The following is a 58531-nucleotide window of genomic DNA, read 5'->3' as shown; positions in this document are numbered from 1 at the left end:
TGAGTTTTCCCACACATCCTTCCTTCATTCTGTAAACCATCACACAAAGGTTCACCCAAAAGTGTAAATTCTGTCATCATTTACATCACCGGAAGGTGACTGAGGCGAACATTCTTCCTAAAATCTCTTTTCATGTTTCATGGAAGAAAGGCCATGCAGGTTGGAACAACATGAGGGTAAGTAAATGATGACTGAATGTTCATTCTTGGGTGAGCTATCCCTTTAAATTGTATTAAGTCATAGGTGGGATTGTGTGACTCACAATCAATGGTTTCACCAGTGAGATTCAACAGAACTGTTTAGTACTTCTGACTTTTAATATTTTAACTGTTTACAGAAACAGAGCAAACCTCTTAATTTAATTTATGGGATGTTATATGAGCTTTGGACATGTGGTCACTATAATGAAGTTTAATGAAGAGATTATATGAACAGAGTTTTTAAATAGATTGTATGTACTGAAGAGTTGGCTGACTGTTCGACAAAGTACCTGGGCTTCAAAAAACACAGAAAACCCATATGCAGTGGAACTGACTTTGGCTGTTAGTGTAAACAACACTGTCTTAAAACACATTTAAATAATAATATCATAAATAATATGTATTAGATTTAAATTATAATACATATTTATAATATATAAATTATAAATACATACAAATAACCAAATGAAACAAAACATATAAAAATAAATTAATTAAAAAATTAATTAAACACAAGTTTTTAATTAATCGTTTAATTGAAATAATTAATTTCTGGAAATTTGGAGAGAGCACACCGACCATGGCTTTTCTGAAGAACACATTTCTCATCAGACATGATTTCACATACTGTATAAACTAGGGCTGTCGGTTTAAAGTGTTAATTCAGGCATTCTTAAGATGAAACGCAGCTGGACACTGAATGCAGGGATCTCTAAGCCTGTTTTTCTACGTTTCAGTATACATTTTACTTGACACAGCAAGCTAAAAACGCTTTGTCTATGATGCGAAACAACCAAAGGAAGGTCTACGTTCATAAACTGTATGTCTGAAGCATGTGTACATTGACGAATCCTTAGAAAAGCCCTTTTAATAAATATATCTCAGACAGATTGATGAAATTGGAAAATGGATTGCTGTGGACTATCTCAATGACAGGCTTATGTTCAATAATGTGGAAATAAACAATATTTTGCCTTCTAAAGCCACTTTTTGCATCGTCTTCTCAATTCTTTACTCGTCTGCCACAATAATGTAATGCATTTTAATTATTTGAATTATTATATTTATAATATATATATTATACTTATTTAAATATAACTATTTAGTATTATTTAATAATTATATGTTGAATTATTGTAATTTGAGGGCCTTTCTCAGGAAATTATTACATATGCATTTAATTAATTAATTAATCAGCATATCATGTTATTAATTCAATTAAAAAAAATTCATCGATTGACAGGCCTAGTTTAAACTAAGCTACAGTTCCAATAATTGGTGACTGCAACAACTGGAAACAGATCTGTTGGACTGAAAGGCCTCAATCAAGCATAAACAGCATTTTAGGGTTTAATTCACATCCAGATATTTTTTTATATGAAATGATTTTGAAATTATTTTAATGGCAGGTAGACCAAGGAGAAGAAGAGGGTGTACCTGCTATGAGAAGATAAGAGAGAGATGGAAGGGAAAGACAGTTTCTCTGACACACCTTCAATACCTAATCAACACTGAGGCAGGTTTTGGAATGTTGGAGCATGAGTGTGTGTTGTGTGTGCACGTGTGTTTGCGTGGTTTATGAGGGTATTTCTAGTGTCCCCATAATTCAAATCGCGTAATAAATAATGTTTTGTTGAAAATGTAAAAATGCAGAATGTTTTTTGTGAGGGTTAGGTTTAGGGGTAGGGGTAGGGTTAGGGTTAGGGGATAGAATCTATAGTTCGTACAGTATAAAATTCATTATGTCTATGGAGAGTCCTCATAAGTATAGCTGCACCAACATGTGTGTGTGTGCATTAGTATAATGACACAAAAAGAAAACGGCCATTTCTTGAATTCCATAAATCCTTCCCATGGATGGCATGCAGTGGAAGTGTCTAAACTAAACCTAATGTGTTGGACTTTAGGGAGGGGTCCCTGTCCTGTTTTGCTTTTAGGGTGTGGGGCATGCTATAGAAGAGGGGATCATAGACCATGAACACTAACTGTCATTTCATTAAAATACCATCTGGAATAAAGACAATTTCAGCAGAGATCCATTTCCATTATGCCACACAAAATGAAAAAACAAACAGGAAAAGACAGTCTTGAATGATGTTTAATGGAATTTTGAAATCACCTTAAAGTTATTGAGAATCATTAATGTCCCTAGATTGTATGTCTGGAATTATATCAAGATAATAACAACTTCTTAATTAGTTGCACATGCAGTTCCAATTCTTGTTCAAATGTCCCAGTACCCACATTACATTGACCTGTGAGCATTATTTTAAGATATTCAAATTCAGGAAAACACTCTTTAATTTCCATAAACAGAAATGGTTAGTCTGTTCTGAAGTACAAAAGTCCGACTACTTCAAATGAAAAAATCCAGATCAATCTGAGCCCAGTACTTTAAAACATTTGTTACGTGCCAATGGAAATTTATGTTATCCTTCACAAAAATGTTCAGCAGTTCTTGAAAGTTAGCCCAAAACTAAAACACAACAAAAAGTATGATTTGCCATCTAACAGTTATTCACCTCCCTATGTCAAACACTTGAGTGAAAAGCTTCTGTAGAATATCTAACTTGTATTTAATGCTAAAACAGTTAGTGCTGGGCACGGCAACAAGTTTAAAATTACAATAAAGCTAGCTTTACAGTGCAGGAAAACTGATGTGTGTACAAACATTAAGGTAAGACAGGGATATTAACAACAAATCAAATAAAAACAATAAAAAAAACAAAGTATAAAAAGACTTGACATTTGATCGGTAAAAACAGTAGGATAAATACAAAGCTAGGTTGATTCCATCACGTTTCTTTTTTTCTTTCCTCTTTTTCTCTCTCCATTCATTAAAGGATTTCATCTTAACTTATTCTAACATTGCAGGTTCAGGGGTGCTGTGAAACACAGTGTTATTTAAAAAGTACATTCTAATAGAAAATGAGAATAACTACTGTACATACAGAATTTTAAGCCATACAATCATAACCATGGCCATGGTAATCAGATCAGAGAGCAGCTCAGACATAGCAATAATCCCTCACCTGACAGCTCCCCTTCTTTCTTCCCCCTTTCATTATTTATTACTATTAATTTTGCTTCTTGCTAACCCCACATTTGGAAGAAACGAAGAACAGAGGGTTGGTCGTGGGTTTGGGGTAGACAAGGTGCATTCCAAAGGAGGGGCTTTATACGTTACCTGCCAGAAAGTTATCAGTCTTATCACATATAGCAGAGTAGTAGGGTGGTTGGCCATCTGCATCGTCCCCATGTTGGGGTGAGAGATGCATGGGGGACTCAGGATCCACCTCCTCCATAGCACTTGGATCTGTCTTCCTGCACAACATGTAGTGCTCGTCAAAGCCGGCATTGCTCTCTTTGGGCTCACTGATTGGCAGCAAATCCACTGGGCAGCCCAACAAGTCATCGCTGTAGGCAGAAGCTGCTGGCAGGGTGAGCTCCTTGATGAAAAAGGGATCCTTGGCCTCTTCTGGAAGCTGCTCCTCATTTTCCAGGCTAAAGATACCTGGACTCTTTCCACAGCTCTCAGCTGTAGAGTGGGCATTGGAGTTAGATGCAGAGCAGTCAAAACCATAGGAAGCCACAGAGTTGGCCGACTGAGGAGTATCACCATCTTCCTCTCCAATGTGCTGAGGGGCCTCCTCATCTTCCTCCAGGGCAGCAAGGTTGTGGGAGACGGTAGTGCTCTCGTCAGCCGCAATATCAGGGTCATTGATCTGCATCTCACCCTCTGTATCACTGGCCTCATCACCAGAAGTTGAGGGTGAGGATGGAACAGAGGCTGGTGCTGTTGTAGCATCACCCAGCACCTCATCTGCAGGCAGTGTTTCCGCCTCTTCCTCCTCCCCATCGCCACGCTCAAGGTGGATACCAAGGTCCTGCTCCATGTCTGTCTGCATGGTAGGGACTGGCGTCTGCTGCTTGTCCGACCGGGACTCTACCCCTGAGCTGCTGTCGTAGTCTTGAAGCTCCTCTGGTGTGCTGGTCTCACTGCTGCTGTGGGCAGCCAGGGCCGTCCCACTGAGAGTGCTGGATTGGGACATTCCGATGGCAGGTGCCACCAAGATGCCTGACTCTGCTGGGACTGAGCTCTCTGTCTCCTCTTGAATGCCATGTTGAGGTTCTGAGGCCTGAATCATGGGTGGACTCATTTCCAGAAAAGACCCTGCTGGAGATTTTGGGGGGGTGTCTGGATCAGCTGAAAATTTGGTGGTTGTGTCCGGATCAGTTGACAGTTTGGTGTGGGTGTCCGAATCTGCTACTCTCATGTCCAACAAGCTTGATTCAGACAGGATGGAAGCAGGCTGTGCCCAGGGATCCGAGAATGGACTGGAATGACTCCAGGCTTCTGTCATAGTCATAGATGGTTCTGGTGCAGTTTGGCTCATGTAGTTCAGACCCAGATGCCCCTCCTCTGTGTAATCATCACCACCAACATCGTCATCATCAACACCATCATCATCATCATCATTTACACAAACCCCAAGTTCACTCTCAGCCATGCCTCCACTGACCATCTCCACATCTTCTTCCTTCTCCTCTACTTCTTTCTGTTGTGTGTGATGCTCACCATGTTCTGAGCCCACATCCATGTCTTCCTTCTCATGCTCTTCTTCTTTATCCTCATCTTCTTCCTCATCCTCCTCTTCGCTGAATGACTTGATTCCTGGAGGCCCTGTGAATGGCTGTTCCCTTTCTGCTTCGCTCATGAAGAAGTCACCTTTAGCACTGCAGTTGTTTTCTGCATTGAAGGGAGATGTCACTTCTTCATCAAGTTTGTAACCACTGTGTATGTCATCTGACTGCGTCATACCCCAATCAGAGCTGCCAAAATCTGCCACTCCTTTTGTAAAATCATCCTCCAGCTCTTTATGGGGTATTGCTTGCTCTATGCCAATCTCCCTTACTTCATCCTTCTCCTCCTCTTCTTCCTCATCATCTTCCTCCTCCTCCTCCTCCTCCTCATCATCATCATCATCATCATCATCATCATCATCATCATGAATGTCTTCATTAATCTCTTCTTCAGCTTTCTCCACCGCTTCCTCTCTCTCCTGACAGGTGGAGACAGAAGTTGAACATCTGAAGGGATCTGCACTAGTGGAGCTCAGCAGATCAAAGTCTCCCATCAGTTTCTCTGCTGTGGAGGATGACATCTGTATATCATCCAGCACTGTTTCCTCATCCTGCTCATGGCTCTCTGGGGTAGCAGTGCTGGGGAACAGTGTCGTGCTCTGAGCCCAGGGTTCTGCTGGATCCTGCAAGCCCAGAAAGGGAGCTGAGCTCTGAAGCTTGGCTGACATGGACATTGGCCCAGTGGGAGAGGATGGAGGGGACAATACCGTGGTGCCCAGGGGAGACACAGTAGGCACTGGTTCCTCCAGACTGACCAGGTCCACTTGTGCAGCCAGCTGGGACATGATATTGTCATCTTTATAAAAGTCCATGCTCTGAGGGTCCTGGGGATAGACAAGCTCCACCTCCTCAGAAGTAGGAGAAATGACAGGTGTAACCATTTCTTCAGGTGCTTCCTCAAAGGTAGGATGAATTACAGGTGTAACTTTATCTTCTGGGACCTCTTCAGAGGCAGAAGGAATGACAGGTGTAACTTTGTCTTCAACTGCCTTATCAAAGGCAGAAGCAATGACAGATGTAACTATTTCTTCAGGTGCCTGATTAAAGGTAGGCAGAATAACAGGTGCAGCTGTGTCTTCAATTGCATCCTCAGATAAAGGAGGAATGACAGGTGTAAGTGTTTCATCAGGTATCTCATCAAAAGTAGGAGGAATGACAGGTAAACCTTTGTCTTCAGATGCATCTTCAAAGGCAGGAGAAATGACTGGTGGAACTGTTTCTTCAAATATCTCCTTGGAGGCAGGAGGACTATGCGATGTAAATGAGTCTTCAGATTTAACCTCCGAGGCAGCAGGAATGTCAGGTGTATGCAAGTCTTCACATGACTCCTCGGAGGCAGCAGAAAGAACAGGTGCAGCTGAGCCTTCATGTGTTTCCTCTGAGGTCGCCATGGTAGCAACAACAGCAGCTGCAGTGGCGGCTACAGTGGCAGCTGCAGCTACAGCCACAGTGGTTGCCACATCATCCCTCTCTCCCTCTGTGGCTGCAGCATCTGCAGGCTGGGTAGCTTTAGGGCCACGCTTCACTGGCATTGGAGTGCTGCTGCCAACTGCCTTCTTTGGACTGCTTGTTTTAGTGCTGGTCTTGCTGCCTGTGGTCTTGTGGCTTGCGCTGACCTCCTTAGAAGGTGTTGCCTTGCTCTCCTTGGGTTTACTAGTCTTGGGATCTGCCGTCTTGCTGGGGGTTGTAGGTTTCTTGGAGGCCGATTCTGGCTTGGCAGGAGTGGCTGACTTGGGCGTGTCGGGTTTGGTGGACTTGGCTGCTGCTGGTCGGGTAAGTGGAGAGGCAGAGGGTTTCTTAGCTGCTGGGGTAGATGACTGCTTGCTGGCATCTAAGGAAAATATCATATGTATAATTTCAAACTTAGTATTTCAGCTTCAAATGAATTGAATCTTAGCACTAAAGGAATGTTCATGTTTCAATATAAGTTAAGCTCAATGGACAGCATTTGTGACTTAATGTTGATTACCAGAAAAAATAACTTTGACTTGTACCTTGTTTAAAAAAATCAAAAATCGTGGTTACAGTAAGGCACTTACAATGGAAGTGAATAGGGCTCACTGTAAATATATATATATATATATATATATATTTTTTTTTTTTTTTTTTTTGCCTTTTTAAATTAAAGTGGGAGAACTCAAAGAAATGTTTGGTGGTAATCAACATTATGCCACAAATGCTGTCGATTAAGCTGAACTTGTATTGAACCTGGAACATTTCTTCCATTAAACACTAAACACTCTAAATTCACTCAAAACTCTTTCAACTGAATTACGGTCTATGTTTTCTTTAAAATATGAAGGTGTATGTATTTGCTCTTTATGCATTGTATTAATAAACCATGCTGTATGTTTATACGAGATTTCACAAAATCTCACCTAAAATGTTAGTATGAAAACACTACATTTAAAGGTCAATTTAAAGTATTCCATGATGTGAGATAGGCTCACCTTTCTTAACAGGTGTAGTGGTCTTAGGAGTCTGAGTGGGTGTGCGGCCAGCAGGGGGTGCTGTGGTTTTAGCAGGAGAGGGTTTAGCAGTGGTAGTTGGTGTCTTGGGTGTAGCAGTAGTTGGCCTTGATGCTGAAGTAGATGTCTTGCTGGCAGTTGTGGATGTCGCAAGCTTTGGAGTGGCAGGGGAAGACCGGGCAGTGGAAGCAGATCCAGCAGGCCTGAATGGCAGATGTGACAGAAGAAAAAGGGGAAATCATTACAGAGGAAGACTATATCAAATCTGAATAACAGGTGTGGTGTCATTTAAGGGTTTTTATGTCTGGCACAACTGTGCAGTTGGAGACTTCCACTGAGATTTCATGAGCAGCTTGGACAAGTTAGGACCTCCTCAAAGCAGGAAAATGCAGAAAAAGACCGTGCAAAACTGGCAAGTAAAATCGAATACTAGTGTATATCAGCAAAAGTGCATTCTCTCTTATCTTCTACATTTTCAGCTGTGGGTGAAGGGTCATAAGTTTGCCAGCTAATCAGTCCTGTCTAGCATTGTGACTAGAATCGGCTCTGATTGGTCACTCTGCAGAAGGGCCTGAGGCTGGACAGGTAGCTAAGCAACACGACTTGGAGTAATTCTTACAAGGCAAAAACACTCTTCCAGAAAACCCCCACCCCCCCAGTTGTCTACCCATAATGCCTCTGATCATGATTGAAACTGTGCCAAACAAGTGAAAGAAAGCCAGCGTTCTGTGAAAGAGAGGTCATCTGTGGGATCAGATTCAATCTCTCTTGCACACATCGCTTCACTTTTGTAGTACGGTGCCTAACAGAAGCAGCTCTGACCACACTGAGAACATCTGATTGAAGAGTTTACACTTATTTAGACCTTATTTAAATTTGTACCTGCTTATTCAATAACTGAATTGCAGAAAACAAAATAAATGCACAGAAATAAAATAAAAAACCTACAAATTATTGATGCAATATCATGACAAAATGAATCGTGATATAAAGACATGATTGCATTTACACAGCCCTTATCTAAATTCAAGACGATATTTATTCCTTTTGTGGAATGTTCTTGGAATATGGATTTATGAAAACCAGCGATAATGAGATCAATAAAGAGAGAATGAGAGAGAGAGAGAGAGAGAGAGAGATAGGTAGAAAAAAGAGAGATATGAGAAAGTCAGAGAGAGGAAGAGATACAGTAGAGAGAGAGAGAGAGAAAATTAGAGTTTCTATAAAAGCTGATCTTAATCTCAGACATAAACCAATATGTATATCTACAGTGACAGAATGACTCAGTTTAGGAAGGGAGGTCGCTGATATTAGCAGTGGCACATTCTACCAGAGCACGAGAGAGAGAGAGAGAGAAACAGAATTACTCATCTGATTCAACACAATTAATGTCATATTAGTGTCATTTGAGCGCTCCTAAACGGTCTAGTGGACTTTAATGGATTGTTCTGGTACAAAACACACTAAATGCTCTTGTTAGTCAACTACAAGCTATTTTGTTGCTCTTATGTTGACAAGTCACTAAAATCACTGATTCCATTTGTGTGGGCCATATGTGGGTTGATAATAAGATGCTTTGTCTCATTAAACAAATTAAAGGAATAGTTCATCCAAAAATGAAAATGCTGGCATGATTTACTGTCCACTATGTCATTCTAAACCTGTATGCTGTTTTTTTTCTCCAGTTTGACATCAAACCTGACGCAACATATTTTCACGCACTAAGTTTGACAACCTAGTCTCGTAGAATGAATGTTACTCTAATGTTTGCAAACTGAGTTTTACGTGCCACGTTCTACGTTTCGTCGCAGTTTCCTGGTGAAATTAACACTAGAGGTGCTACACCAACTGTGTGTTTTATTCACTTTCACACAACTCACGAGTACAATGGCTGATTATGACTTCATAAACACAAAAATGTTGCCCAGGACATGTAATTTTCATGAGATTTGGTTGGAAAATGTGCTACAGTGGGGGCTTGGGTAACTCGCGAGTATTGACGCTAACTACCACCCCTGGAGTCGTGAGTTAGAATCCAGGGTGTGTTGAGTGACTCCAGCCAGGTCTCCTAAGCAACCAAATTGGCCCGGTTGCTAGGGAGGGTAGAGTCACATGGTGTAACCTCCTCGTGGTCAATGGGGCACGTGGTACATTTTGCGCGGATCGCGGTAAGTAGCATGAGCCTCCACATCCTGCGAGTCTCCGTGGTGTCATGCACAGCAAGCCATGTGATTAGATGTGCAGATTGACGGTCTCAGAAGGTGAGTAACCGCGCCACCACAAGGACCTACTAAGTAGAGGGAATTGGGCATTCCAAATTGGGAGAAAAGGGGATAACATTGAAAAAAAAAAAAAAAGGAAAAAAAAAGAAAATTTGCTACAGTTGAGGGGAAGTTTAGTAAATAATAGCTTTCATTTCAGGCTGTTCCTCACACCAAGTAATTGTTCAGTTTTAGAAAACTTGGCTTACAGCGTACAAATCATATAGACTACTTTTATGGTACTATCTCTGGACAGCCCCTGGTCACTGTAGTGAAAAGAACTCAGAGAGTTCAGAATGAAATGCACATTAAAACTCAGTAATGCACCGAAGCTTGAAAACAATCCAAGCACACTGACACACACGCGTTTACTTAAAGCTCAGGCCAATTGCTCCAAGCTAACGGCATGCTATTCAAGCATTTTCTAGAAAACACTTTGATGTTTAGTGAGCGACAGAGAGGCCCGCAGCCTGATAGGTTGATAAACGCTGTTTAATTTTTTGTTACGTTAATAGTGGCAGAACTTCCCTAAAGACACTGCAGCAATGAGGAAGACGACCTCCTCCTGAGCTAACGACTGCCAGACTATGGCTGATGATATTTTAATGAGGCACCCTGGGCTAGAGGGATGATTTAACCCCAATAACGGGGTTCATGTCCCTTTAGGATTAATCATAATACATTGGCGAAGCTGTGATTCTGGCACTCACCTGTATGGGCAGGTTATGAGTGGGAGTCAGTGTGCTGTGCCAGCATAAAAGCAGGCCGATAATCTCTCATCTGAACATCTGATTTGTTAATTTTATCCTCAACAGCAAAAATTGTCTGATGTCAACAATCATAATGTGTACATCTGCAGTGATTCTCTGGCCTGCGGTGGCATCACTTTTGTGTCAAATCAAAGATGCCTGTAGGGCTTCAGGAAAACACAAATTTCTACACTAATTGGACAACACAAGGAGATGCTGCTGTTTTGTTGTTGTTTAGTGTCATGTTTGGAATAGTATACTAGCTTAATACTTATGGAATACTACACAATATATACTGTATACTGTATACTTTATAAAACAATTTCGTTTTTTATGCTTCTAAGAGGGCCAATGTGGAGTTGACCGTTTAGGCAACTACTGTCGATAATTAAAATGGCAATACAGTTAATTAGTTCTCAGCTTGTTTTGCATGTGTAGCTGACACAAAGAACCCATCATTTACATTTATGCATTTGGCAGATGCTTTTATCCAAAGCGACTTACAGTGCCTTTATTACAGGGACAATCCCCCTGGAGCAACCTGGAGTTAAGTGCCTTGCTCAAGGACACAATGGTGGTGGCTGTGGGGATTGAACCAGCAACCTTCTGATTACCAGTTATGTGCTTTAGTCCACTACGCCACCACCACTCAAGATGATCCACCCAAAATAAGTATTTTAATGTCAATTCTATTCATTGAATTTCAGGAAAATAATCTTCAGTTATGATTTTTGTAATAATCGTATTAAGCAAGTATCATCTAGTTATCTTTTTAATAGTAGGATAAACAATCTAAACTTGATGCTCTGTTTGAATACAGATATTGCTTTGTGCCGCACTGCCCATTCTGATTCCAGGTTGCATTGCTTTGGGATGGTCATGCAGTTCCTCTCATATGTTAGTGTATCCAAGCCAAATTAAGAAACTGTTCTAAAAAATAATCTGCAGTAGATGGAGGCTTTTCTGGAGACAGTGTTTCACAGAATGAATAGAAAAGACAAATGTCCAGAGAACAGCCGTGTCAAGACAAAGGGGTGGGAAGCCAGCAAACACCCATAGCTTATCGAAATGCAGAAATCTGACAAGGGGAACACACAGAGCACTGCAGCAAACTCGAAGTCACTGAAGTGTTTTAAAACATCCATCAAGTTTACTGTTGGGCACTTAGACGCACATATGCTCCATTTGGAGATTAGGTGCAGTGGCTGCAATAAAACATCTCTCTGATGGACTAAACCCTACATCATCCTTGTTAATGAGAGAGAGAGAGAGAGAGAGAGAGAGAGAGAGAGTGTAAGAGAGCAGGAAACAGTTTTTGCTTCAAAGTTCAATTCAAGGACTTTTCAAGCATATCTTTATTTGTTTTCAAGGACTACGCTCGAGCTGTCATTAAAACTAATCCTTTATTTGTTCATTTTATATAAAAATATTTTATTCATTCAGTTCATTTGTTTTTATAAACACCACTTATTACAACATATCTCAATGTACTTCTTTAACTACATATTCTTGGTTCATTTGTGACGAAATTGATGTGCAATTGTAGTGTGCTCCTTTAAAGGCACTTCACTTTCAGTACAGTCCATATGACTCATGTGCTGTGTTCCATGTTTTCTAAAGTCACACAGATTTATGTGAGGAACTGACCCAAATTGCAAATGGGTCATTCTCAAAAAATGTTGACTTTCCAACTTACAAAATATTGAAATTTTGCGTTCAGTTCAGTTTTTGCCCATAAACGCTGAGGGTAAACATTTTGTAACATGTTAACATACATTTTTATTCATAAAAGACAACTTGTATGTTGTTCTTTCTTATATAATGTAATATTTTTTCACAAACTAAGCAAGTTAACACTAATGAGGGTTAAATGGGTTACAACACCAAATATTTGTGTGTGAAAATATTAGTTAAAATGTGAATTAATAACTTTTTAACATGCTGGGAAAAATCACTCTATGCATATTTAAGCAGCCTCTGAACTTTGACCTTAAATTATTTTCCACAACTTTTTGTATAAAAAATAAATAAATTAAAACATAAAAAAAAAAAGGTTTTAACATTGATAATACCAATGCCATGAAATCAAAGGACAAACATTCTTTTTAAATTATTATTCATTATTTTTTGCACACTTGTTTGATCTTGCACTAATGCTTGTATTAAAAATAAGTACAAAATAAATACATAAATAACTTTACATGTCACAAAGTGGTGCACCAGATGAAGGGGATTTTTTTTTTAGGCAATTGAAAATGTCAAATATATTTTCTAAAAAATTTGCAAAACAGAGTCAAGCCATTTCATATCATTAAAGGTTAGGTTATAGAAATATATCTTTTTAAAAACAAATTCACTATTTGAAAGCTTTTTCATGACTAAAAAAGTCAAGGGACACGTTTGTCAACATACAGTATTTTGATATTGACCCAAATGTTTTCAGAAATAACCTATTTTGTGCGACACAAAGCTTTCTTTACACAAGGGGGCGCTAGACGCCTCACAAAACTGAATCCTCCATTGATCTGCATTCAAATCTCAGAACGTTTTACATCTCATCTAATTTTTTCACTCTAGAGAGTAATTTGTAATTAAAACCGATAGTTGCAAGGATTCATACTTGTTAAATCCATCACAGCAGTGTCTATAAAATATATCTTTTTAAATCTTCCAGTAACAATTGATTGTGATTGGCCCATTCTGAACAGTGCTGCCAAAAGTAACAGGTGCCACATGACAGCGCCGTCTATACGTTGTCTGCCTCAGCAGTCGTCTAGTGGTCTGTCGTCATGTTTTTTCATTTCATTTATTAAATGATTTAAGCAACGTATTTTACGATTGTCTATAATTCAAGAACTTTTTAAGCACCTCTTGGTAAAAAATTTATATTTTCAAGGGTTTTCCAGGACTTAAATTTGAAAAAGCCAAATTCAAGTGCTTCAAGCACCTTATACGAATCCTGAGGAAATGCAGTCATTTTAATTTATGAGAAATTACTCAGATGGTTCAACCGTGGCTTCTAGGCATGCCCTTTACTGACCAACCCTGCATCAGTATGACATCACCGTCATCAGGAAAGATCTCATCCATTAGGGCTGCATTACGACATCATTAATCAAAATAATTCCCATTTTGAGCTGATTGCTTATGTATAACTTCTATGTGCATTCTCTGCACGTCTGCGCTACTGTAATGCAGCTGACGCCCAACACAAGACAGCTGACGCCCAACATAGTATGTCTTGCATTGGTGGTATTGGCCAATACTTTTGACTCTGTTAGATCATCCTTTTTCCAATCCAATTTCTTGATCATTAGATCATACATCTGTGCTAAACCGAGCCCCACAGCTGTCTTCCTTGGCCTGTGGAAGCATTAAATTTGTCAGATCGAAAATGCCCGCAGGGTCAAAATGAGGAAAACACAAACTCCTCCACTAATTGGTCAGCACACTGACATGCAGTCATGTTGCTGCTGTTTGGTGTTGGAGCCTGAAGTCATAATGAGGCAGAGATACAAAACAAACACTCAGGGTTGCTTTCCCAGACAGATAAGTCCAATATTCTGCACTCCCAACAGTGTCTCTCTCTCTGTTGAGAATCCTTTTTTAGTGCGTGACTTCATCTGTTTGTGTAACAGCAGCGTTCATACACTAAACAAAATTAATCGTCAAATAAACTTCCTGTACAGCTGTATGATGGGGGAGGAGATATGCTATGTGTCATAGCAGAGGCCTTGTTGGGCTCTTCTAATATAGGTTTGAATTACAGAAACAGAGAACAGCTCAGCTTTAAAGCATCACTGAATTACTGAGCGGCTTGGGATAAGAACCTGAACGTACTCTGACAGAGAGCTACAACAGACCCACTCTGACCTCTTTTTTGTCCTTATTTCACTCAAAAGAAAGCACAGCATGTTTATTTTAAGAGAGAAAGTAGTAAAAGTTTATTTTTCAGTGTTCAAATACTTTCTCCTATAGCAGACAACATTAAATGAACCATTTGTGGGTTACAGTGAAAACTGTAAACACTGTCTCTGTGGTGCTATAAAAAATACAGTTTTGAGAGACCCCCTCCAGCACGACACAACAACAATGACTTAACCAATGGCGTGAGTTGGGGGTGGAATTATCTGTTTGTCTTATCAACAGAAGTCGGGGGGTGTACTCCATAAGAGGCAAATAAATGCTGTGATTCCTAGTGTGACTCAAGTACATCTCTGCAAGATGCAAAATAATGACCTGAAAACACCATCCTAACATCTCTGTGCTCTGTCCTCTGGAAAGCTGCATAATTTTAGCATAAAAATTCACTGTGTTTGCAGGGCTTGGCGCTTGTGGAGACTTGCTCTTTTGGGGGATCATGTCCTTTCCTTTTCATTCCTTGAAACTGAGAATTTGAGGACTATGCCAAATTATTTCCCGGCAAATGAAACTCGTTCCTGTTTGGACTAAGAATTGATGCCTGATGCTTTAAGCTGAGTGCTAAGTCATGAATGTGAATAAGGAGTAGTGAGTGCTGATCATGGACTGCAACAAGAAGCCATATAGGGAAAGCTTGAAGGGACAACTAAAGAGAATTATCTACTGCAATGGCCCACATTGTGTAATTCTAATTAACAACCCCCACTTGGGAATTCACTCAGAGACATTTCGACCAGTGAGATGCCTACCTGGTTGTCTTCGAGACAGGTTTGGGAGAATCAGTAGTGCTGGGCTTGGTGGTGGATGCCGAGGCTGGTCTTGGAGCTGGAGCTAGAGCGAGGGATGATGGAAATAGTGTTTGAAAGGGTACAACAACAAGGCAAATTATAAATACAGAGAATTCAAAATGTCAAAGCATACTTTGATTTTGTAATCAAGAAGCTGAGAGAATTATTTTGACTGACCTGTAGTTTTTGGCTTGGATTTCAGACCATTAGCTGGTGCAGTAGGGGCTTTCTTGATTGGTTGCGCTGTCCCTGTTGTCTTAACTCCATTAGTTGAAGCACTCGGAGGTCTTGCCGTCCCCATGGGCTTCTTTTCTGCCACCTTGGTTGGAGTCTTGGTGGTGGGTGCAGTGACAGTAGTTTTTTTAGAGGCAGCAGTGGTTGAGGAGCTTTTCTTCTCCAGACCTCCTGTGGTGGTCTTTTTGGTGACGCCATTAGTTTGTGGCTTCTGCGTCCCATTTATCAAGCGGCTTTGGCCAGTGGTGGGACGGGAGCTGGTTGTGGACACCTTGGTACCAGTGGTCGGTGCCTTTGTTTTCACAGGAGCCTTTGTCATTGCTTTAGAGTTGGCAGGCTTGTCTTTTCCAGTCTTGTTGGTTGCAGAAAGTGCCTCTGTTGTCTGTGGTTCGCCTTCTGTTTGCATGCTGGGCAAAGCCTGGTCTTGAGCTTCACCTACTGGTGCCACCTCAATCGCAGGACCTGCATTTAATGCTTCCATTGGCTCCATTGTTGCTGTGTCAACACCATCAGGTTTCATCTTTTCCTAGTCCTGGTAGTCCGTCTCAGCAGAAGAGGAATCAGGAACCCAGGACTCAGTCCACAAGTCGGAGTCTACTGCTATCAGACAGCTACAACTGACCTGAAAACAGAGCATCAAAAGAGATGTAGTCTGATCTGTGACTTCAGACAATAAACAGGTCTGAACAAGAGAGCAGTATGTACCCCCTCTCAGTGGCAGACAGACCCAAGAGAACAATCAGATAAAGAATCCCGTTTGCTTAGCATGCAAGAGCTTAGACAAACTGCTTGAAAACAAATGTAGAAAAGAACCAACCAAAAAGATTAGGAATAAAGAACAGTATGTGATGTGCCGAGGGAAAACAACAGCTGATTCAGAGCTTGTGAACTTTTGGATCTGTTGAAACTGTATGAATTATAACCATACAATATTTTGCAAGCTATTAGGAGTGTTGGCTGATGCAAGCTGTCATTTCAAATACTGTTTTACACTTGGAAAGATTTCTGTCATAAGATTATTTTGGTGCTATTTCATTTATGAAAAAAATATGCTGGGTTTTGCTATAAAATTCTTTGGGGCAATTTCTAATTGCTAACTACTTGCAAAACAGCAATGCCATAAACTTTTCCCACAATGCCTTGCTGAAGCAGATGTTGTTTGCATGATTTAAGAGCCGGGCCTCCACTCTGAGTTCATCCTGTAAGAGAAGCCAACAGGAGGAAGTGGTTTGGCTCAAGGGACCATGGGAAAATAACGAAGTGAGTCAACAAAGACTGAAATTGCTCACTCATAAAACCAGACGCCCTCAGCTCGTTCATCCCACACCCATATCCCTCTACTGCCAGATGCCAATAGACCTCAGTGTCACTGGACACCTCTTCCTCATTATCTTCAGAGCTGCAGAGACTCCTGTTTCTTTCTGAGGTCTACATTCATCCCTCCACCCCCTTCCCACTCATTCTGCCCATTACAAGATCTCCTCAACACAGATGGTCCAGGCAGCTGAGCATCCCCAACGAGAGAAACTGGGGGAGGGGACAAAGACAGAGAGAGAGAGAGAGAGTTGGAAAGAGGAGCAGAGGGGGTGAAGAAAAGAGAGTGAAGGCCAGAGGGAAAGAACCCATTCCATATACCCAGCCAGAAAGATCTATCTATCTATATATCTATCTGTCTGTCTACTGTATCTGTCACACCGTTCCAGTGCTAAACTAGATTTTTGTGGTGCTTGCTCTTGCAAAACTAGCCAGTATGTTGCTAGGGTATTCTGGTTGTTAATGCATTGCTTGGTGGTTGCTATGGTGTTCTAGGAGATTGCTTACTAGCACCTCCTCCACCTCCAAGTCTCTATGACATTCTGGTCCCTGGATATGGCTCCATCGATATAAGTCTATGGGACTTTTTTTCCTGCCATTTTGTCATCCACCTGGTGGACATTGCAAGTCTGATCATTTAGAAATGTAATAGCACATTTCTCAATAAGCTGCATGGTTTGATGTATGAGCCATAGTAATAATGATGCTTGACTTTTAAGAGCACCTAATGCAATCCACTGCCTTCAGTTACTGTAAGCAATTGTGCACTTGATCACATTGACTTCTGAGAACAGTTTACATGGCAAATAAACAAAGGTATTTCTTTCTGTTGGGGGTTTTTGGACATTAAGATAAGGAAGAGTATAAGCTGCTCTCTCCATAATATTGCATGGAAAGTGAACTCTCACAGAACACAATATGTTTTGCTCCATGTTAGATTCCATAGATGTATACATGTACAGCTGCATATAGAGTAAATAATGAATTATTTACTTGACAAAGTTTTCAAAGGTTTTAGTCCTATGGACAAAAAGAAGCACATGCTACATTACCTCCACATTTTAGAGCTTTAGGGCTGTTCTCTGATGATAAACATCCTCTTGATCAGCCCTCTCTATTTTATTATTGCTTATAAATACAGGTTTTGTTGTGTCTGTTGACTTCCTCCTATTTTTATTTTTTGCTATTGATGCCGTTAGGGATGATAGATGAGCATCAGCCCATGAGAACGTCAGGTGGTGCCGAGCTGAAGGGATTAGAGGGTAAAACAGCCTCGCTCTGTGAGGAAAACACTCACTGTCACATAACCTTACAACATTAATGATCCTTCTGATTGATCTTGACTGCATCCTCTGCACGTAAACAACAGTGACCCCTGGGGTCAGAAGCCCATGGTGTCCATCTAATGCTGGGGTGGGGGAGAATCTGACCTCTTTGACCTCTGCTGACCTTTACGGCTGATGTCGGCGAGCTTGTTCATAAAAAACAATTTGAAAATGAAATTATAAAAGTTTGAGGTGACTACACAAGACAGTGACACCCATAGTGTGGCTGGGTGATATAGCATTGCTCTGAAATGGCTTAATGTGTTTGTTTGTTTTTCAACCAGCATTTCCAAGTATATTCAAAATGTTTAATGCAAATAAAATACATAAAAAAACATACAAAGTGATAATATACAGCAATATTTACCTTCATATATTTTATTTCATTAAAATGTAAAACATTAATAAGCAAGTGCAGGTTCAAGAGAAACAAGGGAAAGCAGAGAAGAGGTGTGAAGGCTTTGTGACCTTACAAATATAAGATCCACCGTACCGACAAACCCTCTTACACACAAACCCTCTTACCAGTACTCCGTCACTCTCAGGGACGAGCCTGCACACCTGCACGCTTAAAACCTCATCCAATTATTGTAACCAATCCTGGTGCAGAAGCCTAATGCTCCTGAAGGGATGACTCTGCTCTTAACAGCAGCCCGGCGAGAAGTGCTCATCCCCCGAAGACCCAGATACGATGTAAACAAACATGGAATACGCAGACACACCATACTAGAAGCATTATTTGGCAGGTCTCCAGCGATGGCGCATCAGAGTCTTGTTTTGTCCAACCTCAAAACTGTGGATCGTCCCCATGCTAATCAGGTCATAAGCTCTTTGTTACGGCAAAATGCACTTTGCCCTCTTTATCTGAGGGCAAGCGCAACAGTCCTGTGCATGCATAAAAGCATTTATAAGTGCTGCATTGTGTCTTAAAATGTCCCCTGTGTGCAAAGCTTGCTTCTCACAATTGCCAAACCACTACAGCACAGAGGGCGCTATCTGGCTAATACCATCATAGCATCAGCCACTTGGGGCAAAATCAACATGTCTAATAACTTAAAAACAAGAAGCACACTGCAAAATCAGTTAGCAATAACAGCCCGTTTAAACAGCTCACTATAGGCAACAAGGCCAATTTGTTTTTTCCCTTAAATTGCCATCAATAGAGGGATTGTGCTGAGAGGAAGCAATGATTCGCATGCTGCAGAAATTGCATGAGCCCGTTTGCATGCACTAGGGACTATGTTGTTTGCGTTGGGGACTCTGATTTGGCGTTCGGTCAGAGGGCTGTTTCACAGCTTCGGACAGACTAATCAGCAGTCATTTGTCACAGTTTAGCCTTTCATATATCAAGTCTTTCCAGCCAATACTCCATTGTGTCTGTGCTGGCGGTCAGCTCTGGCCTCTGGACTGAGATAATACAGCATCTTTATGCATATAAACCCCCATACACCCCCCTTTTGCTTGTGCCCTCCGGAGGTCGCAAAAGTCCCCCTTCACCCCCGTTGCTCAGTCTAAATCAAGGGAACACTGGATCTATTCAAAGAGAACCACCACAAACAGGGACACCGGGGCTCCTTTTCGGGGCGGGGGAAAAAGCGGCCTTTTGGTTTGCTGGCTGAGTGAGAAACATGCTGCTGTGCTGCTCTGTAGGGTAAAAGGTCAAGGAGTTTGAGTACAAAACAACAATCTAATTCGCCAGGCACCCTCTGAACCCTTGGAATAAAGAGCTGTGGAGCTTGCCCGGTAGGGAAGAGTAACTCCAGATCCCACTTGCAAATAAAATCCATTACAAACCACAGCAGTAAGCAACCGATTACTAATATAGAAGTGATTTACAGGGTACATTAGTACTGAGTATAAAACTTACTTGGATGATAGTAACTATTTAAATTGATAGCTATGCTCTCTGTCAGTTATTTAAGAGACTTTTTTTCTGTCTTCAAATGGGAACTATCCCTTTTACTAAACAAAGCTTTTTCATCGCATTAGCTATGTTTCCAACCAAGTTCCGAATTTAATATATGCGCAAAATAGGAATATCGCAAAAACTATTTGCGAATAAAGCAACCTTTCCATCCCATGTGTTTCCATTTAACCTTTGTGGAAATTGTCGCAAAATATGAATGAAAATGGAAGTTAAAGCCACTGTTGCTCTTCCATTAATTGTAATGAATTATTTGCCGTTTACAGCATGCAGACAATTAAATGAAATTAATGAAATTAAAATTATGTATTCACATGGCTTTTTTGTGTGCATTCATATTCCTATATACGTTCTATAAGAACGTATTCTGTAAACATGTTTCCATCATATTTGATGCGCATGTCTTCTTAGCAAATAATGCATTTATCCACCTAAATCAAACGTATGCTTTTTTTTCTGCACATTTTGGAGATTTTATTTGAGTCTTGGTGTATCAATCCAGCATTTTTATGCAATATCCTTAAAAATGATTGGATGGAAACCCATCCATGGGAGCTATAGGAACATTATTTTGCCATTTTGTTATGCAACCCACACTAAATTAAAGTATCGTTATACTAGATTTTTTTTTTATAGAATGTCAGTGTTGCAGAACTTGCCTCCTTTGTAGGTGGTCGCCAGGGCAAATCTATGCAGTTTCTAAGATGCTCTAAGTGTTTTTAGCACATTGCTAAGGTGTTCTGGGTGGTTGATTACTGGACCTTGTTCTGGCAAAGAAAAATCAGTAGTCTGATGATCGCTAAGAAAAGTTATAGCACACCTCTCCTTAAACTAGCCACATGATTTGAGGTATCATTCATGTCTGTAGCACAAACAGTGTGGGAAAAGTGGCAAATGTTGAGTTTAATACTTAAACCCAAGTATGAACCATAGTAATATGGATGCTTGTCTTAGCAAGCACCCCTAATTAAATGTTTATACAACTGTTAAATCTGTAAACATCTCAGCTCTGGCTGTGATTAATTACTCTTTACAAGATGACAGAAATGTAGAGAAATCAGAAAGAATACTGTGTCTGTCAGAGCTGTTTACAGTATAGTCTATTATACTGAAATTAATAAGAGAAATGGATGTACGTTCTTAACTCCTTCGGAGATAATTCTAGCCTTCTCTACACCAGAGAATGCAAAACACTGACTGTAGGTGTGACTGAGGCATGCGTCACAGAACTGCTTTTCATGAGTGCATGAATGCCCCTTTGGATGTTAGTGTCTATAACAAACAAAATTACATAATCGCATTCAAGAGCATACAGCATCTTAGACGCATCTGTGTAGAGTGACTGGTCCTCTCTATTCGCTGGTCACTGTGATGAAGTCGGGCAGCCCAAGGAAAATTGCAAAGAAACAAGTCACCAATGGAGGGATTGTTAGGGTAGCGTCCCTTGCAGAGGAGTGAAAAGAGGACGACTGCACATGGAGGCATATGACAGGACCGCCGCTGTCCGAGCAGACAAAAGCCGTTTTACTTCCCCCGCTGTCGAGATTGCATCATGACCAGCGCATTCCCAAAACACCCTTGGCCAAAGGTCGGAAAGCCGCTCTGCCCAACAAAATAAAAACAAACAGTGTTGAACAAAGCTCAGCCCGTTCTACTGAACAATTTATGGAGGACGCAAGCAGGGCGAGGAGAGGAAGGGGATGTGGGGTACTTTGTCAGGTAGTGACATTTATATTTACATTTATAGATTTGGCAGACACTTTTATCCAAAGCGACTTACAGTACAGTACACTTATTACAGGGACAATACACCCAGAGTAACCTGGAGTTAAGTGCCTTGCTCAAGGACACAGTGGCGGTGGCTGTGGGGATCAAACCAGCAACCTTCTGCTTACCAGTTCTGTGCTTTAGCCCAAGCCACCACCATCACTTGACATCAGGTTAAAAAAAAAAAAAACCCTAAGACCATTACCCTCAGGTGTAAGACGAAAATATTGGCTGTGTTCTTGCAGCTAGACTTGGGGTACTTGAGTCCAGACTCAGACATGAGTATGGTCCCGAGTCCAAATATATCCATAAATGGATAGTTATTAGTTAAAATAAGCTTTAAATACCTTCAAAAACCTGATTAGATGGAGTCATGGAGGACTTGATACATCCCTACCTCTGTATACTGCCTGCAAAGGCAGACTTTTCAGGTTTTTGATGCAGCCATTACCAGTACTGGTCTGAGGTAAACCAAGTAGCTGCAAGTGAAAAGTGGAGAGAAGTTTGTTTGTGTCTGAGGTGCCAACAGCTTGTGGACAGCATCCAGGTGATGAAGGGGTAATCCCTGTACTGTCAGGGAGATTTACATGAGTTTTCTTTAACATAAGCTAATCAACGCAGGGAGTAACTCAACAACTGTCTGGAATTCAACTGTTTAAGTGGGTTTCACAGTAACAGCAAGGCATTCAAGGATTCGTTCTTGCATTCCATCTGCACCATTTAATTTTTGGTCTATATACACATGCATAAGATGGACATCTTTGGCCATTGAGTCGCTCTCATTGTTTTTTTAGAATTTCGTAAAAGATACCTTGGCCAAAATTTTGCCAAATGATTTGCATTCGAAGATGAGTTTTGCGGTTATTTTCTGTTCATTATATACAGTACGTGGCATGACCTGCACCTCTGGATTTAAAAGATCTATACTTACGTCTACCACTACATTCTTCTTTTTCAGCATTAGTACCGTGAATTTAATTGTGTTAAAAACAGTTAAGCTGCGGTCACATTACATTTTGCATGCTATTCAGTTCCATTTAAACGATCCGAACGTGAAAGACCAGAAGCGCAAGCTCATGTGAAGAAATTTCATATTCAACCAGCGAACGACCTTTGAATTCACATGTGTGACCAATTGAAGATCGAAACGTCACACACTGACCTCTCGGCTCAACAGAGTGCAACAGTCTGGTTCTGGAAGCAAACTGATTTTTAGTGATAACTTATAAACGTTTAAAGACAGACTTACCATGAGCTCAGAGATTGTTAATCAATGGTATGCTTCTCGGTCCGTGTTTTTTCAACTTCATTCAAAATAAATCTTGATTAATAGCCGAATTTCTGAAGAACTACACTACCCATGATCTTGGAGGGAATTGATCCACCAATCAGAGAATTGCGGCAAACAACTCTTTTTCAGCATTATTCAGCAGAACAGCTATGCAGCGAACACCCACTTCCAAAGTGGGTGGTCACCGTCACGCTATATACACAAAATATATATTTCTAAGCTGCATGTTTTATTGTTGCAGGAAATTGAGTAGATTGTACATTTTAAAATGTTGGATATGAAATGATTTGTTTATTAAAAAAAGAAGCCCCCGAGTGTGGCAACATATCCTGCATGTGGCAAAATATTTTAAATGCTCAATGCAGTAAATTGTCTAAACTAAAAAAAAAAAAAGTTAAATTCTGGAAAGTTTTGCAGTGTTCTGGGCTGCAAGCAGCATGACACATCGGATCAAAAACAACTCACTCCCATTGTAATCAATGATGCTGTCTACCCTGGATGCAACTGTCAGTTTACGGATACCCCGTACTGTTTCTAAGCTGCATGCAATCACTGCTGATTGTTTGTGCACATCATCTTTTCAGAATGCACGCTTCTACACATTCAGTGTAGACAGCCTCAAGATGTTGCAGACAACACAATGAAATAATGGTCACGTCTGGTGTACACAGGGTTGAAGGCCTTGGACTAGAAGCCCAGCTGTAGGACCACCGCTGTCCACTCAGTATACAGCTGCATGAAACATTACAATCACGGCACACGATTTGGTCCCCTGGGGACAAGAAGATTAACACATGACAGAGCTTGTTAACTTGGGACAAAGCATGATGCTAATCCTGTGCGATCCTCCGACGGACACCCACAGAATGGGATGCACACAGAGATCTGTGCCAGCCACCATGCCATGCCACCTGGCAGAAAGTGTGTGAGGAGAGGATACTAGACAAGAGGAGAGGGATATTGATCAAAGAGAGAAAGTGCAGAGGTCACTCTACAGATGGGGACGTTGAGCAGTGCATTAGAGAAGCATGTGGGCACCAGTCGCACCCTCTGGGCGGCTAAATTGAATTGAAGGTGGAGCGTTTGGAGTAAAGGGACCTTTTAACTAATTTGTAATTTGAGGAGCTGCCTCTTCCTATTATCTACTGTGAGGCAAATTACATAAGAGCTGATAAAAAAAGCAGCTGGTGGAGTTCGATCAATGACATCTGATAGTGTGTGTTTGTGACAGCATGGCCACAAATGACATCTGCATCAGACAATGAACATGCCCTTCAGTTAGCAGGGGGAGTGACACACACAAACACACACACTCTACAGGAAATGACTGTACCTATAAGAGGATTATCCTTCTGCTCACAGCTGACCAGCACCTTCCAGATGGACTCTTATCCCTCGTGGGTCCACTCTGTTCTGATTCAACAAAAAACTTTATAACATGCTTGCTGGAGAAGAGTGAATCTACATGAAGCAAATGTATTTATATACGGCCCTTTTTGGTACATTAGTTGGTAGCGGTTTAACATCTAGTCTGGTAATCCAAAGGTTGTAGGTTTAAACTCCTATAGAAGTGATTCCCCTTTCACTGTCGTAGCCCTGAGCGAAAGCATTCAATCCCTGGTTGCTCAAGTTAGACTATCCCTGTGCTACATACACTTTAAGCTGTTTTGGATTAAGACTACTAAATAATGACCCAGGGGCAATTTTTATTACCAAGACATTGCTCTTTCATAGCTTAAATGAGTTCTCAGTTATTTTAAGTATCAAATTTGTCTCAGATGATTCTGCTAAAATTCCTCAGGAGAAATGAAAATAGACACATTTATCAATTGTTTACGTAAGAGTATTGAGCTATAAAATGAATATGGATAGTATAGCTCAGATCATTTGCTTTTGGGAGAATTGAATGGGTCCATATTGAGATCTCTGACTTTTGATTGCAGATTGGTATGTTGGCAAATCTGAGCACAGTTTGAGACATTGTTGGTATCTCATCTAAAAACTCTAGATGAGACACATGGGAGATTGCTGGGGTCTTTTTCTGAGGAGAAACACCTGGAGACTTCAGCAAGTCTTCATTTGCTCTCCATTTAATTTAATGGCTGCCCAGGAGAAACAATTGAGATATCAAAGGGTGGTGTTTTCAAGCGTCATAATTACTATTGCTCATACTTAGGTTAGTGATTTGCACAAATCACCTAACCCTACATTAAAATGTACGTCTGTAACTCTTTCTGCAACATTTGTGCTGCAGACATTAATTATAGTGGTCATGTGCTATTACTTAAGCAATCTGACAAAATCCCTTAGATTTACGTTGAAGGAGGGACCCAAGCCATATCTAGACACTAAAATCATGGAGACTTAGGGGTGTGGTCCAGTCAGAAACAATCTAGCAATCAACCAAAGCACCATAGCATAGCGGTGGCGAGTTTTGCATAGGCAAACAGGACTCCAATTTTCTTCACAATTAGTTTAATATAGAATTTCAGAGGCTACAATGTACAAGGTCAGTGGTGCATTAGAAATTAAAGCAATATGTGAACTAAAACCACTACTGCAGGTCAATACATCCATCAGCAAACAGCAGAATCCGATGAAATCTTAACTCTCAAAGACACCATTCACTGAGGGACATCTGCTAGGATTGACTGCAACAAAGGGTATTAAACCAAAATGGATCAAGAAGTCAGGCCTGTCTGTCCGAGGCTAACCCAAACCCATATAATGTTGCTTCTGACACAGCAAGAGTGCTACAACTGCACAGCAGACGTGTTTACAGAGAGCTGAACCGTAACCACAAACACTCCCAAAAAAGAATTCCAAATGCAACGAACCCTTGAAATGACCACAGCTGCAACACAATATCCTGTCCAAATAGAGCCAACTGTCCACAATGACAACTGCTCGGCCCCAAGGGTGCTATCTTTGCCAGAGGAAGGAGCTCTTCGGGACATATCGCAGAATTATCGAAAAACGACATAACACAGGAAAACCACAGCAGTTCTCCTTAGCTGCGTCTTGGGATAATGTGTGTTCACAAGTGTTTGTGGGCAGATAACGGTGTAGTCGCAGTCTCTTATGTCAGTTTGGATAATCATAATCGAGTTGTGACCTTTCTGATGTCATTTGCAGTAATATTTTCTGGCAAAATAGAAGACTGACAGCCAGTGTAGCCAATCAAAGCAATGCCGAGAATACAGAGTCCCACCCCCATTCCTCAAAAAGTGACTATACCCATCATGCCATGACACATTTTATGATAGGCAATGCCTCGCTTCTGGAGCTTAATCCCAGTAGGCCGAGTTGGACAGCCATGGCATTGTATCAGAATCATTATGTGACAATGACAATGAATGCACAAAAATTAATCTGAAATTATTTGTTCACTTTGACCTTTACAAGTGACTCACGTATTATAAATGTACAGCCAACTGTATTGTTAGAAAACCTGTATTTGTGTTTGTCACTGAGACATTTGAAGTGCTCAGTATTTCATTCTTACTTAAATTTTACACAATAACCCATCAGAAACAACACAGACAGATCTGCTGTAGCCTCACCGGAGCAGTGAGATGCTGACTGAAGGGGGTTGAGGCATCCGTTTTAAACCTTTTGTTTGCTGAGATGAGAGAAAGGATCTATTAAGCAAGACAATGGGATGAACTGACTTACAAAGCAGAGATTTAACAGCAGGGAAAAACAAACCAAGTACTTGCAGCACCTGCTGAGAAACGCATCATTTTGACTTCATAAGATGTTCTGAAATTTAGGCAGCAAGCTAAGCTGTGAAACCACCCTGTTGATTTTCATTGGCTTTACTAACGTTTCAGAATTATACAGTGCTCCTGAAAACAACACCCACCGACCCTGAGAGGAGAATTCAACCTGGATCATCTCCAAACTCACAAGCACATTTCTAAAAATCCAGTCCGATTAATCGCCCTAGGTTGCTATTTATGTGGAAAAAAACATCAATACTTCACAGCAGAGCATTGAAAGATATCGAGTTGCTGGTTGTTAAATGTGGTCTGTGTCTCTTAGTAATTGTATTTTTTTTAGGGTGTGGACAGATAAACTGCCCCAGCAGGCGTGTATTTTGGCAGGTTGTGTCACTTCGTATATTCACTGAATCGATATTCGGTCCGACACGACTCGGTCCCGGTACATTGACATCAGCTTCACTCAAACACTTAACCCTTGTGCGTCAATTTAAAAAAGTTACTCAGAGGACCTTAGAGGACAAAAATGTCTGCGGCAAAAAACTGCCATAATAATGTTATATATTAATATTATTTTCCACTTTCAGTTAGTTACTTTTTTAAACCAATATCAGTCCTGATCATAACTACCAAATATTCATTCATTTTCAGGATTTTAACCCTTTAAATGCCAGTTTGTTTATATAATGCCACTGTTGTTTTTTACACACACACACAATTTTAGCTGCATCATTTATTCAATTGGCCTGCAGTGCTCTATAATACAGCAAACAGAAAATAGGGGAAAAGCTTGTATTTGCTCCATAGGCTAAACATGAGAAAAAATGGCGCCATCTGGTGGAAAATATTAAAAATGTAAATTTTGAAGCCAGGGCTCCAGAATGAAAGCATAATATCACAGAATTCATGATTTTCTGCTTTAATGGCACTGGGATCAAATATTGCAGTTTTAATGGGTTTCAATGGGGACATTTTTGTCCTGAAGGTCCTGAGTGTAACTATTTTGTGTACACAGTGTATTATAGATGTATTATAGGAACTGAGGTTGAAATATCAAAATTCCCCCAAAAATACACACCTCTGGCAAAATGTATGCCGTTGGCATTAACACAGCCAAAATGATCGAAAAAATTAAAATGAAAAAGACAAAAATGTCCCGAAGGTCGCACAAGGTTTGAGATGAGGTAAAAAGCAGATTTTTAAAGCTCTGATTACATTATATTAATATCTTCATTTGTTTTGTCATATAATTCTGAAATGTATCGGATACAGTCCGGAATATGCGACATATCGGTGTCGCGTCTTTATTCACTAATGCTTTGCGTTTACTATGAAGGTGACAGGTTATAAAGCACATGTGGAGCTGTGAATTGATTTTTAACATATTATATTTATATATTTTGGTTTGATGTGACATTCTGATGTTTGTCTGGTGCTGTCGGGTATATTAACGGCACATTTTCACTAGGCTAATTATTGCTTCTTAAATAGCCTGTAATATATATATATATATATATAGCGGTTGGGTCTTAAATATCATACGCATATAGAAAGAACGGGTAAATATTGTAGGTACCGAAAGGGTGAATAATTGGACCGGGCGGGTGGAGGAGGCGCAGAACAAAAGAACCAGACCAAAGAGACAATCGGAACTGCTGTAAAATAAAACTACTCCATAAAAAACCACTTCGCATAGAAAACCCGTATAATAATTTCCTCTGCTTGATCTGTCAGTGTAATATGTGTTTTCTGAACGACTGTCCGTGATTAAATTCGACCACAGTACGAGTGAGTGTCCCGTCACCGCCCAGACAACCACCATTGAAACAGAAAGAAAGGATGAACAAGGCAGCACGGAATAAAAGAAAGGCAATGTAAGCCGGTGAAATACAGTTCGATCGTTTAAACCCTAAACAGGCTGTGTGTGATATATTTAATCTTATAAATCAAACCGGTGTGAAACCTGATCGCTGCAGTGGCATTCTCATCTGATGATCTCATTTATTCCGCCGCTATTACAATGACAAACGAGAACAAGAATTTACATATAAATGCATTCAGAAACACATCTTTCGACTTTACATGCACTCTTTTCTTGAGATATTTTTGAGAGTTTTGCATGGTTAAAAAAACGCTTCAAATGAAAAGCTGGCTCTCTACTGGCTTTCTAATATTGGCACCCGGCGAATCTTACCGAATCTAAAGCGCTTTTCCTCCAGCTACGCCCTGTCGGTCCTCGCGTCTCCTCTGTTTTTTATTTTATTTGTCCTGACGGAACCCAGCCAGCCGGTGGTCGGCACTGTGAATCGATGAAAACCGACAACTTGTGAAATAAAAATCCAGTAGACTGAAGCTCTTTGGAGCTGATTCAGAGTCTACCGGCGATAAAAGAGATGCGCGTCTCCTGGCAGCAGAGAATGAAACGGCGCACGCACGCGCACACTGTCCATGGTCCGGGACGCGCGGGCCGCGGGGGTGAAATTGAAAGGGATGAATAGGACGAACGGCTTGGTTTCTGCGGCCCGTGACCAATCAGCGAGCAGACTGAGGTTTATGCAAATGAGGGATGATGTCATTGCACAGGCCACCCCGGGTTCTTTCTTTTGCCTGTTCTTTGCGCGCCATCCCTCCCTTTTTACTATTGCACTGGGCCTCCGCCCCCATGTGCCCCCCATGTGCCGTGTTCCCGCCGTTTCAATCCTCACTCCCACTTGTGCACATAAAACAGACATGCAGTTTAGCAAACATCTCCCAGTGGTTCTCAACTGTTATCCCCTTAAATGTTTTATGAACTGTGTTGGGTTACTCTAAAAAAGTAATTAATTACTAACTACTAATTACATCTTCTAGAGTGTAATTAGATTACTGTACTACTGATTACTGTACTACTGTACTGTATTACTTTCTGAAACCCTGATCAACCTCGAACAGATGAAAAATACAAGGATAGACATGAAACTGTTCTTTTAATTCTTTCAAATAAATCATATAAAATCTAATTAATTATTCATGAACCGGCCAAAGAATTTAAAGGGGCGGCGTTAAATTAGAAAACATATATTTTAACATTAGACATTAAATTCACTATTGTTTTATATAGAATTGTTCTATAGTCTATACAGTATTTAATGCAATTACATCAGAAGTAACTGTAATTAAATGACAGAAAAATTCTTTTTAATGAAAAAGTAATCTAATTACTGTAATTATTTACTTAGTAATGCATGACACCGAACACTTTTTATGAAATATATATTATTACTTTATGGATTTTAATTAATTTGTCTCTACTTTTATATACTGACTAGTCATCAAATACAAATAATTTTAACTGTTCTTATGTTTATTTCATTTCCATTGTCGAGTCTTAAGTGTAATGAAGTTCAATGTTAATATTTATAACTGTTAATATATTCATACATTTTTTACACATTTTTCTTACAGCAAAATCAATATATACAGATTTTGCTGTAAGAAAAATGAAAACAGCCATTTATGAGGTAAAATTTGCCCAGCATATTGTCAATATGAGCTGACATGTTGGGTTTAATGTACAACCCAACCTGCAGGGTTCAAATGCGTAACCCAACTTTGGGTTAATTTAGCTGTGATTAATTTAGGTGTGATCTGTCCAATATTTACCTAACACTGAGTTGCCAAATGGGTCATTTTTAATCCAGACAATTTTAATGTACCACAATTGTCCAAAAAGAAAAAAAGTGTCTATAAAAAAACTGCATAGGCTAAACAATATGCAAAATTGTTAACATGACAGGCTGAATACATACATTCACAATTTAGGAAAACTGACACACTTCTTCGATATAATTGCTGCTTTGCATGTAAAACATACAAAATACACTGATCAGCCACAACATTAAAAGCACCTGCCTAATATTGTGTAGGTCCCCCTCATGCCACCAAAACAGCGCCAACACGCATCTCAGAACAGCATTCAGAGATGATATTCTTCTCATCACAATTGTACAGAGCGGTTATCTGAGTTACCGTAGACTTTGTCAGTTCAAACCAGTCTGGCCATTCTCTGTTGACCTCTCTCATCAACAAGGTGTTTCCGTCCACAGAACTGCCGCTCACTGGATGTTTTTTGTTTTGGGCACCATTCAGAGTAAATTCTAGAGACTGTTGTGCATGAAAATCCCAGAAATACTCAAACCCGCCCATCTGGCACCAACAATCATGCCACAGTCCAAATCACTGAGATCACATTTTTCCCCCATTCTGATGGTTGATGTGAACATTAACTGAAGCTCCTGACCTGTATCTGCATGATTTTATGCACTGCACTGCTGCCACACGATTGGCTGATTAGATAATCGCATGGATGATTGTTGGTGCCAGATGGGCGGGTTTGAGTATTTCAATAAATGTAAATGTGTACAACTGTGGTGAGAAGAATATAATCTCAGAATGCTATTCTGAGATGAGGGTTAGCACTGTTTTGGTGGCACGAGGGGGACCTATACAATATTAGGCACGTGGTTTTAATGTTGTGGCTGATCGGTGTATGTACAAAGAGCATATTTGAGTTATTCTACAAAAATGGGTGCCATTTTTGTCCTTTATGTGTGTATAAAAATACTTTCTGTTGTTGATATCTCTTATTTGTTTTTCACTTTATTGTATATTTATCAAGTAAACATCTGATAACTGAAAAGTGGATATTGGCAGGGGTTAAATTAGGATTTTGGAGGTGGGGGGAAACCTTTAATCGTGTGGTGATTCTGGTGCCCTAGGCAAGATATGCCAAGACATAAAAAAATAAAAAAAATGTAATTATTAAATTCTATTATTCCTCACAAATTATATTATCAGCATAGTAAAAGGCTCAACATCAATTAATTTTTTAATTATCTGGTACATGGAAATTTGGAAATGCATGTACATTTTGTTAACCTTTTACTTAAATTGATATTTAGATAATTTAATTTGTAATTAAATAATTCTGTTAAATTATAAAGTATTTCACTTGTGGACCCCACTGTATATTTGCTAGAAAACAAATACTTGAAGGTGCCAGAACGCCATTCCAGACAGTTCTGCCCCGATTTACTCCCTGGATATTGGTAGAAATACCAACATTTACAGTAATTCTCTATCTTAGAAGTACCTTGTAGGTTCATGATGTTGAGCTCAAGGCTTGTATTGTCAAATTAAACTGTTAAACTGGTGGCCCTTATAGCTTTCTTAAGGCTTAATGTAATCCCATTATCATTTTACTTTAGCAAAATATGTTTAAAAAAAAAATCACATTATTATATCGGCAAAGGTATTCGTTTCATAGAATAACCCATGTGCTCTGATATCCGAATGTGGTTTGGTAACTGAGCTCAGTAGCATGTGCTTGTGAGCTCATCAGTAGTGTTTTCCCAGACACGCTGCAGAAATCTCCAGACTGCTGTAGCTACAAGTCTTTGTCTCTCTTTCTCTCTGGTGCTGTGGAGACAGTGGGACACAGGGTGGGCTTTAGGCATGTCTGTCTGCCTCTCTCTCTCTCTCCTTTTCTCTCTTTGACACACAAAGCTGCATGTAAATGTTCCACTCTAGAACAAAAGCTGATGCATTTCTGAGCAGCAAAGCTTACAAAAACTCTCCGTTGAATTCATTCTCTGTGGTTCTGCATCCACGTCAGTATGAACCTTCTCTTTAGCTGAACATGGATGTGTTTATTGTAGCGTTGGTCTTCACATTTCCCTAGAATAGTTAATCTAAAAATCCCATATATTGTCCTAAACCTGTGCTGTTTGTTTCATGGAACACAAAAGGAGATTTGTTGAAGAATCTTGGATATATATATATATTTTTTAAACGTACCATAATGTCTTCTGACGCCTGACGCTTTGTGTGAGGAACATGAATAACAACATACAGGTTTGGAACAACTAAGGGGTAAGCAAATAATGACAGAAATGTCATTTTGTTTTCAGCCTCGTCCTCTGAATGCAGTCGCATGTCGATCTCAACATACTTCTGTACACACCCACAGTAAAACCAAACAGATATATTCCAGTGTTTCTATCACAGAATATTCTGTGCATGTGGAAAAACATTCTCAATCAGGTGCAACAAACCAGACTGGATTTGCATGGCATCAACAGCACCTTCCCTTTGGCTCAACTATGACATCATAGAGCTTTTCAGCATTCTATTGCGCTCACTTCAGGGACAGTCATGCGGTGACCTCATCCTTAGCAACAGGCGAGCAAGCGCCAATGCAAAATAAAGGGTGACATTTCAGAGAGTCCAGACCACAGTGCGCTCTAATGGGAGTGTGTTTGTGATGGACGTTTTGGCCCACTCCAGGGGCGCACACAAAGGGAGGAAATATCCTGACCCTTGCGGTAGGGGCTGGTCCCGTAGCGGCAGGAAGGGGCGGGGTGTTTGAGCCACCACTCACTTCCTGTGCTATTTGTTCGATTGTTTTTATCCAATGCCACTGATCAGTTCTGCAGCTGGGCAACACAACTCAAGAACACTGGAGCCCGGTCAAACACAACCAACAGTACACTCCCAAGCTAGAAACATGCCGTCAGTCAGGCAGGAACAAACACTCATCCAAACAAAAACAGCCTGCAATCAAAGACCTCAAAGCAAAAGCTAAAACTGACTCTGTTCCTCTAGTGTTAGCCTCAGACTGAACACCCACAGTCTGATGCATAGTGCACACAAATATGGTAAGAGCTGGCTAAAATCAGGTCGCCTGGAAACAAAGTCATATTTTCAAAGTCGTATAAGGTAACAGATTACACAATAAGCACTTTAGAGAAATAAATAGTCACTGAATTTGACAAGGTTTGTGAAGTTAGTAGTGTGTGTTCTTTGAAAGAACCCCTTATGATGTGTTCGGCCATTTTGATCCAGACAACTTTTTTTTTTCTTACAATTTTTATTTTTTACTTAATTTGATTGGAATAAAATTAATTGACTTTGTTCACATATCGTATCTGAAAACACACAAAAAATTTGACCATTTTCTTTACATTTCATTGGTTTTATTTCACTTTGTTACACTTGTTGTGTTCCCGGTCAAAAATGACCGGTCATTGGAAATGAATGGATTAGACTACAAAATACTGAAATATTAAGTGTTCAGGAGCATCCCGATCCTTTAGATGAATGCATATTTGAATGTGTTTTTCCACACACAAATTCCTCAGGCATGCACACACACACACACACACACACACAATGTGTGTTAAGCACCCTCTTGTGCATCATCTGTCCATGAACACTCTTTGAGGAATATTTCAAGATCTGCTTATCATATTAAGTTGTGTTTGGGCTCGTTTGAATCGGGATAGTCTGCTGTAAGTTATGATATGTCATTGCCTATGTTATACTGTATGTATGTTTCAGGAAGTAATAAAGAAAAATGTGACAAAAAGCCACACCTGTTTATTATATTTCTGTGTGTCAGTGGGAATTTCAGACACTAATACTCACTGCATTTTGTCCACTGAGTGAAACAAATTGCATTCTACTAATTGAGACTTTTCCAATGATTTTATAACACATGGTTATCTCATCTTTTTTATGGTTTTACCAACTCTGAATATAATTGTTGTGATAACAAATTTGCAAATGATGAGAATGAAACAGTTCTTATTTGTCAGCAAATTAAAAAGCATTATTTAAGAATTGGTAGGATCAACTATATGCATCGTAAAGTCCAGATTCTAAGCTTTAAAATGACACCTAATTTTAATGTTCAAAAAACCTGTCATAATTATTAAAAAAAGAAGTTGATAAAAAGATCTAATGCAATATCTTGTGATAATATATGCAATATAAGAGATTTATAAACAATCTTAGTAGGCCGGTCATTTTTGACCGGGAACACAAAATGTGTATGCACGAAACAAACAACACAAGGGTTAAGACCACGTTCACACTAATACTTTTTGTGTGAAAATGCCTTAATTTACAAATCTCATCCACACTGGAATGCCATTTTCCTCAGCCCAAAATGGAACATTTTGAAAACGCTCTCCATTACCGCAAACTTTGATAAAACTAAGTCGTTAGGAAACCGAAAATGCCTTTTGCAAACAAAAGTGTGTGGATTTGGCCAAAAAATTGTATTCGGATTCTCCTGAACACTTAATATTTCTGTAGTTTTTTACTACACAAGCGCAACTGTATTTTCTGTATTTTCAGAGTTATGTTCGTAAAAAATAATCAGTATGTAGGACTTGTGAATGGACAGAAATTCTGATCAAAAAGTTTAAATACCTTTTTTGTACTACATAAGTGCAGGCTGTTGCAGCATTATTTATTTATTTATTTATTGTATTAGTATATTTTTGGTGTATTGTCTAATTCAGATAAACCCATCCCTAAATGACAAACAAAAACATCTGTGGTTAGTCATCAACAATAAGACATATTCTTCCTGTTTAAAATGGTTCATGGCCAGAATAATCTGCAATATGGACCAGATTTAAAGGAATATTCCATGTTCAATACAAGTCAAGCTCAATCGACAGCATTTGTGGCATAATAATTACCACACAATAAATAAATAAATAAATAAATAATAATAATAATAATAATAATAATAATAATTGTATCCCTCCTTTTCTTTAAAAAAGCTAAAAAAATACAGTGAGGCACTGAAAGTCAATGGGGACAATTTTTGGAAGGCAGAATGTGAAGCTTATAATTTTATAAAAGCACTTACATTAATTTTTCTGTATAAACTCATGGATTACTTCTTACTTTTAGCTGTAAAGTTGTTTAAATCATCATTTTCACAGGGGTTTAACAGCATTACATTGTCATGGCAACAAAGTTGTAAAATAGGTCTTGTGGCTGTGCTTTTGAAATAGTGAGTATTTCAATGTTTACAAATTGGCCCCATTGACTTCTATTGTAAGAGACTCACTGGAACCCAGATTTGTGCTTTTTTAAAGAAAAGAAGGGAACCTGAAATATAGACAACCTTTCCTTATGCACTAATAAACAGAGGTGTACATCGAAATAGACCATGAATGTCAACAAACACTGACACACAGACAGGGCATAACAACCTTGAATATCATACTCAACAGGGAAACACACACAGAAACTCTCTCTTGCACAACAATGCAAATCACTCTCAAAAACAGCAGTGAGATGTTCAGCACAAACACACAAATGAACTGGGAGTGTGTCGGCATTCATGCATACAGACACACACTCGCCCCACAGCCGGGATGCCTCTCCTCTTCTGCACCGGTGGAGATGAAATGCAAATCCTGCTTTTAACACACACACACACACCTCCATCAGCTGCGCACTGATACACGTTTACACATGTGAGTGCTAGCGTGTTACCCTGGAGACAGGAACATGCCAACACTGCAGCTGATTAGCATTCAGCTTATAAACGTTAATGAAGCACACGCTTGAACGCACACCAGGCCTAAAACCCCATCTAACTGCAGCGTTATCATGAGATAGAAAATATCATCATTATATAATATAATAGTAATTGTAATGCATAATTACGCCATTCATGACATTCAAAATGAAATTTGTCCTGTAAATACAGACCAGCTCTGAAGCCGCTCTCGACTTGTAATTGTATTATATTCTGTATGTCATTTGTATTCACTGAGCCCTCTATACCTACAAGAGACAGGCCAAGCAATCTAGAAACATGATTTATACATTTAATGCAATCAAATGAAATGTACTTCACTGGTGATGGGAAAGCACGAGTATTTAGTCAAACTTTATGCTAGTATTGGGACATACTACCATTTCATAAACTTGCGTCTTGATACCACAGAGCAATTTGCCTGGCATTAAGATCCTGCAAAAACGGCGTTAACCCCCCATTTATCCGTAATCTGACGTCATCAAGACGAGTCATTAATATTTTTGGTCCGTTTTCTTGGAAGAGAATGACTGTAAATGTGTATATCTGCCAAAAGTTGCCAACATTTTTTAATTATGTCATAATTCACTCACCCTCATGTCATTCCAAATCCATCATTTTTTCAGTGCAAATCTTGTCCATGCAAGAACTTACTGAAAATAACGCAGGTTCTCGCACATGCACCACTGTTAGTACGCTTCTCTCATAGCACTTATGAACGGGCAATAGACCTCAAGATTTGCACTGAAATATGACTATTATAAAATGTTATTTGGACACTGATGACGATGTAAATCAAAAACGTTTTGTTTCTGCACTGAGCACTTTTGCACTTTTTGGTCTCTCGATAAATTCCTGAAAGAATTTTTTCTACGGACATTGTGTGCGAGCCTTCTCTTCCCTTGGATTTAATGTTTTTAGCCTATGCACCAAAGCAATGTGGATACATGTGCTTTTTCAGTATTTGGCAGGGACGTTTTTTCTGCTTTTTGTCTATCACTGAAAAATGACTTACATTTTTAGTTGTTTCTCACTAAAATTCATTGTATGTCTTTAGAAGACTTGGAATATGATGCACAAGTCACATGGCTTATTTTATGATACTTCGGGTCCTTTATTAGGGCTTTAAAGTGAGTTGTATCATTTGCCATTATGTTAAAAATACGGATTGGGATTTTCATTATAAATTATCCTTTTGTTTTTCACATAAGAAAGAGAGTCAAATGGGTTTGGAAAGACATGAGGGTGAGTAAATAATGACAGTTATTTATTTATTTTTCATTTTTTGATTAACTATTAATTAACAAATATGAATTTTTGATTTCATGGGGCCTTTCTTTTTAAATGCAAATTAAATCTGTGCGAGCTGCACAGCCTGATCGCATGAAAATTACGTGATTGCTACGACATTTTTGCAAAATAAGTGGTTCCTTATACGTTTCATGGCAGTTTTGAGGTGAAATGTCCTCTGTGTGGCACTAAAAGTGAGTGAAATGTTCTCCTAAACAGATGAGGTTTTTAAGATTAATGCTGTATTGAGTTTTAAATCAACAAAACTGACCTCCCTACCCTAAACCTTAAACCTAAACCTAACCGATAGTGTCATAAAAAGCAAATGTGAGATGAAAAACACAATTATGTCATTTTGTGGTGCTTCTATGACACTTTCGACTCACGTGTCGATTCGTGTGCTCTTCGGGACTCGTATCCCGCTCCTTTACATCACAAGTGCAATGATCTATCAGTTGAGCTACCGCACAATCTAATCACACTCAAACAAGCTTGTAAATGTAGTTGGATATGTAATGCAAATGTTAAAATAAGTAATGCGCTATAGTTAAAGTGTTTAGATGTCATAAGATAGCTTTGTGTGAGGAACAGGGTGAAAATATGAGTTTATGAAGTGATAATCTGCCTTTGAATCGACCTTTGTTGTTGTAGCGCCTCTAGTGTTCATTTCACCAGGAAACTGCCACGATACGTTCAACGAGTCACATAAAAATCAGTTTGCAAAAATGTAGTTAAAGTAATGTGATTCTATGAGACCAGGTTAGAGCTGCAGTCTACACAGCAAATCAAGTCATCTCCCAGAGCAGATCGTCTTAAGGTCTTTGACCTGCTGCAGGGCCTTTAAACCCCCTTCATCATCAGCGTTCAGAGGCCAGTACCTGAGCACAGCAAAACGCTCGGAACAAACGGCGTTCAAATTAAATATTCAGGCCTGAGGTGACAGACTGACAGTAACAAGGCCACTATTAATGCAAGGCATGGAGGAACCGGACTCAGTTTTCTCCCTGGGGCTTGAGTCTTCACTCTCACCATCTGTCTGATATTTGTTCAGGCTTCCTGCTCTCTGGCTCCATCTTGCACTAAATAATGAATGTCAGTCTTAAGAGAAGTGGACGGCGTTTCGGTCCCCTGAGCTACAGTGAAGTCACGGACTCATCTTATCATATCACTCAGCATCTGCGCAAATGTCATTTCTTGCAGCAGGGATCTCATGGAGATACTGGGCATATATGGCACCAAAAACATTTTTACAATATTATTATTACAAATATTTACATTTTCAATTTAAAAACGATTTTCAACCTCTCTTCTTGCAAATGTTTTTTTTTAATAAGTGATATAAGTATTTAAAACTGGATATATAAAATAAAAATATAAATATAATAATAAAAAAAATCATTTTCATATTGGGAATATACAGCATTTTCTTGCTTCTGAAGAACATATTGCAGCGTGAAGAATTTACATGTTTTCATTGATCATGATATAAATATTGGGGGTGGGGTTGTACTTGCTTGTTTTTATTATTGGGGGGTTACCTCCCCCCGTCCCCCCTGGAATCTACGCCCCTGCATACACTGTTAGTAGACAAATTAAATAAACACGTGTGAGTGTGAACATTTTTTAACAAGACTTTCTAGTTTACAGTGCTTAAAGTGCCCTGAATTTGAAGAAACACCCACATATAATGTTTTTTTGCCATTTGGACGAGAAGGTTTTTATCCGGTCTAACAGTGAGTATGTGTACTGACGTTCTAGTATTGATGGTATAGCACTTCATATCTGGTTTACCCTCTGAAAAAAACTCAGACAATGTCTCTATTTAAAATGTAGACGTCTGTTCTTGGCAGACTTCTTCTTCTTTTTTTTTTTCTCTCGTTTGCCAGCCTTCATTTATCAATGTCTTTTTTATTGTGTCTGTTTTCTTCAGTAGTCTGTCTCTTTCTTCATTCTCAGCTCCTCCTCCTCTTTACTCTTCTCTCTATCCATACTGTCAGTAAATGAACCACTGCAGAGCTCATGACATTCACTGCTCCACCTACGGGAACATTCATGTCAATGCACAAACCACGTGTCCACACTCGACTGCAAAAAGGTCCCTCATGATGTGCTAATGGAAATATGTACCCAATATAAAAAGTCTGCTTGCTCCAAACCCATATGACTTTCTGGTCAAAAGGAAACTTTTTGAAGAACCTTCATGCAGCTATAAACACCCATGTCAAGCTCCAAAAATGAACCAAAAAACACCATAAAAGTAGTCCATTGTCTTCTCGAGCCATTCGACAGCTTTCTGTGAGAAACAGACTGCATTTTAAGTCATTATTCACTGATAATCTTCCACACGGACACAGCTCTAAAATCAAATTGGTGCCTTTAGATGTCGCATCATTCTCAGTTTTTGATGTAAAATGTAAACAGTCATACACATATCAATTGGGCACATTGGATAAGCTGGTAAGAACACCGGTAAAAGTGTTTACATGCAACACATAATCGGGGTAATGGGCAAAAATCTATGTGTGTCGATCATTTTTTTGCTTAAACCATTTATTTATTACCCCAATAAAGTAAAACTGTTTTACATGTTTACATGACCACACACGTTGTCTGTTTATGAAGTATAATCAGTGTAAGATTGTGCAAACATTTAATGCAATGTAGTTAATTTAATGAGAGCAAATTAGAAGTTCACAAAATGACTGCTATTAAATTAATGCTTATTTTACAAAAAATTCACTCCAAAATATTTAAAAGCAGTAAATGTTTTTAATCCATTATAAAAGGTTGGAAGATTTGACACTATTAATTCAAACTGACATGATTTTCGCCAATAACAATAATACCAAAATTGTGAAAAATGTAGTGATAGACTTTCTAAATATCCTTTGCCTTGAATTTACTTTTTAAAGTTATTTCATAACTTTTAACTGGGTATGAACATTTTTACTAAAGAAAACAATAAAGCCACACATAGGACTCAATGAAGAGAAAAACCTTCACAAGATTCAGTCCATAATGCGAAAAGGCAGAATGTTCATATACTAAATGCTAAGGGAATTGTAACAACATTGATTTTGATGCATTATTATTTTTTGTGCAGTGTCAGATTAAAAAAAAACAAAACAAAAAAAAACAACTTAGAGGACAAAAATGTCCGTGTCAAAAAACTGCCATAAAAATATTATATATTAATATTATTTTCCACTTTTACTGACTTAGATTTTTTAACTAACATCAGTCCTGATCATAACTATCAAATATTCGTTCATCTTCAGGATTTTAACCCTTTAAATGCCAGTTTGTTTACATAATGCCACTGTTGTTTTTTACACACACACAAATTTCTCAATACACACATACAAAACACACTCTGACATCCATACCAACACACACACATACAATTTTATCTGCATCATTTATTCAGTTGTCCTGCAGTGCTCTATAATACAGCAAACAGAAAATAGGGGAAAAGCTTGTATTTGCTCCATAGGCTAAACATGAGATAAATGGCGCCATCTGGTGGAAAATACTAAAAATTTAAATTTTGAAGTCAGGGCTCTGGAATGAAAGCATAATATCATAGAATTCATGATTTTATGCTTTAATGGCACTGGGATCAAATATTGCAGTTTTAATGGGTTTCAATGGGGACATTTTTGTCCTGAAGGTCCTGAGTGTAACTATTTTGTGTACACAGTGTATTATAGATGTATTATAGGAACTGAGGTTGAAATATAAAAATTCTCCCAAAAATACACACCTTTGGCAAAATTTATGCCATTGGCATTAACGCTGCCAAAATGATAAAAAAAAAAACAAAAAAAAAAACAAAACAAAAAAAGACAAAAATGTCCCGAAGGTGGCACAAGGGATAAACACACAAGACAATGACAGATACACATTCGCAACTCTAAATAAATTACAAAATTAAAAAACTAAATGTGCAAAAATATGTATCATAAAAAAAATAATAATTCCACTTGTTTCAAATACAATGTGACAAACTGGACCAACAGCGTTTCAGATGAGCTTTAGATACAATACATTTTTAAATATGAATTCAGTATTTCATTAAAATGTGCCCCAAATACCAATAATACACTAAATGTATGCGTGTACACCAAAAAAGGCATTCTGGGAAGGTAAGAATTAAATCAAGCCAATAGATTCCCTTCTCTTCACCACACAAACAGATAATCTAATTATATTCCCTCTCTTTCACTGCAGTAGATAAAGACACACATGAACGCACAGCTACAGGCTGAAGATGACAATTTGTGAAGAATATAAATTCTGTGGACCAATATAATAATATCATAAACAAACCACACTGATTCCTCCTAAGAGCTTTTTGTCAAACTGACAAATAAATAACAACAAAACAAATCTTCATCCTCATATTACGACACTCTCAGGATTATTCCCTTTCAGTCCTGTGTTCAACTGGTCCCTCTTGTATAACAGCTGTTTGTAGTTTCTAAATCACCACATTAAAACTATTTGATCAAGAATTGAATCATGAATTAAAGTCAGATCAGAATTTACTGACCAATTAAAATCAGACTGCAGTATCTTTGTCTGAAGAGCCAATAACAGCTTTTTCAAAGCATCTTATCATGTGTCTGTGCATCACTAGAGGAATTCCCTCATGGACAGAACTGTGTGTCAATATTCAGAGGAAACCTATCTGGATGCCCAGGGCCTCGGCACACATCAGTGAGTGTGTGTGTTTGTGACAACTTTGAAAGGAGGAAAGGCACAGGGGGCAGGTACACTACACCGTCCACATTAATATTAATGTCCAAATAAACCTGCAAGCTATGCTTCCTTTTATCTATGCACACACACACACATACACACCACTGACCATGCAGGAGAAATGTAAGAAAAGCAGAGTCTGACTGTGGAAGAAAGCATGTGTGTGTATCCTCGTATCCTCTGCCAACAAGCACAAATATCATAATGTGCTTTTAAAAAGTCAACAAAGGCTCAGATATACCAGGGTCAGAAATTAAGGGGGGCTCAGTGCAAAAATGCTACATTGAGGCAAAAAATGTCCTCATAATGAATTTTGTTATTTATTAGTAATATCTGATATACTTCTATATTCTATATATGTTCTATATATTCTATTATAGTCCTAGTTAGACATATTATGGCATAAAATATGACTTCATTTAATTTTTAGGGAAGGAGGCAAAACATTTTTAATCTTAAGAATTTGTATGAATGAATTGTGAGGTCAACGGACGAGACAGACCCTGTAAAAGGTAATAAATAAATAAATAAATAAATAAATAATGCCCCTTGAAAATCAAATCCAGGGGCAAGTACTGCCCCATAATAAAAGAACATTTCTAAAACTGATATATATGTAAAAAATAACAATAATAAAAAAGAAGCCCCTCAATTATTTAGAAAAAAATTAATGAATTAATTAAGCTGTGGTTATAACCTAAAATAAAACACACAGTTACAGCCGCACAAACACAATAAGTGGCTTATATTTTGCATAAAATAAAAAACAAAACACAAATGTAGCCTATTTTTAGGACCATTAAGATTTGTTTTTACATTGCGACATTTTCATGACAATTAAGCACATTTAAACTTCCAAATTGTCATTACTTAAATGTAAAACATTCATTATATATGGTTTAAATTGTAAAGTACATTATACATCATGGTAGTATTTGTTGTACTGACTTTAAATTATGTTGATTCAAAATCATTGTATTACAATAATGAAAATTTAATGATAAATCGCCACTGAAAATAATGAGAATTAGAAAAAAACGGGTTTTGTTTGTTTGTTTGTGTGTGATTTAATGCCATGACAGCTTCCATGTTTTTTTTTAACGATGAAACACTATTTAAAACATAATAAAATTAGACCCAGGCCCAGCCAGAATATTAGAGATTATTCTTTGACTTCAAATATATTTGATAAAATAGTTTAAAAAATATATACATAAATTCTGATTTCTGAAAGTGTGAAAGAACTGTTTGAATGCGCTGCTTTGGAAAATTTGATAAGAAATAAATCTGGCCAATCCATTTTTACTGAGGCCCACCCAGAAGTAATTTCCTGGCTACGTCCTTGATGTGATGATGTCAAGAATAACTGGAAAAAACAGTTGGCTCATGAATTATAACAGACTTTAAATATTCTGAGAGAGCTGCTCTATCATCTCAACTGAAGAAATCAAAGCAGCCGAAACAAGTTCCCTTTAAAAGAAAGAAACAAACAAACAAAAACAATGACTCTCTCTCTCTCTCTCTCTCTCTCACACACACACACACACACACACACATGTTGGTGCAGCTATCATTATGAGGACTCTCCATAGACATAATGATTTTTATACTGTACAACTATAGATTCTATCCCCTAACCCTAACTCTACCCCTAAACCTAACCCTCACAAAAAAAAATCTACATTTTTACATTTTCAGTAAAACATCATTTAGTATGTTTTTTAAGCGATCTGAATTATGGGGACACTAGAAATGTCTCATAAACCACTTAAACCTGCCCAAACACACACACACACACACACACACACTCATGTTGGTTTTGCTATACTTGTGAGGACCCTCAATAGACATACTGATTTTTATACTGTACAAACTACAGATTCTATCCCCTAACCTAACCCTACCCCTACCCCTAAACCTAATCCTCACAGAAACCTTTTTACATTTTTACATTTTCAATAAAACATCATTTAATATGCCATTTCCCTTGTAAGGACCACCCACAACCAGAAATGTCCTCACAGAACAGGTTGATTCTCAATACTTGGTCCTCACAAGTATAGCAAAACCTGTACAAATACACACACACACACACGTTGGTGCAGCTATCATTATGAGGACTCTCCATAGACATAATGATTTTTATACTATACAAACTATAGATTCTATCCCCTAACCCTACCCCTAAACCTAACCCTCACAAAAAAACCTTTCTGCATTTTTACATTTTCAATAAGACATAATTTAGTATGTTTTTTTTTTTTTTTAAGCGATTTGAATTATGGGGACACTAGAAATGTCCTCATAAACCACATTTATAGCATAATACCCTTGTAATTACCAGTTTGTAACCTAAAAAAAGTCCTCGTAAACCACTTAAACCTGCCCACACACACACACACACACACACACACACACACGTACCACTGGAAGGTTTCAGCAGAGAGACATGAAAAGTGGGAGAAATACGATAATTAGCAAGTAATTGGAGGCGATATGACACAGGATTGATTTGTCTTAGGATTTTGAACGGACCCACATACCTGAGCTTCTTGTAATGTAGACAGAGATGAAGGTCCCGGGTTGAAAGCCACACCCACTGTCCTGGAACGTAGTTGGGACTGGGACGACGATGGCGGTCTGCTTGTTCCTTTCCCCTGTTGATGTCACGCTGTAGATGGACATGAGCTTGATCCCAAACAGCCTCACTACACTGAAACCACTCGTTAACAGCAGGTACATCAGACGGTTCACCCGACCATGGAAATAGAGGGGGTTGGAACCCCAGAACACACTGAAAGGGCGTCAGTTTTGTGGAGGGTTTGAGGATCGAGTTCTGCGCATATTCTGCCCAGGGAAGAAAGAGGCTCCAGTCGGCTTGATTCTGTTGACAGTACATGCGAAGGAATTTGGTGAGTTCTTGATTCAGACGTTCCATCTGGCCATTAGACTAGGGGTGATAACCTGAAGTGAGACATATATTGACATTAAGTAGTTGAAAGAAAGCTGTCCAAACCCTTGATGTAAACTGAGGGCCCCGGTCAGAGACAATGTCTTGAGGAAGACCATAGTAGCGGAACACATAATGGAAAAGATGTTCTGCAGTTTCAAAGGCTGATGGAAGATAGATAGATAGATGGATAGATAGATTGATTGATTGATTGATTGATTGATTCAACTTTATTGTCATTGTGCAGAGTACAGGTACAGAGCCAATGAAATGCAGATAGCATCTAACCAGAAGTGCAAATAGCAATATGTATATGTAAAATATATATAAATATATATGAGTATATACAATAAATATTTTTATGGAGTGCAAAGTTATGAGGTAGAGAAGCAGAGACCAGCTCAATGCAAATGTCTATAAATACAGTACAAGGTGCAGATGAAGAAGTATAAACACTGAAGGTGCATTATACAGAATGAAGTATAAATATGTAAATATATATATATTGAGCTTTCCTTAGCTTCCTAAGGAAGTAAAGGCACTGTTGTGCCTTTTTGATCAGAGTGGAGGTGTTGTAGGTCCAGGAAAAATCCTCAGAGATATGTACACCCAGGAACTTGAAGCTAGTCACACGCTCCACTTTGTCCCCATCAATGTAGATGGTAGTGTATGTGTGGCCCTTACTAGTCCGCCGGTAGTCCATAATCAGCTCCTTAGTCTTCTGGGTGTTGAGTGTGAGATTGTTGTTGGCACACCACACTACCAGGTGCTGTACCTCTTCACTGTAGGCCGTCTCATCATCGCCGCTGATCAGGCCTACCACCGTGGTGTCATCTGCAAACTTGATTATGGAGTCGGAGCCATGCTCAGGTATGCAGTTGTGGGTGAAGAGGGAGTAGAGGACTGGACTCAGCACACAGCCCTGTGGTGCACCAGTGTTCAAAGTGAGGGTGGAGGAGTTGTGGTTGCTGATCCTAACAGACTGTGGTCTGTTGGTGAGAAAGTCCAAGGTCCAGTTGCAGAGGGAGGAGCTATTGCCAAGATCAGTGAGCTTGGAGATCAGCTTGGACGGGATCACAGTATTGAAGGCAGAACTGAAATGAATGAATAGCATGCTGACATATGTGTTGTTTTTGTGAGTCAGGGCAGAGTGAAGAGCTGAGGTGATAGCATCCTCAGTTGACCTGTTGGGTTTGTAGGCGAACTGATATGGGTCCAGTGTTAGGGGCAGGCATGTTTTCAGGTGAGAGAGGACCAGCCTCTCAAAACACTTGGCAATGATGGGAATAAGAGCAATGGGGCAGAAATCGTTGAGGGCCACTGCAGCAGCATGTTTTGGTACTGGTACAATGGTGGCTGCTTTGAAGCAGGTGGGGACGATGGCCTGGGCTAAGGAAAGGTTGAAAATGTTGGTGAAGACGTCAGCCAGCTGTTCTGCACAGGCCCTGAGCACTCGGCCAGGGATGCCATCAGGGCCAGCAGCTTTATGTGCATTCACTCTGCTCAGGGTGCAGCACACGTCACTGGTGGAAAATATGAGAGGCAAATCATCAGGTGGGAGCTAGCTTTTATGGGTGGTTCTGTGTTTCCATAATCGAAGCGAGCATTAAAGGTGTTCAGTTCATCTGGGAGGGTGGCATTACTGGTTGGGGGGGGGTTGCTGTTCGCTGGTTTGTAATCTGTGAGGGCATGGATGCCTGTCCACATACGTCGGGGGTCGTTGTTCTTAAATTTGTCCTCAATCCGCAGTTTGTAATTGTGTTTGGCTGCTTTAATTCCCCTCTTCAGATAAATTGTAGGCTTCCCGGTCACCAGATCTGAAAGCAGCATCACGTGCCTTCAGCAGGAGGCAGACTTCCTTGTTCATCCAGGGTTTCTGATTGGGGTATGTTTTAATTGTTTTATGTTGATGTGTTCCAGAACAGAATTTGTGTAGATATTAATGTCCATGTGTGAGTCCAGGTTGGCCTGAGAAGCAATCGCATTCCAGTCTGTGTTCTGGAACTCATGTTGCAGTGAAGAGTCTGCTCCTTCCAGCCACACTTTTACAGTCCTCACTGTGGGTTTCACACGTTTGATGATGGGGGTGTATTTGGGGAGTAGGAACAGGGATAAGTGATCAGATTGTCCAACATGGCGGAGGGGGATGGCTTTGTAAGCATCACAGATGTTTGTATAAACATGATCAAGAGTGTTGTCTCCTCTTGTAGGGCAAGAAACATTTTGATAAAATTTGGGGAGTGCTGTCCTCAAATTGGTGTGATTGAAATCCCCAGCAATGATAAAAGCTCCATCCGGATGTGTTGTTTGCAGTTTACTAACAACAGAAGGGAGTTCCTTCATTGCTAGCTTAGCATTAGCATCCAGGGGTACATATACTGCAGCGATTATGGTACAAGTAAATTCACGGGGCAGGTAAAAGGGTCTGCACTTGATAAAGAGGTACTCAATATCAGCGGAACAGTGGAATTTGGAAATAACAGCATCGGTGCACCAAATTCTGTTTACCTACATGCAAACACCCCCACCTTTGAGACCACAGCCATTCTATCAGCTCTAAAAATATTGTGCCCCTCCAGCTCTATCACGCTGGTTGGAATGGTTCTATTGAGCAAAGTTTCCTTAAAAAACAACGTTGTAGTCCAAAAAAAATTTGCTGAGTAATCCGGAGCCGTAGTTCCTCGATCTTATTAGCCAGAGACCGTACATTAGTGAGGAAGATGCTCGGTAGTACTGGGTGATGTGGGTTGAGCTTTAACTTAGCCCGCAGGCTGCCCCGCTTACCCCGTCTTTGTTTACGCTCACGGCGACGGGCACTTCCTGTCGGACTGGCTGACTCACTTGAGTCCGGGGACCAGAGTAACTTTGGAGGTAGCAGATGGAGGTCTAATGTTGTATCCACTGCTGTGTTTGTGCAGCAAAGTTTGATGTCCAATAGTGTGCGACGGCTGTATGAAGTTAATGCAAAGTTGTGACGAACAACTGAGCTGAAAATAACTAGGTAAATAATAACTAATTAGCAAAAACTGGAGAGACGCTGAGCCTCGCGTTGTGCACGCGCTGCCATCTGAGCCCTTAGACAGGGGTATTAGTCGGCATGCCTTAGAAAAACGATCAATGACAGTTAATATGGTGAAGTTACCTTGGGAGATGGGTAGATCGGTGACGAAATCAATGGCGATGTGGGACCACGGTCGTTGTGGAATGGGTAGAGGTTGTAGCAACCCTGCCGGTAGTTGTCTGGGGTTTTTTGCTGTGGTGCAGGTGTGACAAGCATTCACGAATGTACTGGTGTCTGCCTGTAATGTCTCCCACCAGAACCGATTTCTTAACAATCGTACTGTGGCAGTAATGCCTGGATGGCCAGAGCTTGTAGAGGAGTGCACCCAGCGGATTACCTTTTCTTGAGTAGGTGGCACAAACGTTCGGTTGGGTGGACATTCTGGAGGAGCCGGCTTCTGTGCATGTGCCTGGGAGATTTCAGACATGATGTCCCACTGGACCGGAGCTAGGATCAGAGAGGATGAGATGATGGGTTCTGGAGAGGGATTCTGAGGAGTGGAGTCAAATTGACAGGATAGTGAGTCTGCTTTTATATTCTTTGATCCTGGATGATAAGTGATTGAAAAGTTAAAATGAGTAAAATAGTGCCCATCTGGCTTGTCTGGGGTTTAGTCTTTTGGCTGAGTGCAAGTATTCGAGGTTGCGATGATCAGTTAATACCAGAAATGGATGTCTGGCCCCCTTCAGCCAGTGTCGCCATTCTTCAAATGCTGCTTTCATGGCTAACAGTTCACGATTGCCCATATCATAATTCTGTTTAGCAGAGGAGAGTTTACGTGAGTAGTATGCACAGGGGAAAAGCTTAGGAGGATTACCTTGGCGTTGAGAGAGGATAGCACCAATACCAGTGTTTGATGCGTCTACTTCAACCACGAAAGGTACGTTGCGATCAGGATGATGCAGAATAGGAGCAGAAGTGAAGTGACTTTTCAATTCATTAAAGGCTTGGATGGCATCAGCAGACCAGCGAAGCTTGGGGTTACCTGCCTTTGTCATTGCAGTGAGTGGAGCAGCAACAGTGCTGAAGTTTTGAATGAATCTTCTGTAAACAAATTGCAAATCCTAAGATTCATTGTAGTTCCTTTACAGTAGTGGGTTGAGGCCAGTTTAGAATCGCTCGTACCTTGCCCTTGTCCATAGACACCCCTTCTGGACTGATGATATAACTGAGGATAAGAAATCGAAGTTTGGTGGAATTCACATTTCTCTGCTTTGGCATACAATTGGTGTTCCATGAGATGCTTCAGAACTGCCTGGACCTGCTTGATGTGTTCCTCCAGGGTGTCTGAATAAATCAGGATGTCATCTATAAATACAATTAAGCCTTGGTTAAGCATGTCTCTGAATACGTAATTTATGAAAGACTGGAACACAGATGAACTATTGGACAGTCCGAACGGCATAACGAGATATTCATAGTGCCCGCTGCTGGTAGAAAAGGCAATTTTCCACTCATCCCCCTCTCAAAAACTAATGAGGTTGTACGCACAGCGTAGATCAAGCTTAGTGTAAAACTTAGCAGTTCCTAGTTGTTCCAAAGCTGTGGGAACCAGGGGGAAGGGAAATCTGAATTTAACCATTATATCATTTAGACCATGATAATCAATAAAAGGACGAAGGCCTCCATCTTTCTTTCCCTCGAAGAAGAATCCTGCTGCTGCTGGTGAAGTGGATGGATGAATGAAACCCTTGGCCAGTTCTTCTTCAATGTACTATTTCATGGCTTTAGCCTCAGGTTCTGACAGGGGAAAGATTCTGCCTCTAGGAGGTGAGGTACCAGATAACAGATCAATGGTGCAGTCACTAGATCGATGCGGTGGTAGTTGCGAGGCTTTGATTTTACTGAAGGCTTCAAACAAATCAGCATATTCAGAAGGTAAATGTGGTGCTATGTTGGACTCGTTAGTCACCATAGTGGTACTCACAGACATAGGGATGATTGGTTTGAGACACTTGAATGAGCAGCTGGGATCCCATCGCATGATCTGTTTCTCACGCCATGAAATTTGTGGGTTATGGTCCTGCAGCCAGGGTAATCCGAGGATAACTGGGTGGTGTGGAGAGTGGATGATGAAGAAGCGTGTTGTTTCAGTGTGTAAAATTCCAACTTGCAGAATGAGGTCAGTGGTGGTTTACAGAACCTGGCCAGTCCCCAGGGGACGCCCATCTAGCGCTGCCACTGCCAAAGGAGAGTCGCAAGGAATTAGTGGTATCTTATGCTGTCGGGCTAAATTTTCATCAATAAAGTTGCCCGCTGCCCCCGAATCTAACAAGGATTTAGTGATGATGGTATCTGACAGGAACGTTAATTTTATTGGCACTTCAATACAAGCAGTGATTTGGATAGAGGGAATCAACACACTTACCATGCATTTGTGTGTTTGAGGGGGTCGTGTCGGACAGTCAGCTCTTAAATGACCCGTTTGGGTGCAATATAAACAAAGATGGATCCTGATGCGGTGTTCACGCTCCTCTGTGGTGAGATGAGTTCGACCAACCTGCATGGGTTCAGCGACATCACTGGGTTGATGCGTTTGAGTGAGAGGACTGGTAAATCGATTTGATCTCCTGGAGTGAATGAGATTGTCAATACGAATAGCGAGGTCGATGAATTGGTCCAGGGTTCTGCCTTCATCACGGCAGGCCAGCTCAGATTGCACGTCAATGTTTAATCCTTGACAAAACAGCAGTTTTAGTGTGTCCTCCACGCACACAGTCTGCGCAGCGAGAGTGCGAAAAGACAGATCAAATTCAGCTACAGTATTTCTACCCTGACGAAGCGCAAGCAGTTTCTCACAGCACTCCTTCCTCCCTCAGAATGTTTGAACACCTCTCTCAGACGTTGAACGAATTCACTGAAAGTGGTGCGGTTTAGTCCTTGATTGGTCCAGACAGCTGTTGCCCATTCCAACACCTTACCCATGAGCACAGAACACACAAGAGAGATCTTACTATCATCAGATGGGTATAACGAGGGCTGTTGAGGCAGGAACATAGAGCATTTCATATGGAAGCCTTTACACTTGATTGATGTGCCATCAAATGTTTCTGGAATGGCTAAATGTGCATTAGCAGTCACTGTACTATGAGGCATTGAGACTGGTACCTGACTCGCTTGAGGCGTTGTGGAAGTGGATTCAGGTGCGGGCTGATGGAGACTCTGCACGGATTTCACTAACTCTTCCGTTAGTGTGGTAAGTCGGCAAAGTTGTTGTTGGTGAGAGGCCAGTAGGTTAGCTTGGGCAGAGAGTTCACTAGACAGATGCAAGAAGACTGCTGGATCGGCAGTTGGCGAAGTCTTTTGTAACACTGACTCAGGCTGAGTGGGATCCTTGTGCTGTTTATTAACACAACAAGATCAGAGTACAAACAGGCGTGGGTAAAATAACCAGGGCAACCAACAATATCAGCGACAGGGCAGTAACGTAGTCAAACAGGCAAAGGATTGGGGCAGTCAGATAAACAGCAATAGAGATAGTCCAGGCAAACACAGTAATAGGCAGGCAGCAGAGAATCGTACAAGGTAAATCCAAAGCAGATTCAAACACGGGTAGATCAACAGAGTAAGTAATAATGCTCAGAAATGTAGCCGGGGCAAACAAGACTTCGCAATGAATGAACACACACATCGGGCTTAAATAGTCTGAGTGATATGAGGCAGGTGTAGGGTAATCAGTCCAGGCATGTGGGCACTTGGGAAATGTAGTTCAATGTTAATATTCAGGTGAGTGAGACCTCTGGTGGTCGATTGAGGAAACTTCACCAGCGTTTGTGACACCCACACAAGTAGAACACTACAGACCAGTCTCTCTCATCCCATTCATGGCGAAAACACTTGAAAGGGCAGTTTTCAATCAGATTTCTTCCTGTCTCTCATAGAACAAGCTGCTGGATGACAATCAGTCAGGCTTCAAAAGTAGACACTCCACCGAGACTGCCCTGCTGTCTGTCACTGTGTCACTGAGACAGGCGAAAGCTGGATCCAGATCATCCGTCCTGATTCTACTGGACCTTTCTGCAGCCTTTGACATGGTCAACAATCAGATCTGCTCTCCAACCTCTCTTCGCTGGGCATCACAGGAACTATACTTAACTGGTTTAATTCCTATCTCTCAGGTAGGTCCTTCAAGGTAGCCTGGAGAGGTGAGGTGTCCAAGTCACATCAGCTACTTACTGAGGTACCTCAGGGTTCAGTGCTTGGGCCACTTCTCTTCTCTATTTACACAACATCACTGGGACCCATCATTCAGGCACATGGTTTCTCTTACCATGACTATGCCGATGAAACACAACTCAACTTGTCTTTCCATCATACGACAACAGATTCTACAACACAAACAAAACCAACAATCAGCTTACAGCATTTATTAAATTTCTGAAATATTCAAAACTAAATATGTAACCTTGGTCTCTATGGTGACCTTGATGAAGAAGGCGATGATGTTGAGAACATCACTGAAAATCAGGAGCAGATACCAGCAGTTAATGAACTCCAGACGATCACGCCAATACTCCAAACGACCCAGAGACTGATGGAAATAACACACACAAACACAAACTCCTACACACATACACACACACACACAAATAATGCCACTTTGAGTGGAATCAACAGCATTTTTAAATCTTTATGTGCTGATTTTAAAGTCAACATGAAACATTTGCAACACAACTTCATCATATTTAACATCATATTTTCTTTGTTTAATTCTTTCTCTCTTACATGCTGGAGGATGATTCCTCTGAGTATTGAACGTCCCCACAACACCAGAGACAAACCACAGACCACTGCGACCAACACATAAAGTGCCACATGTGCATAACTGTCCACTAGAGAGAGAGAGACAGTTGAGAACTCTTGAGGTGAGTGTTGTTTATTGTCATCTCACCGTGTCTAGACACATTGGGATCTCAGCACTCTTTAATGGACGCCTCGTTGAGCAAACTGAGCTTCACTTTACCACTGTAAGCCTTATTATCAAACAAAATCTGAAAACACTCAAAGTGGCCAAATGACTAGGAAGATGCTATATAAATCAATCGTAATTCACAATAATACACTTATTTCATTATTAAAGTGTTAATTCCCCCTAAAGGAAAGTTCTGGCATCATTTACTCACCCTAATGTACAAAATTTTATTGAGGAACACAAAGGAGTCATTTTGCAGAATGTTCATGTTAGAGTTCTGCTATCCGACCCAAGCCAGTTTTATTATCATTAATGAAAACTAAAATGAAAACGAAAACTACATTTCATTAACTTCCAATCAAAACTGATATGATTGGAAAAAAACTGAAACTAAACAAAAATATTTTTTCCAAACTCCAAAACTAACTAAAATAAAATAAAAATGACCTAGAATTCATTTTCGTTTTATATACACAGCATTTTATAAAATTTGAAATATTTACAATCCACTTAAATTAAACATGAAATGCCAATAGACAGAGCTAACACAAGACTGACCTGAGAAATGTAATGACATTACACATATTTAAATGATATCAATAAATGCTTTAGCTTTGGCAGCCATAAAATACTAAAACAAAAACTCAAATGAAAACTAACTAAACTGAAACTAAAAAAAAAATAAATTAAAAAAAATAAATTAAAAAAACACTGAGAAAATGAAAACTAAACTAAAACGAACAGGTAAAGCATGAAAACGAACGAAAACTAAACTAAACTAAACTGGAATGATGAATTGAATATAAAATAGAAATAAAAACTACATTTAAAACCCAAAACTATACCTGACCCAAGCTTGACAGGACCCGACAAACCGTAACGTTTGTGTCAGCTTTTTAACTGTAACTTTGGGTTCAGGTCAGTTTTGGGGTTAGTAATTAATAATAATAATAATAATAAAAAACATTATTATTACTTTTGTTGTAAATATGTTAAATAAAAGAATATATATTAAATACAATAAAGGCTACATTTATTTAATATAGGATATAATTTTTCATTTTAACATAACTTGTTTCTCACTCAAAGAAAAGCACGAACGGACGTGTTAGGGGCTGTTCACACAAAGTGTTTGTGCATGCAACAGCACAGGTTTTCATAGTAAACACATGCTGGACAAACTTCTTTGACCACTGCATCTCTTTTTTTTATCGCCATGCATAGGATTTTAAGACACAGTGTCAAGTTTAAAAAGAACGCACATTTTTAAAAATGCATTTTGAGACACCTACGTTCTGTTTCATTCGTTGCGCTGCATCTAGCTTCATTTTAACTTGAAATATAGCTCAAAAGTTGTATGAATTACTTTTATAGTGCTTTTTGTCCTATTTGGATCTTCACAGTCATGGTCACTATGAACTATGAACAACTATGGAGTTGTGGTGGTGTAGTGGGCTTAAACACATAACTGGTAATCAGAAGGTTGCTGCTTCTATCCCCACAGCCACCACCATTGTGTCCTTGAGCAAGGCACTTAACTCCAGGTTGCTCTGGAGGAATTGTCCCTGTAATAAGTGCACTGTATAAATGTAAATATAAACTGTCATTGAATGGGAAAAAGCTGTGTGAAGATTCTTTGAAAACTCTCCTTTTGTGTTCCACTGAAGAAGAAAAAAAATCAGCATCACATGGGTTTGACTGATATGAGTAAATGGTGACAGAATTACATTTTTACATGCACTATTCTTTTAATCTTTGCGTTTGTAAGTTGTAGCTGTGCAGTGCACTTCATGCTTACAGTAATGGAGAAAGTGTAACAGTCGGGATTCTCATTATTAATCATTTACTAGATGTTTATGGCCTTCAGCTAAAACTGTATAGTGACGTTAATCAACCTGCAGAGACAGAGAGAAGTTCAGAGAGGAACTTCATCTACACTGTACCAATCAATGAACACGAAAACTTCTAAAGTAGTTTCTCATCTGAAGTATTTGTCCTGTGATAGGTTGTGGTGTTGTTGTTCTTTAATCAGTCAGAAGTCTTGTCTAAAGAGCAATATTAACAACTGTTCTATTGGGGCCAATTACACATCCCCCATGAGACGAGATCTACACCTGATTAGCTTTAAAACACACTGATGCTTAAATCCAAAGAGATGCAAACAAGAGAGTAATGTGTACCTGCTCAATGCCGTACTCCATGTGTTCATAAAAGGCTATCTGCATTTGAACACACATCGGCTCCTCAGAACCATCTAGATAATCTCTCAACAACAGATGCTTGAAGGAGTCTGTATTCTCCTCCTTAAATGCCACCACCAACTGATTACTGAGACCAAACACCACAAGCTGAAAAAGAGAAATGTAAAGATGCATTTAATATTTCAAATCCATACATAAATGAAGGTTCATGCAACAATGGCCTAATTTATTCCCCCTTCAATGTTGTTTCAAACCCAAAGGATCCTCTTTCTTAGAAGACAAAAAGAGAAATTTTACAGAGGGTTCACACTACTCTTCTTTAGAAATAAGGCAATCATTAAAAATCTGTTTCAGCATTTTGGTTAAAGGACATTTAAACATAAACATAAAAAAAAAGATTCTGTATTGGATAAAAAAATTATCAAAAAATACTTTTGTCATTTTCTCAGGGTCAGTACATATTTTGTACATTTCAATGACTTTTCCATGACCAAACTTCAGTCGCTGTGTTTCAAATCATTTCTACCCATTTGTGAACAATGAAATTCAGCTCTATGTTTGAATAACTGTCACGGTTCCGGCATGTGTGCCAGCTCTTACTGTTGTTTGTTTTTTCTCTCCCTTGTGTCTCACAGGTGGAGCCGGCATGCGTGATCCTTTCCTTGGGAGACGCTGATCACGGCAATGATTTACTCGCCCATTCCACCTGCTTCACTCTGATTGCACTAGCTACTTATTCCTTGTGTTTCCCCTCTTTCTTTGCCAGTTTATTGTCTGCTGTCAATGTTAACTGTGCTCTCTTGTGTAGTTGGAGCCTGCTTGTGTGTCTGTTGGTTGCCTGTCTGTAGAGGTGTGGTTACCTTCCCGTTTGCCGTCGCCTTCGCCAGTCCTGTGCCCAGGGCTTTGCTTCGCACCACACCAGCTTCCCAGATTTTCAGTGGAGATGCGAGTTTAATTACACACCACCACACGTACACAAATTCTCAGGTAATTATTGCTTTAAAGATATGCTGATTGCCATCACTAGCTTGCCAAATAATCTTAAGTAATATGATTGGGGATGAGGCTATATATTCATGAATATAAAAACTGAAACCGATTGATTTTCATGACGTTCGGTTCCATTAATGGTTCTTGGATGTGCATTCTTCGACGATACAGACAGAAAACCATATTAAATACCCCGCCTGTGTTTCTTGCACTGTTATTCAGCGGCGACACTGCTACTAACTCTACAGCGATTTCCAGACAAATGACTCTTCTGAGTCAATTCTTTTTAGTGAATCAACAACATACAGCATGACCAGCATTGTCCGATTCCCGAACGAATGACTGAACTGGCTCTTTTTAATGAGTCAAGTTAAGCTTTTATTGTATAATGAGTGAGGAATGAGATATTATTTCTCACGGACCACAATGCATCCTATTTAAACACTCAAATAAGTACTATAAGTGAATCTAAAAGATTTATGAATCAGCTGGAGTGATGACTGAATTAATTGACTCACATTAAATAAACCAAGAAGAACTGAAACTGAGTTTTTATGTGTAGGCCCTTCTTAATGCTCGTGAGACTTAAATCAGTTACTAACAAGTTGTTCATATGACAATGTCTAGTTTAAGACACACATTTTGTAATAGTTTTGTTGTAATAAGTTAACGATCTAAAAACAAAAACAAAAAACTTTCAGGTTTTTAAATATTTCATAAAAAGATAATACAGAACTTTAAAGGAATTCTCTGTGTTCAATACAAGTTAAAGGGATAGATCACCCAAAAATGAAAAATTATCTCATCATTTCCTCACCCTCTTGCCATCCCAGATGTGTATGACTTTCTTTCTTCTGCTGAACTCAACTGAAGATTTTTAGAAGATTTCTCAGCTCTTTTGGTCCATATAATGCATGTGAATGGGTGGCAACATTTTAAAGCTCAAAATCACATAAGTCAGCATAAAAGTAATCCATACGACTCCAGTGGTTAAATCAGTATTTTCAGAAGCTATATGATAGGTGTTGATGAGAAACAGATCACTTTCACATTCTTCTTGTGTTTTTGGTGATTCACAGTCTTCATGCATATCGCCCCCTACTGGGCAGGGAGAAGAATTTTAAGCAAACAATGACTTAAATATTGATCTCTTTCTGTGAATATGAAGCTTATAATTTTATAAAAGCACTTACATTCATTCTTCTGTTAAAACTTGTGTATATTATTGAGATTTTAAGTAGTTTAAATAATTTTTAGGGTTTATAGCTTTACGATTATAAAGTTGTAAATTGTATATAACTTTGCACAGAAAAGGTTTGAAAGTGATTTTATCACAACTGTTTTTATTATGTTAACACACATATTGTTTACGTCTTGTGGCTATACATTTGAAACGGTGAGTATTTTAACGTTTACGGATTGCCCCCCATTCACTTCCATTATAAGTGCCTCACTGGAACACAGATGTTTACTTTAATTCTTTGCAGCCTGGTTGAATAATGGCTTTTTTTCTATACCATGTGAGTGCCTTGGATTTTTCTCTTTTAAAAAATAAATAAAATAAAAATCATCCACGTGTGGAACAACATGAGGGTGACTTTTCCGTTTCTGATGAACTATCAAACGCCTGATGCTTTACCTGCACAGTTAATGTGACGACCTTTATTAGATGTAGTGCCAGTTTAAAGGGTTTGCAGCCTTTAGCATGGTATTTATAACACAGACTCGTGAAGAAATATTTAAATTATATCACAACTGCTGCTATTTTCTGTCATATTTTTCGCATTGAGTGATATTTTATGTAAAAAAAAAAAAAAAAAAAAAAAAAAGTAATCAAAATGTATTCGGGGTTCACCTACCAACGTCTGCCGTTCAGCCAATCAGGTAGCTCTACTGAGTAAACGTCACTTTGTGTAATTAATATTCATGAACACAGCTTTCGTATTAGGCAAAGCTCTGCAGTGACCGATAGATGGCGACAAACATCATGTTGTAACAAACTGAACGCAGAAGCAGTGCTGGGAAACCCGTGTCAGTGAGTCCTACAATCACGCAGTGGCTCATTGAAGGTATGTACTTTTTTCTACTTCTTGTATTTAACATACAGGTGCATCTCAATAAATTAGAATGTCGTGGAAAAGTTCATTTATTTCAGTAATTCAACTCAAATTGTGAAACTCGTGTATTAAATAAATTCAATGCACACAGACTGAAGTAGTTTAAGTCTTTGGTTCTTTTAATTGTGATGATTTTGGCTCACATTTAACAAAAACCCACCAATTCACTATCTCAAAATTAGAATACATCATAAGACCAATAAAAAAACATTTTTAGTGAATTGTTGGCCTTCTGGAAAGTATGTTCATTTACTGTATA

General features: G+C 39.5%; 1 protein-coding gene across 3 annotated transcripts; it reads right to left on the bottom strand.

Annotated features, from left to right (window-relative positions):
* Window positions 1-2280: 2280 nt before the first annotated feature.
* LOC127449810 (nucleolar protein dao-5-like) lies at window positions 2281-44602 on the bottom strand. 3 transcript variants are annotated; one of them, XM_051713372.1, is made up of 5 exons: window positions 44585-44602; window positions 15209-15887; window positions 14993-15074; window positions 7295-7515; window positions 2281-6675 (listed from the first exon to the last, which is right to left on the bottom strand). In XM_051713372.1, the coding sequence occupies exons 2-5, from the start codon at window positions 15783-15785 to the stop codon at window positions 3377-3379; spliced, it is 4179 nt and encodes a 1392-aa protein (XP_051569332.1). In that variant the 5' UTR covers window positions 15786-15887; window positions 44585-44602; the 3' UTR covers window positions 2281-3376. The 3 variants fall into 3 exon arrangements, with proteins under 3 accessions (XP_051569332.1, XP_051569329.1, XP_051569330.1); XM_051713369.1 differs by lacking the exon at window positions 44585-44602 and adding an exon at window positions 28803-29085; XM_051713370.1 differs by lacking the exon at window positions 44585-44602 and adding an exon at window positions 24220-24441.
* Between the last annotated feature and the right edge of the window lie 13929 nt (window positions 44603-58531).

Source organism: Myxocyprinus asiaticus, chromosome 13, assembly GCF_019703515.2.
Source record: "Myxocyprinus asiaticus isolate MX2 ecotype Aquarium Trade chromosome 13, UBuf_Myxa_2, whole genome shotgun sequence".
NCBI classification, from domain to species: domain Eukaryota; kingdom Metazoa; phylum Chordata; class Actinopteri; order Cypriniformes; family Catostomidae; genus Myxocyprinus; species Myxocyprinus asiaticus.
Note: the sequence above shows the minus strand (reverse complement) of the source record. Positions and strands in the feature narration are given on the sequence as shown.

What these genes read in the sequence shown, in the direction of transcription:
- LOC127449810 (XM_051713372.1), bottom strand. Translation starts at nt 15,785, where the DNA reads ATGAAACCTGATGGTGTTGACACAGCAACAATGGAGCCAATGGAAGCA. An exon ending in CCTGTCTCGAAGACAACCAG is followed by an intron (nt 7,516 to 14,992) that starts GTAGGCATCTCA and finishes TCTGCCATTCAG; the next exon opens with GCCTGCTGGATCTGCTTCCA. An exon ending in CACTACACCTGTTAAGAAAG is followed by an intron (nt 6,676 to 7,294) that starts GTGAGCCTATCT and finishes TATTTTCCTTAG; the next exon opens with ATGCCAGCAAGCAGTCATCT.